We start from the raw sequence: 72,089 nt of genomic DNA on the forward strand, positions 1-72,089 counted from the left end.
GCCAAGTAGAGAGGTAAGGGAGTACTTCCTATACGGTTGTCCTCGCATTCCCAAGCGAACTCTAGTCTGTGTTTGTCATTCCCACAGACCTTTATGTACGGGATGCGGATTCCGTCTCGTGTAGCTAGTGGGTTCCAACCGGTGTATCTACAGGGTTAGAGTTCTCAATGGATTCTATCAAGATGAGTGAGGCACGAAGAGTGTTGTCGGGAAATCACATATCAAGTCTAAGAAGTGGATCGACCGGGTGTGAATCTTGTGGTATATCCGAAGGTAGTGGCGGCCGGAAAAGGGTTGGACCGAGTCTCCATGAGGATTCTCATATGGTCCTAAGCTCTCGAAATGGTAGAGCTTTTCAGTACCAAGAACATAGTGTACTTCTATGGTAAGATCATCACTGGCGTGATCGCCATTCCGAAGTTCCTAACGTTCTCACTCGTACTGTGCGTGTAGTCCTTCAGGTTGGTTCTTAGGAATCTCGAGTGGTCTTTGGTTTCGTGTTTTCTGTCAACTGGTTGATAGAGACTTTCTAGATCGTCGAGTGGGTTGCGCGGCTATGGTTATCGGTTTGCTGTAGAGTGTCTATCTCAAGCTTGTGCAAAAGGAATCTGCACTAACGAAGCTTGAGATGCGGAAACCCTGAAGGTCGGGAATATAAGGTTTCACCAGACGAGCGTTGGACTATCTCGGGGAGGTGGTTCTACTATCTCTGCGTGAGATAGTATTCGTGGAACACCTAATAGTCCCATGAATCTCTAAGACTTTGGTTTGATCTAGCGCGAAGAGCGCCTGTACCTGCATAACCCTTCGACTAACACCAAGGCTGGTGTCAAGTCTATAACCTCTTCGGGATCTGGGTCATGAGGCTCAACGCGACTACTATCGCACTTTGATCAGGGGTTCTTGGCTGCGAAGGTTATCCTGTGGTTCTCGGTATTCTAGTGTTTACTTCGGAAAGTGTGATTCTTCGTCTACCGGGCGACTGCGATTTCCTCCTTGCGAGAGGGTGGAGGATGATAAGCACCACTTGTCTATAACTGGGTGGACGAGGTGCCTGAGTAGTGCGAACATCTACTGCAACTACTCTTCCGAAGGTTTTGAGTTTTCTCGGTCTAGGTCAATTCTAGTGAGTATAGGGTCTCATCACTCGGAACTTTACTAGCTTAACCCGCAGTGATTATCTTGACTTCGGCTCCTATGTTATGGAATAGGGTGAAAGTGTCTGGCGATGAGGTTCGTGGTAGAGCTCATGCTTCGCCTAACCACAAATACCGGGTGTATGCAGGCAGTATACAATTGAGGTCGGCAGGATGTTCAGCTGTGCGACTCCACCCCAAACCCACAACCCAACGAGGAACAGGGAATAGGGAGGAAACACACACCTTAAATCTTTTTGATCTCAATTATATGCCACCTTTACGCATATACCTAATTATAGTGGTCAGTCTCATGAGTTCTAATCTCTATGCTTACGAACCTGACGTGCGAGGTGCGAGGGGTCTTTCTGGGGAATCTACGAAGTATGCTTCGGTTGGTTGTTGTCTTCTGGAGTATCTACAATGTCGTTCACTTCGGTGTTCATCTGACTACGAGGGGTCGGTCGACAGCGCATGGTACCCTCTCTTGGGTACTTCGGAAGGTTTGAGATAAGAGGGACGATTGACGGATCGCATTAGGTTAGATTATTTGTGTTAGGTTTTAGGTTCGGGAGAACTTTTATTTGCCGACATGGCTATGGAGAAAGTTCTTTTTACACAGCACTAAGAATGTACACATGGTTGCACGAAGTCAACCCATGATCAATAGAGTCGTCGGAGTTGGCACACTCCGACATGATATATAATGAAGGTTGATAGAGTCATGTGCCGAACAGGCACACAAGTTCTAAGCGTCTCGGGTTCCGTCCTATGTATCACTACCGCGGATACTTGGACCAATAGAGTCGACGCAGAACTATAGAGAGTCCTAAGTGTTTCTGAGTAGAGTATCTTTTCATGAATGGATTCTCACAAGGCATTTCTATAATCGCCTCACATATACTATTCATGTATATTTAGGGTGGGGAGGACTGTTGACTGAGCGACCCCGCCCTAAATCCACAACCAAACGAGGAACAGGAAATGAGGCGGCATTCGCTCACTCTAGGTCTGTCCATCTTAAATATACATGGCCATAACGTATATGTTTAGCCATTATAGTTTTACCTGATGAATTTTTAAATCTTATAATAGTGTTGCGACTTTCGCCTTACTGGGGAGAATTTACATTTTGAATTAATCTTTTAATGTATTTAGTTTAGTTATCTGAGATCGAGAGACGTACCAAAATCTAACGAGTGTCTTGATGCTTCTCCCTAAGCAGTAGAGTTAGGCTCCTCCTGTGTCTTTGTCTTTCCTTCGGTTGGGCAGTCCTTCTTGAAGTGTCCCATTTCACCACATATGTGGCAAACTGTGCGGGTCGACACATTGGTTGTTGATGTAATGAACTCCACCGGGGTTCTGCAGACGCGAGCGGTATGCCCCAGCATGTGGCACCTAGAACAATAGAGTTCCCGGCAGGCACCATGATGATGGTAGTTGCACTTGCTGCAGTAGGGAAGGTCTCCTAGGTACGGTCTTCTTGGAGTCGGGAGGGGAGGATTGACAGGGGTATAGACTGCCTCAGCTCGTTGCCCATCGGAAGGTCCTTGAGCCGAGGTACTTCCCTCCTCTATCTTGAGTTTTCTCTTTAGTGGGTTCAGTGGAGGTTCTTGGGTGGCTGAGTATGGAAGTGTTGGTTGTTGCTTTCCATTGCCAGGATTGGAAATCCCGACAGGGCCCTTGCTAACATTGGCGGTGTTAGCATTCAGGTGAGCCATGACAGCTGCTACGTCTGCTGAGACTGCAGCTTGGAACGTAGCTTCATCAAATAAGAGAGTAGGTTTCTTGCTTGTGGATTGGTTACGCTTCTTCGGTGGCACGGTTTTCCTACACGGAAAGGAATACAAGGTAATGACAGACGATGGTTAACCCTGGACATTTCTGTCCTGAACGTATTAGGCATAAATTTTCCCGTGCCTCGGGTACTGGTCGTCTGAGTGTCGACCTACATCCCTATGATGTAGTCCTGGTAATCGAAGTGGGTGTATGAGTATCGGAAAAAGGCCATAAGATGCGAGTCGTTCCTACTAAGTTACCTTTATACTGGGAAAGGTTTCACTCTCCGGCTTGGAGAGATTTGAGAACGGTTCGGAACGAAACTGCGGAAAGAGAGGCTCACAAGGGCAAATGGCTAAAATTCTCTCAAATAGAGATGCGGGGATCTGCCCTAATCGTGTATCTGGCAACGGGAAACGACGATTTTCCTAACACATAGCGTGAGTAGTGTAACCACTAACTCACTAAATTGTATTATTTTATGGGTGTATTAGCGTGACGAACACGAGGAAAAGACAATTCCGGGGTTCCATGTATTGGCTCCCTCGGTCTGCCTCGTATCTTTGACTGGAATCGGCGTTGGTTTCCTTCGGGTAGTTTCCTAGGGTTCTCTTCTCGTATGGACATATTGAATTTCTACTCCGCCTTCCTTCTGATTCCAACTCTGGGTGTCATCACTTCATGATGGATGACTGGGAATCTCCGAAGTTTAGGCGAATCTCTCACCACTGTCCCTAAAAGAATATGGGCACTTGGTGCATTCAATAGTCTCGACCCAGTTCATTTATTTCCGAACAGGAAATCTTCTCAATGAACCTTCTCCAGGTCTGAATCAACTCATCTGCCGAGCACTGAAGTGGATAGGGTTGTCTACAGGGTTCGCGCAAGAATGGAAATGTCTAAAGAATCCTAAGAGTTTATTAACATTCCACTAAATGATCCATATCGAGTCCTGCTACGATTATACAGGGTATACAAATCATATATAGCTTAGATCCGATAGGCCTTCGAATATGTGATACTACTCTAGAACCACATCCCAACGAGGAAAAGGAAATAGAGCGAAACCACACATTCTTAGCCTATGGGATCCTTATTATATATAACCTTGGGAGTACACCCTCTGTAGTTGTAGGTATATCAATAAGGATCTTTTTAGTTATTCACGCAAGGTTGTTTATGGATTCTAAAATACCCCTATGGTATTTTAATTCTTGTTTGATTCTTATCTTCTGAGTTTCATTCTAGGATTAGTGTGGATCTTTTAGTGTCCTAAAATACTCCTATAGTATTTTAACTTTATGTTTGGCTCTAGCATTCCTAGTTGGTAAGTTTCAGACCTGCTGCACACCACTATCACTCCCAAGCACACGTTCATCGCATCTCGGATAAATGTAGTTGATCAGGTTACATTTATCCCAGCTTACGATTACATAACTGCCCAGGTTTGACGGTAATGCTCAACATCCGAAGACTTTTATTATTGTTCTTCTTGTGATACTTTTGTTAGAGTGTTTAGATTTTGGATGTTATTATACTTTGGTAAAATATGGTTATATTTTAAAGTATAATTCTTGGTCAGAGTGTTTTATCCCTTTGTGTTTATAGGTTGTATATCTTTTATGAATTGATATACTTAGCTCACTATAAACAATGCTCTGATACCAATCTGTCACACCCCAAAACCGAAACGGCGGAAACGTTCTGGGGTGGATGACGTCATGTCAAGTATCACAACACATGCATTATAGTAATCAAAGTACAACAAAACATTGCATTAATAGTAATAGTTTTACATGGTTACATTACAAAACACCAAAGTAATATAAGTAATACAGAACAGATATATGTAAGTACAACGAGGCACTAAGCCGTCTTCATCAACTGCTCCGGGGATGTACCTGTCTAATGCTAACCTGAGAATACAAGTTATTTGAAAAGCGAGTATCAGCATTTTTACAATGTTGGTGAGTTCATAAGTATTTAGTGTCATTTTGTCAAATAACTTTATGAAGTAGTAGTTAAGTGTTTACTGTGTATAGAGTTCTTTCCAGGAAATCCTATATTTTCTTTAAATAAAGCAGTCTTCTACCAAGACTGGTCAGTGTTATGTGGTAAAAAGTAGTTTTCCCTAAATTTCTATCATTATCAAAATACTAAATTTAATTATTAAAGAAAGCAACGACATCAGGGAATAACATACGCCTCAGCAGTGAGGACTGCTGACTAAGGCAAGGAATCATAGACTCCAGGAGAGTATCGAACGAACGACACGCCTGGTTTAGTCTAATTAAGTGGAGACACAGACCCCAGGAGGTACCAAATGAAAGATACAACTGGTAAGGTCCAAAACGGTGAATACAAACCGCAGACAGTATCAAATGAAAGATACGTCTAACAAGGTCAAAAACAGTGAACACAACGAATACAGTGAATACAGTGGATTCTGTGAATACAGTGGATACAGACCCCAGACAACATCAAATGAGAGATACGTCTTGTAAGGTCAAAACAGAGGAGACAGACCTTAGACAGTATCAAATGAAAGATACGTCTTGTAAGGTCAAACAGTGTGACTCTGAAAATGAATTACCAGCATACAGTGTAAATTGCTGGCGAAATACTGTTACCTTAAGGCCAAAGAATTATAAGGTAACCCGGGATACTCGTAACCATACTAACTAGAGTACCAGACGCCCTACAAGCGTCTATAATGTGACATTTGTCACCCGTTGGCTTGGTAGGCCGGGACTGTAGCTAGCAGTCTGGGTGCGGGGTTGTCAATCCCGTATAGATCTATACACACAATGTCCGCTCTCCCTACAGGAGACTCTGGTTACCAACTAGACGACGGAGAAGGCCGTGTCCTGAAGATGCATCCCAAATAGTGGGTAGGTACTTCCAACTAGTGGGTTTCTAATGCAAGTGCTGAACTAGAGGTAGAGACTCATAACTGAACTGATTGAAGTAACCCATATGTCTATGCTTGTGTACATAATATATGACTAATGAATCAACGACCTTCGGATGGACATCCGATCCCACCAGACCACATCTCAACGAAGAAAAGGAAATAGGGCGGACAAGCCTTCCTAAGTCCTTCAATCATTATTTATATGCATCTATACAAGCACAGACATACATCTAACTACGCTTGAGTGTGTATCAAGTGGAATCATATCGAGAAGTATAAGTGTACAGTGAGATATCCGAGTCGTGAAGTATAAGCGTACAGAGGAACATCCGAGTCGTGAAATATAAGCGTACAGAGGAACATCCGAGTCGTGAAGTATAAGCGTACAGAGTGGGATAATCGAATCGTGAGGCATAAGTGTACCAAGTGTAAGTGTATCACGAAGTGGAGACGACGATAAATGAAGTAAGAGTGTCTATCAAGTATAAGTGGCTACAAGTATAAGCGATATAGAGTCAAAAATACGGTATAAGCGTATCACGAAGGAAATGCGTTATCAAGTAGGTGTTTTAATTAAGTAAAAACGAAGCAGCAGTAACAACCAAGTAAAAGTATACGTTGTGAAAGAGAACTTTGATTAAAATCTTGTAAAACCTTTATAAACCAGTTTAAAGTGAGTTTTAAATAAAGCAGTATAAATAAGAGTCTTGAAACAAACGAAAAACCTTTTTGAAAACCATTATAGTGTCCTACTCGGTAAAACAGTGTACAGTGTCGTAAAATCTTGTGCATGCGGGTTATCAATCACATGTGATTGATATGATACTGGCATGTTTAACTTGTATTCCCCCCTCTATAAAACATGTTAAAACATTTAAAAGGTTCATTCAGGGGTATGAACTCACCTGGTGTAAGTAGGTCCGACGAAGGTGTCGTTTGGGCGTTCGGTGTCACGCAAGGACTTGAACACACACAATGACCTATTTAACATATGATAACATATGTTCATATACAATTAGTATATTTAAAACCAATTAAACAAATATACGCGCTCATAGGAGCGGAAAACACTTTGGTTAAGTGTTTGGGTGTCCCGGGTAGCGTTTAAGGGTGTGTATGGCTAAGGAATGGAGTTTACTCTCCAAGAGTAAACCCTTAATACCTAGTTTACGGCCCAGGGACTACTCACCATGAGTTTACAGTCGTAAACTCATGATGAGGGTGTTCTAGGGTGCTAAAGTGTCTCATATCAATTGTGGAATTTTGCTAAACTCAAATATCAAGTGTGTGAATGGGTTTAAAGCACCTATATGGACCAACTTGGAGTTTACGGCCCTAATCAAGGGAGTTTATGGCCGTAAACTCCTAGGGACATATTCCTTGGGTGTTTTAAGGCTTCTACTTGCTCATGGAATTATCCTAAGTCCAAAACCATAAAGTGTGAATGAGTTTAAGCATGAAATGGCCCCTTTGAGGAGTTTACGGCCATAAGCAAGGGAGCTTACGGCCGTAAGCTCCTATACCCTCTTTCTTTTGGTGTATTAAGGGCTTAAATGGTAGTGGGTAATTTACTAAGAATTTTTCCAAGTCAAATGGGGAGTTTAGGGCACCAAATAACCCCTTTGTGGGAGTTTACGGCCCAGGTAACCTTCCATGAGGGGTTTACGGCCGTAAACTCCTTATGGAGTTGTTTTAATTGCATTTAAGGTCCCTAGCTTGTTGTTGGTCAATTCTAGAATTTAATCTAAGGCCATTGGTGTGTTTAAGGGCATTTTTAACACACAAAATAGAGTTTACTCCCCATGAAGAGGAGTTTACGGCCCAAGCATGTTCTTGGGCAGTAAACTCTTGTTTACTCTTCAAAATGCTAGTTCAATGTGTTCTAAGTCCGATTCCATAAGCCTACAAGTCATATCCAAGCCTTAGGGACAATTTGGAGGGGTTTTGGGGCTTAAAAACCCCATTAATTGGTGTTCACGGCCCAAGAGTGTTCTTGGGCCGTAAACTCATGATGTTGTCCCTATTTTATGTTTTAAACTCGAATTTGTACGCTAGATAAGTTATACAACGAGTTAGGATAGTTTACCTACTCGTTTGGGGCTCGAAACGGACGATTTTTGGCTCGGGAAAAAGTTGTAGAGAGAGAGAGAGAGAGTTTGGAGAGTGTAAAAAGTCTCCAATGGACTCCACTCACCCTTATATATGGTTTTGAGTCGGGGCTCAGTGGAATTTTACCCAATACTGCCGTTAAACGAGGCTTTTGGTCGCACCCGATTTAGTGGTCGTAATAATAAAAACTAACTTTTTCCAATTAAGTGGAAATGTATGTTATGTGTTTTTATTTCCTTTCATCACGACTTAACGGCCTATAAAACATAAACAATTTTAATGTTTATTTAATTGACGACCTCCATTTAACGGAACTTTTATAAACTTGGAATATTCCGTTAACGGTAACGGGGAAATGTAACGGAACAACTTGGGTTGTCACGGGTAACAGTTTATTCGTCCGAGTAGTTCACCCTGGGGAGCACCGATCCTTTTCGTCAGGAAGAAGGACAGTTCGCACAGGATGTGCATTGACTATAGGGAGCTGAACAAATTAACGGTGAAGAACCGTTATCCACTACCGAGGATAAATGATTTTTTTGATCAGCTGCAGGGTGCATCTTGGTTTTCCAAGATTGATTTGAGATCAGGGTATCACCAGGTCAGGGTGAGGGAAGAGGACATGGAGAAGACCGTGTTTCAGACTCGTTATGGTCATTACGACTTCGTGGTGATGTCGTTTGGGCTCACCAATGCGCCAACAGTGTTATGGATTTGATGAACCGAGTCTGCAGACCGATGCTCGATCGCTCGGTCATTGTGTTCATAGATGATATTTTGGTGTATTCCAAGACCCGGGAGCATCACGAGGAGCATCTCAGGGAGCTGCTAGAGGTCCTGTGGCGAGAACGGTTGTATGCCAAGTTCTCGAAGTGTGAGTTTTGGTTACGACAGATTCAGTTCCTCAGACATCTCGTTAACCAGGATGGGATTTTGGTCGATCCGGCCAAGGTGGAGGCGGTTATGTAGTGGGAGACTCTAAAATCTCCCTCATGCATCAGGAGTTTCTTGGGTTTAGCAGGATTTTATCGGAGATTCATTCGTGATTTCTCCAAGATTGTCGTACCCCTCACTCGTCTAACGAGGAAGGGGGTGGATTTCTGGTGGGGCCCTGAGCATCAGAGGGCATTTGAGACCCTTCGGCGATGTTTATGCGAGGCGCCGGTGTTGACACTCCCCAAGGGATTTGAGGATTTTGTGGTATTTTGTGATGCGTCCATCACAGGCTTGGGGGCAGTCCTCATGCAGAGAGGACGGGTGGTAGCCTATGTATCGCGACAGCTGAAGCCGCATGAGACGAGATACCCTACGCACGATCTTGAGTTGGGAGCGGTGGTTTTCGCTCTCAAGATTTGGAGGCATTATCTGTACGGGGTCTGATGTACTATATATACGGATCACAAGAGTTTGAGGCACATCATGGATCAGCCTAACCTGAATATGAGGCAGCGCAGGTGGCTGGATGTGGTCAAGGACTATGATTGTGAGATCCTTTACCATCCCGGTAAAGCGAATGTAGTTTCGGATGCTTTGAGCCGCAAGTCAGCTGGGTCCTCTACCCCGGCGAGGTGCATGAGGATATCGGCGGATTCCCGGCTGGTGGGTTTGGCCAGGGATGCTCAGATTGATGGTATGAGACCAGAGAACTGGAAGTTGGAAAGGATTAAGGGCGAAAGTGCCCGGTTTGTTCAGGATAGCCTCAGATTGTTGACCTGTTACGGTCGGGTTTGGGTTCTGATGTCCAGAGGGGTCCGACAGACAGTGATGGAGGAGGCTCATAAGTCTCATTTTTCTATTCACCCGGGAGCCACCAAGATGTACCGTGATTTGAGTTCGAGTTATTGGTGGCCTGGTATGAAGTGAGATATCGCTTGGTTTGTTGAGAGGTTCTTGACCTGTAGGATGGTCAAGACCGAGCATCAGAGGCCGCATGGTAAGCTACAGCCTCTGGAGATTCCCATGTGGAAATGGGAACGGATCGCGATGGATTTCATCACGAAGTTGCCGAAGACGGCAAGGGGGTTCGATGCTATATGGGTCATCGTGGACCGACTGACCAAAAGTGCCCATTTTCTAGCCATACGGGAGAGTTCGTCGGCAGAGAAGTTGGCCGACCTGTACGTCCGTGAGATTGTCTCTCGCCATGGGGTCCCAGTTTCCATTGTTTCCGATCGGGATGTCAGGTTTACTTCCCGTTTTTGGCAGAAGTTCCACGAGGAACTGGGTACGAGACTGCATTTTAGTATAGTGTTCCATCAACAGACTGATGGGCAGAGTGAGCGAACCATTCAGACCCTCGAGGATATGTTGAGGGCGTGCGTCATTGATTTCGGTGGGAGTTGGGATTCCCACTTACCGCTTGCAGAGTTTGCCTACAACAACAACTATCATTCCAGTATTGGCGCCTCGCCTTTCGAGTTGCTGTATGGGCGGAAGTGTAGGACCCCAGTCTGCTGGGGCGAGGTTGGGCACATGGTGATGGGTCGGACAGAGGTAGTTCTACAAACTACCGAGATGATACAACAGATTAAACAGCGACTGCAGATCGCTCAGAGTCGGCAGAAAAGTTATGTCGACTGACGCCGATTTGAGCTGTAATTTTAGGTGGGTGACATGGTTCTCCTGAAGGTCTCACCTTGGAAGGGTGTGATCCACTTCAGGAAGAGGGGAAAATTGGGTCCCCGTTATATTGGGTCGTTCAGGATTGTTGCCAGGGTGGGCAGGGTGACTTATAGGCTAGAGCTTCTGGAGGAGCTCAGCCGGATCCACAACACATTCCATGTTTCGCAATTGCGAAAATGCATTATGGACCAGGAGGCAGTGTTATCATTGGATGATATTCAAGTCGATGAGCGCCTGAACTATGTGGAGAAGCCTGTGGCTATTTTGGAAAGGAAGAAGAAGATTCTGCGGAACAATGAAATACCTTTAGTAAAGGTACAGTGGGAGCATCGGAGGGGATCCGAGTGGACATGGGAGCCGAAGGTGGAGATGCACGAGCATTAACCGACATTGTTTATTCCAGCGAACTTCGAGGGTGAAGTCTAGTTCAAGTGGGGGGGGGAGTTGTAACGCCCCTATTCTCAGGTATTGTTTAAATAAGATTTATTGGGTTAAGCTCTACTCGACGAGTTGGTTGCCTACTCTTCGAGTAGCAGCGGGGTGGGATCCCGGGGTTTGCACCCCTATTTAAAGGAGCCTCACCCTCCTTTGGCCTCCTTGCAGTCTTTTAGAGCTCCTTAAAACCCTAATTCGTGTGGTATTCCATTTTGGTGTGTCTTAAGATTGGAAAGAAGGTTGGCTAGAAGAGAAAAGCTAGAAGTGCAAAGGAATTGAAGCAACGAAGGTGTGGGAAGCAGAATTTACCTCAGCTAGCATACTTTGGAGGTATCAAGTTGCCATCCTTACTTCCCCTTTTCCTTTTGTTGAGTTTTTGGGGGGTTTTTATGGATTTTGAGGTTGATAAGGTGGGCTATGGGCTAGATATGAAGTTGTAACTTCAGATCTGGACCCTCCTTTAGTTTTAGAATGATAAAGTTGTTGTATTGGTCATGAATGAGGCCCTCCTTAGGCATGAGACCTTATTAAGATATTAGATTTGGCATTTAGAACCTTTGTAGCTATTCATGCATGTAAAGTTTGCAACTTTACGTGAAAAGCATGCCCTAGAAGCTTGGATCTATCATTTGGAGCCGTTGCATGGCTCAAAAATAGGTCTGTATAGAAAAAGGACTGAATGGAATCGACGAGTCGCAAGGTTGACTCGGCAAGTCACATGAAGATAGCCGTGAACTCGAAGAGTTGGAGGAACAACTCGGTGAGTCCGATGATGATTGCCATAGACTCGACGAGTTGAAGAACAACTCGGCGAGTCGGATGAGTTTTCTCCAGGATATGTATGCGTGTGTATCCGTCGAGTTTCAAGGAGGAAACTCGACGGGTGGCCTTAAAGTTTGATCGAGAATCGAAGGAACTCGACGAGTCACCCCGATGACTCGGCGAGTTGGAATGTGCTTCAAGGAAATCGACGAGTAGCCGAGGGTACTCGGCGAGTTGAAGTCAACATGGACTGTTGACCTTGACTGAGGAATTTGACTTTGACCAGGGGTTGACTAGTGGGTTATGGAGTACCTTATAAGGTTAAGGACTTATGAGTATGTTGTACTATGATAATAGGTGGTGGAGCCTGTGTCAAGTGATCCGAGAGTTGGAGTTTACCTTCCGAGTCGACATCTGCGAGGTGAGTTATCCTCACTATATCGATAGGGTCTACGGCACCAAGTCCGACCCTTTAGTTGTTATTGTTATGGATGCTACATGTGGTTACGATCTGTTAGATCGGAACCAGGGTAGACAGTATGCTATGCTCTTATGATCCGTAGGGATTGGTATGTTAGTGACCTGCTAGGTCGGTACTCTAGTTACAAGAGGATTCTATGATTGATGATCAGTGGGATAGATATGTTTGATGTCTGTGTATGCCAATATATGTTAGTTATGCGCACATGGTTAGTTGCTTGTTGGTTAGGTTGAGGCGGTCCTGCTTTGTGCTGAAGGCCAACATACCCTATGAGCGATCCGGGGAGACTGTAGGCCTACATGGCGGACCAGTCATGCCGAAGGCTCGGGATAGATCCAGATAGACTGTAGGCCCTGTAGCGCGGTCCAGTCAGGCCGATGGCCCAATATGCATGTTGATTGTTTGATTATTGTTGATATGGTTTTGTCAGTGTGATATTGGTATTTTGGGGGTAGCTCACTAAGCCCTCGGGATTACAATTTTCAATTTATTGTTTCAGGTACTTCAGGAGATCATGGCAAGGCGAAGGCGTGACCGTACCGCTCCTCATCCTTATGTTATGATTTTGGGACACTCTGATGGATAATGATTTGAAAACATTTTTGTAAACAATGCTATTTGATTTTTATTTATGATTGAAAAAGTTTAAATTTGGCGTAAAATTTATGGATGTTACACGATAACCGGACCTGGTTAAACTAAAATGAAGTACAAATAGAAAACTACATGTTGAAAAAAAAAATCATGTCATTCCGACTCCAAACGAATGCATTATGACAATTTAAAAAAGAGGAATAGATTGTGTATAATACCGAAACAAAACAATTAAAATTTGATACTCCGTGTTCCACAACATATAAGTCAATCAATATGTAACCAAATAATGTGTTTTTATAGCCTAAAATGAAGTACATACAGTAAACATGAAAGATGGCAAATTGTGCATTATGCTGAAACAGAAAACATGGAAGATGACAAATTGTGCATTAACACGGAAAACATGGAAGATGATCAGAACAATCATGTCATAAAGATGTAACGTAAATAGTCCAAACAAGTTCATGATGATGTAATGTTGAACATTCCAAACAAATTCAATGGTAATATATGAACAAAAAAACTTAAAGAAATAAATGTGAACAAAACCTAAACTATCTTATCTTCACCAAACAATCATAAAGATGTAAAGTGAAATTGTAATACTTGGACAAAAAGAAATTTAAGATACTAAATATAACAAAACCTTATATATGTTACCTTTATAAGTCATTAACTCCAGGGTCGGCTCCGAGATTTCGGAGGCCCTGTGCAATTTAACAAAAAATAGGCCCTAAAACTTGAAAGATCTGAAATTTAAGCAAAACAATTTGTGAAAACATAAATTAAAATTTTCATACTAAATAATATATATATATATATATATATATATATATATATATATATATATATATATATATATATATATATATTGTTTCTACTTAAAAACGGGCATAATATCCGTTGAAATAAACTTTTCAACATCTTCATAAATAACTTTATACAAAATGTTGCTTTCAACCATGACGATCAATTTAAAGATTTTCTTCTTGGTTTTGATTCTGAAACTCAATTAGTAAAGTATAAAACGTTTATACTCTGAAAAAATCAGATTACACTATGCCATTATTACATTCTCATAAACCAAAAAGTAAAAATCAGATTACAAAGAAAAAAAAAAGAAATTAAAAGTTATATTACATTCTTCTAAAAGAAATACTCTGATTTGCTTTTGATAAAAAAAAAAATATGATAAAAAATATATATATGACATTCTCGGAAAAGAAATACTCTGATTTCGTTCTCATAAAAAAGTTTTGATAAAAACTTATGAATATACTTTCATATATTCAACATCTCAAGAGGATTGCTTTCTTCTGAAATTTTGATTGACTCTGATTTTCAAAACCTCAAATCTTTTAAATTCAAGAAAGAGATAAAAAAAAACTTATCTACTTATTATAAAGAAGTTATTAGGAATAAGAATATTATCCAATTTTTGAATTATGGCTCACTTATTTTTGAAGTAAACGTTATTTTGCTTGTGAAGTTCTGATTTTCAATTTTTGAAGTAACATGGCTTCCCGATTTTTTTTATTCACTCGTTTTTGAGGATTGATGAAGAAAGGGGTAGGAAAAAAAAATAAAAACATAAAGCTTGTGAAGAAGGAAGTAAGGGGACTCTTACTCCCATAAAGTCTAGAGAATTCACCAACCATCAATAATTCGCGAGAATGTAGAAACCAAAGCGATATTTACTTCTCCTGAAATTATGATTCTTGCTTTCCGTCATTTCTGATTCCCGCTCATCTTGCGTCGTTCCTGATTACTCTCATGTCTGATACATTCCTAACTTAATATGATTTGGGCCAAAAAAAATAACACACAATACAAAAAATAGGCCCTAGATTTTAGTGGGTCCTGTTCAAAGGCACACTATGAACTCCCTTTGAGCCGGCCCTGATTAACTCTTGTACGGAGTAAAAATAAAAAAACAGTGTTCACTATTATTGTGGTCCAACTCAACTTAATCGTATGACAAGGTGAGACTATGGTCCCGTAGACAACAACATAAAAATATCAAATTATCCTACTTGACTGTGAAAGGTATAACAATCAAGGTATTCGATGGGTTCATGTGACATTTCACATCATAATTTTAAGCTTCGTAAGGAATTTAACAAGTGGCCAATTATGGGATCCACAAATCTCGACGTAGATTTGCATAGCCCACCCACCCACCTCAAATTATAATTACTATATAATCATTAGATTAATAACTTTATATGTTGTTATCAAATAAACTGATTTGCATTTGCTTACTATTTTATATAGTTATACTTTTTAATCCGTTTTTAAATTCTTATCAATTCATGTAGGTACAAACCAGAAAGTGATAACAATTTAAAAATTACTGTAAAAGTTAATAAAAAGTCTATTTCGTTATGTGAACTAGAAAATTTTATATAACTTTCATTAACAAAATGTCTATTTCTATATGTAAATTAGTAAAATTTATATAACTTACTTACATAAACACGATTAGTAATCCATCCAAAATAAATGAAGAAAAAAAAAAGATTAGATAAAACATGTGACAACTTGACAAAAAAGATGTATTTTATCCAAAAGTCAGTTCTCTCATTGGTTCCCCATATTCCCTCATCTCTCCAAAATTTTATTCATGCTCTAAGACTCTTTTTCATATATAATTCACAATATACCACATAGACAATAATTGTATTATCTTTTTTTTATCAAGAATTAACATAAAAAAACAAATCTATATCACAACTAATTTTCATTTAAACTAAGGAAAAGAAATATGATCAATGAGATAAGTGTAAGAAACACCATGATAACACAAATCCCCACACAAACCAAACTTTTAAATCGAATTCCCTTATCAAGGGAGCATACATGTGGGAAAAGTTTTTTCAAACAAAAAGAATTTATTTAAATGACCCCACTAGATATTTTTGTATAAACAAACTATAAGTGTGTTTAAATCAATCATTTATGCTTCATGCTTCACAGCTAATGAATCGTGATTGATCTTGCAATGATTGCAACTTCTGTTGTATAAAATTCAAACCATTAATTAAACACCCATGTTTGGAAATTCAAAATGTAGTAACATGAAGCAATAGAATTGAGTTTATAATTTTTCTATAATCTTATTTATATCCCAAACATAGTATAATAAAATATCATATACCCTTTTATCGTAAGTTTTTAATCTTTATTATTTTTAGAGTAATTAATTACTTTATTTAATATACATGATAAGAATATCAAGCAATAATGAAGTAAAAAAAATAGCGTGAAAACTGAAACTTTATATAAACTAAGCTTTTATTAAATAACATTTGTATATATCTTTCAAGAAACACAAAGATCTTTCAACTCCTCACTACAATTGCACTCTTTTCTTCTTTCTAAAACTTATAATTAGAAGAACTAACAAGCTATATTTCTTGCTTGTATTCATTCTCGACCCTTTATAGAACCTAAAAAGGGTATATTGGTAAACTTTTTCTATACCTTATATCCATTGCAACATGGTTTGTCGCCCTAAAAACACTAAAAACCGAATCTTTTTTTGTTATAAACTTTGACGTCAAAGTATTTGATGATCATTTTGTGAATATTTCATTCCTTTTTCACTAAATCCTTCGAAAAAAACTCATGTGGCTGTTGATATTCCATTCTTTAATGGAGATGCAAATGGACTATCCGGAAGATTCAATCCCTGGCTGCTGCAATTTATCCAAAATTATTTGATTTAGTGAATAAAAAAATGATGGAAAACAAAAATCTTGAAATAATGCAACCAAAATCAAGAAAATAAAGTTGGATCAGACTAGATAAGCTTTCTAGGGTTATTTTCAATTATAAGGATGAGAGGACATTTATGTCTTTTGCACGCTGTCCCACTTTTTTAGTAGGACAAAAATGATTGGATGAGACTGGACAAACTTTCTAGCGCTGTTTTCGATGATGTGGATAAGAAGGGTATTTCTGTCATTTGCACACACAAATGATCAAGAAGTCCATGTCCCACTTTTATAAATGGAACAAAAATGAGTGGGGATAAAATGATATTTAAGTCTTTTGCACATATAGAAGATCAAAAGGTCTCTATCACACCTTTCTAAGTTGGACAAACAAATTGCAATTTTTGTGAATTTGTCCCATTGGCTATCAGTCACAGTGTCAGTAACAAGGACACAGTCCAGTGCATGCCAAATGCAGTATAACTTACTTCTCTTGATCATTGCATTTGGTATTTATGTGCCTAATTTTTTCATCCCCAACGGATCCATTGTTGAAAACATCAAGAAGATGACCAAATCGCTCCATGGAAGACAAATTCATCTGCCCTTTATGACCTATCAATTCAACATACAAAATCAAAAATATATAAATTAATAAAAAATAATTCAACAATTTTAATTTTACCCTAACCTTCTGATAACTGCAACTCTTCAAATGAGTACCCAAAACATGTCAACCGATTTGTGGGCCCCTCTGATAACTGCATCTCAGAGAATCGCAATCTCTCTGACTCAAGTTCATGCTCTTGTTGTTCTTCAAAAATCATTTGTTTCTTTAATGACGATGAATTATTATCACATATTCTGTGCACTACATAGTTTTTATAAAAATTCAAATTAACTACAACCAATAACCAAAAAACAAAGATCATTTTTTTATTTAGTTTTATATTTCTTACTTAATTGAAGCTCGGATTCAGCTTCAAAACTGTGGGGTCCATAGTACATGTTATGCCGAAACTTTTCTCCAATTTTCCTACAAAAAAAGGTGACAATTTTAGAATGATATAATCGAGTAGATTTTTCAAACCACAATAACTTAATTATATATAAAATCAAAAACACAATTCTATAACATAAATAAATGAAATTACATTGTTATTTTGTGCATGTAATCTTACCTATCATCCCTTGACTTTTCACGATATGGTTTGACCAAAACTCGTGCACCACAAACAAAATGAGGATTGCCTTTATTTAAAATCTCCTTAACTGTTTCTCCAAAAACAAAAGTAACAAAACCAAACATTCTCTTTTGCTGACATGGAATTCTCACATCATGAACAGGACCAAATTTTCTGAAAAAAAAAATATAAAAAGAGTAAAGCAAATCGTTATTCTTTAGGATTATCCCTATATAAATATGTAAACTTTATGTGTATGTAACATCTTACTTGAAATAGTTTGAAACATCTTGCTCTGTGAAAGTACTTTCAGCAGGAAAAGTCAAATATATTTGCCTTGACCCTGCAACTATTCCACCTTGTTCATTTCTATCCCTGTAATCCGTATATTTTGCAATTTCATCCGCTAAAATTACCGCATGTTGCCCATGAGGCCTATTTTCAATCAAACAATCAAGAAATACGAAGTTAAAGGATACAAAAATTGTAAATTGTAAATTATAAATTGTAAACTGTAAATTATAAAACCTGTCGATGAGAGATATTCTCTTGAGACGAGCAAGAAGTTTGGTCAAACTATAACCAGCTTTGCCATGTCTTTGACTTTCGGTCAAATACCCTTCAGCTTGAAGCGTCTTTCCAAATTTCTCATAATACAATAATGGTAAAGCAGCTATGGAAACAGGGTACCCTTTTCTTGATTTCAAAAGTTCAGTGAGTTCAATCTCTAGTTTCTTGAGTGACCCAGGTGAAAAGACGTTATCGTCCTCAGGGGTAAAGATGGAAAAAGTTTCGGATGTGGGAATACTATGAGAGTATCTACAGTTGTTTCCATGTCTACAACAACCTTTCATGAAGTAATGACAAATCTTGATTGGGAATTCGGGAGACCTTTGACTGATTCTAGGACAGAATGTAGGGGCAGAATGGTAAATTGAGCAGTTTGAAGGGTCAATCTGATTGTCTAACTGGAGGAAATGAAGTTGGTTTTGGAAGTGGTAATCTTCAGGGAATGAAGATGGATAAAGCGTTAAAGATTGGGGATTAGGAGAGAAAGGCGAGAACTTTAGGGGCAAATCCGTCATAGAATTTGAAATTGGTGTTGGAGAAGTGGAATTGGAGGGTAAATTGAGATGGGTTTTTGCTTTATTGATTAAAGAGTGGATTAAATTATCGGGTCCATAGGCTAATCTTATCATCTCTTCTTCACCATGATCTTGTAACAAGAGATACCCGATAATCTTTGAGACTTTTTCGGGTTCTAGGTTTTGGATCCTATCGTATACGATTTTTGTAGATTCTGAGAAGTCCATCTTCGATTTTTTTTAAACCTACATATGAATCCAATGTTATAACCATAAATATTACTACAAAAGTAAAACGAAATTGAAGAAAAGAAAGTAATTGAAGAGGATAAATAAAAAGGTCTTCTTCGACATGGCTAATGTGTGCTCTTTTCGGCTTTTCAACAAACATTGGGGTGCGAATTTATGTTCAAGCATGAAAATTGACACTTTGGGCACGAAAAAGGAAGAACACAGGTTGTGTATGACTACAAATTTCACACAAGTTTCCCGTTTTCGTTTTCAGAAACAACCCTGGTTCATTTTTCATGGAAGAACTCCAAGCTTCCAGCATTAAATTAAATCATGCAAACTTACAATGGAAATATACGATAATAGTAATCTTTTATGTAAATAAAATAACCCATGTCAAAATCCAAGCCTTTTCCTTTCGTAAACGAGTGAAGAACAAGAAGTTAAAAGAATTCATGAAAATTTATGGTGAATAAAACAATTTAAAGCAAAAAATTTGAATACCCACCAAATTTAATAGCCTTCTGAACAGAGAACAAGGTCAGAAGAACCACCTACTCATGGCCTCAAAACTCCTTCATGATTGATTGGATACAACATTCTCTCTCTATCTATATATGTGTCTATATCTATATCACTTTCTCTCTTGCTCTTGTTGTTGTTGCTAATATTTTAATAAAATCAATCTATATATAAACTATGCCCTCAATTCTCCCCACAAACGACACTATTCTTAAAAGAATACTGAAAATGACGCGCCTTTTTTATTTTTATTTTTATTTTTTCTAGTTCAACCCCCTCGAATACTCCATTTTATAGAACACATACAGTGTTAAATTCTAAAGAAAAAATTGTCAGTAAAAACAAAAAGAAATTGGGAAAAAAGACAACTGAAATGGGGGTTTTCCTTAAATCAAATGGGTTTTTGGCCACATTGTTTACATACAAAATTGGATCGAAAAGGGGAGAGAGATCAGGAGGAAGTTACAGCTTTGAATATACTATTTTGACTAAAGTTACTGGTTCGAAAAATAATTTGAAATGTTCAAGAAATTATACGGAGGTGGTGGGGTGGCAATTTAAGAGGATTTTTTGGGATCTTTTGAATCTGAATCTTGATTTATTGCTGAAAGTTTTGATTTTTACTTGGTGAATTTAGGAGATAATGATGGGTAACCGTGTAATTCTTTTTATTTTTCCAGATATTTTATATTTAAGTCCTCGTAATTTTAAGGGAAAATGACTCTTGAGGGTAATTAACTTTTGCGTTTATACTTATTTGGTCCCTTTTTTTTTGTATTCAATATACCATCGAACTTGTTGTTGGTGTTTACCATAGCCCTTTTGACCGGCTTTTGACCTGTGATAGCCGGTCAAAGGGTTATGGTGAACACAAACAACAAGTTCGATAGTATATTGAGTACAAAAAAAGGAAAGGGACCAAATGAGAACAAACGCAACAGTTGGTTACCCTCTTGATTCATTTTCCCTTTACTCATTTACAACAAATCTCACATCATCTCCTAGTGATATTAATGACTTTATGAGATTCACTATTGCTTCTCTTCAAAACATAACCTACGAAAGGACATTATTCATACATGTACAACTTTGTAATGCACTTGAATATTTATTAGGGAAATCTTGACTAAGTAGGCGCATTTCATGACTACATTTACATTTGCAATCAAATGATTTATCGTATCATGGATTCTAGACAAGTCTACAAACGAGTGGAATCACAAGTGCTGTGATTTTTGAGTTTACTTAGCTTTAAGATCGAACTCATGGGATAAGATACAACATCAATATGTTTGTGTCTACAAAAGCAGCATGATATTGTACATATTGATGTTGTATCTTATCCCATGAGTTCGATCTTAAAGCTAAGTAAACTCAAAAATCATAGCACTTGTGATTCCACTCGTTTGTAGACTTGTCTAGAATCCATGATACGATAAATCATTTGATTGGAAATGTAAATGTAGTCATGAAATGCGTCTGCTTAGTCAAGATTTCCCTAATAAATATTCAAGTGCATTACAAAGTTGTACATGTATGAATAATGTCCTTTCGTAGGTTATGTTTTGAAGAGAAGCAATAATGAATCTCATTAAGTCATTAATATCAGTAGGAGATGATGTGGGATTTGTTGTAAATGATTAAAGGGAAAATGAAGCAAGAGGGTAACCAACTGTTGCGTTTGTTCTCATCTGATCCCTTTCCTTTTTTTTTGTACTCAATATACCATCGAACTTGTTGTTTGTGTTCACCATAACCCTTTGACCGGCTATCACAGGTCAAAAGCCGGTCAAAAAGGCTATGGTAAACACCAACAACAAGTTCGATGGTATATTGAATACAAAAAAAAGGGACCAAATGAGTACAAACGCAAAAGTTAATTACCCTCAAGAGTCATTTTCCCTAATTTTAACATTTGGTTGGTAATTTTGGTACTATCCGATTGCCCAACACAAATCGAATTCAACTTTATCTATAATACGGTTGATAGTGTCCCTATCAAAGTCGAGTTGTAGCAAAGAAAAGAAAGTAAAGAAATAAAAGAAATGAAAATAAATTTGTCTTTTGTGTTTCCGAGTTGAAAAGAAGTAAAAGTAAAGTTAGACATTTTGTTCGATCTCTCCAAATCCTTCCAAATCGGAAGGAAACGTTAGGAGGAAAAGTGATCCCTCCATTTCATTCCTTTAATAAAACAGGAACATCAAATTCTTTTACTTTCCTCTCACTTCCATTCATTTCTTTTCTTTTCTCTCTTTAAATTGAACTCCAGAACGGGTGTAAATGATATATCTATGGTTTTAACAAACTTGTCATGACATATTATGACTCCAATCCTTGTACTTGATGTTATATTTGTATATAAAAATGAATAATAATAATAATAATAATAATAATAATAATAAAAAATATATAATTATTAATTATATATAAAATTGTTGTCTTAAATCACGCCTTAATAAACATTGTGACTCGTCACGACTCACGTCTCATAAAGTTTGAGACTTGATATTGTCGTCATGATGGGTCTCACATTATTTAGAACATTAGATATACCCAAAGTTGAATTCCAGCTAAAAAACCAACTATAATGCATATTGGGAACACGAACATACACGAATTTTCTCCAAATTATAATAAAAAAATAACTACCGTTTCTATATGTTTTGAAATCCAGAATTGGGCATGAAATCTAAATTGTTATTTAATAGTTTATTTCAATTCTAGTTTGTTGACACCTTATATAGTTATATTACCATAACATATATGGAAAGTGTTTCCACACAATCCTTGAAGTTATGTGAGTTTTGTTTGATATTATATCCTTATTTTCCAGCACATATGACATAAGTCACTTGTAAATGTTTGTCACGTTAAATTATAAGTTAGCTAATATTTTTAGTTTTTTTTTTTTTTAGGTTTTCATGCTTCACAAATAAATAGGTTAATTTTTTTTAAATCACTTACATTATTTTTCAACATACTTATAGCTTAATAAAAAATATTCTCTCAAATATTTAAATGGTCAAAATATTCAAATAAATTAAAAAATCATATATTGATAAATATTCTAAATTTGAATATCATAAAAGAAAAACATTTATAGATTTAGCATTTAACCGGATACAAACATGGTAAATGTAATATAATTGATTTTACTCTTTAGGCTAAAGAGTGTGATGATATTTTTGTCAATAGTACATAAACTTTTATAATTTTTGTCACACTTTGCCTATGAATGCGGTGTGATGTTTTTTTTTTACCAATGGTATATATAATGATATTTATGTTACACAGAAAAAAAAAATTACAATTACCAATCAGGAAATAAAAAAACTTTATCATTGAGATTTGTCATCAATGGAACTTCACCAATAAGATTTATTGTTGGCAAAAAAAGGCAGAATGTGGTGTTTACCACTACTAAAAGTACCACATAGGCTTTAGCAAATGACAAAACCATCCCACCGTTTAGTCTTATGAGATTACATGAAAATTAACATAAGTAAATAATACTCTATCAATAGTGACAACATAATTAATATAAATGGTTTATAGTTTGAATTAGTACTGATCTCCCTCACTGCAACGTACCCACCCCCATCCTATCCACATACACCCATCACACACCCATACCCACACTAACATACCCACATCGATGTCGATGTCCAACCCATGCCACACCTACACCTATATCCACACTCGCACACCTACACACCCATCCACCCACCTTATACATAACCCTACCCTATACCTATCCATCCCCCACCCTACACAAATCCCCTACCCTACCACCCACCCCTAACATCCACACCCACTCACACACCCCACCAACTCCCACACATATACTTACACCCACATCTACAAAACTACACAAGTTTGAGTGTGTAAGAGTTTACTTAATAAAAGTTTGATTTTTTTAGTTACTAAAATTAATAATAAGTTACAAAAATCAATAAAAACAATATTTTAGTCATATTATATAATTTACTTTCTAATTCATCTGATAAATCTGCAAACCAAACAGAAAATATATTTCATTCCATCTCAACCAAATGTGTATATTCTAATTCCCTTTCTGGATTTCATTCCTTCCAAAAACATTTTACGAACCAAACGTCCATTAGAAGTTTCAAAGAAACATTTTTTTTGGGAACGACAATGATTTTATTTAAAAACGCTTGGAAAAAGACCATTACAATAAAATAGAAGCTAATGTTGGATTATAGAGCTAAAGAGTCCATACCAACTTAATTTTTCTACACATATTGGAAATAAAAAACGCTATATCAACCACATCATCAAAAATCAAAGATTTCATAGATAACATTGCCCCAAAAAAAGAATAGAATTACAAAAATTCCATAAATAGCAAAACGAAGTCAACACAACAGCCTCAAAAGCCTTCGTTTGCCCACCCATCATCACAATTGTATCTGACCAAGGAACGAATACGGGAGTTGTAGACCCCACCAAATAGCTAGGAGGAAACAAATTATCACAATGGAAGAAACCTCTATATGACAATGTTTGTCATGAATACGATGTTTTATCAAAATATGAAAATGACATAATTAGGACTTGAATATGTCCCTCCATAAGAAAGAAGACATAAAATAATGAAGCAACAACAAAGATAACATAATTGCCATTTTTTTTTACTTTAAATCTTCTTTTAATCCATGATCTATTTTAAACATTCTTTTAGAGTTATCCATGGTGGAGGATCCAAAACAAAATGTCATGGGGTAACATACGTAAAGTACGTTGGAAAAATTGCATTATATCGAATAATTTCTCAAAAAATTTCTATTGCACCAAAAAATTTGAGGGGTAGCACGTTATCTCAGATTCCCACTAAGGTATGTCACTGTTCATCCATGATGTCCATATTCGAGAATAAAACCTACACTAACAAGGATGTCTATCTTCTGGTCATGTCGTGGAGTTGGAAAGGTTAGGAGAAGAAGACTTGAAGAATATAAATTTGAACGAAATAACCCTAAATGAGAAAGATGACGAGACCCTATCCTAACTCATCAATTAGATCCCAAATCAAGATTGGACCATGATGGTCAAAATAATATATGTTTTAAACATTACATTTTAAAAAAATTGGTTATCTTACAAATGACCAAATTAAACAAAGTTATCTACTCCAAAGTCCAAACAAAGTCTATTTGAACCCCAAGTCAATCGTACCAAAAGTGTTTAGCTTTGCACTTGGCGGCGAATCATTCCAAAATTTGTTTATTAGTTGGGGTTTGCTACTGATTTCTTTGAATTGGCATGAATGATTGCTTATAATAAGTCGAAAAGAATGAAACATAGGCCATCATTGATCGTTCCAAAAAGAAGCGTGGTGGCTCAAGGAGGCGCGTGGCGCACTCTGATCAAACTTCTATCAATAGTGTCGACGGCGAACTTCTATCAGAGGAACTTACCGCACTGTTAGTGATTTCTTTTTGAATTTTATAACTCTCGAATTTTGTAAAATCATCAACTTAAATACATGATTATTAAACACTGCTTTTTGAATCTTATAACTCTCGACTTTTGTAGAATCATCAACTTAAATACATGATTATTAAACACTGCTACTTCCACTCATCTAAAAAATCCAATGTTGCTGACATGATTGTTTCTATTTCTATATAGAAACATCTATGCATACATATTAAAATGGTACTATAGATGATCCTCTTTTGGGTTTCTGGAATTGCAACTCTTCATATATATCAACTATTTATGCGAGTTTCTTTCATTTTTGATCTTTTTATCATTTGTAGGAAGTTTCTTTAAAGGTAAGTGAATATACATGACGGTTATCTTTGTTCACTTTGGACTAATTTGAATGTTGGAAATACTCATCATAACCAAACAAACCTTTAACTTTGTTACTCACTCAATTCTGCTACAAGTGGTTTTGGATGTGCTACTTATTTTGAAAAAAAAACAGAGGCCCATACTACTCTTATGTTTTGGAATGGATGGGAGTATTAGTATTAGGCGTTTTCTAAACAATTTATATATTGTAAAAGATTTTTAGATTCCTACTGCATAGTAAGGAACTAAGGATTTTGTTTGTTTGCCTATTAGTGAACTTTCTTTCTGATGATGATGATCATTATACATTCACTAATGCAAAAGATTATACAAGAGTATCCTCTTGAAGAGGATACAGAAGAAGAAACTATTTATATATGCTGAGATTCAAACTTTCTTTCAACCCACTTAATCCATTTCCTTTTTAGCCAAGATTTTTGAGTTTTATCCATTGCAAAGATAAAATATCATTCAAGTCGGCCCTTTTTTAAAGAAGCGTGTCCAAATTGGCCCCTTTAAGTTTTAACATATTATATTAGTAGATGTTAAAATGATGATTTTTTTTCATACAAGGTGACATATTTAGCTAAGAACCATCATCACAATTTTCATGTGAATGTGAATGATGAACATGTGTTGATTATTATTTGAAAAAAATCTATGATCATATAAATGTGAATGGATCGAAACGGAGATGTAACATAGTTTTTTGTTTTAAAAACATATCGAGATATTGATATATGATTGTAGAGAATAAAACTTATGATTTTTGATATATTTGTTCTTTTAGATAATAAAAAATCATTAAAAAATTAATAAATAAAATAAAATAAAATAAGTGTTTAACTTAAAATGAGTAACACTTCATTAAGATAGTTATAAATAGTTATATACATGTACAACTTTTTTTTATAAGAACGTTTAAAAAAAATCAAATTTTAGTATTTAAAAGTTTAGTATTTCTACCATAAATATTGAAAAAAGTTAACTAAAAAACAACTTGAAATTAAATTATTGACTTTTGTGTTTTAGTCCGGTCAGCTGGTTGTTGCCACATCATGTAAATAAGATGATGTGTCTGCTTATCATTGGATTGTCAAAGTGAAGGATGAATGCAAGGGTACAAATCAGCTAAGTGTTGTGTACAAGTGAGTGATGTATTATCTTTTACATATGTTCCTGAGAATCTGATTTGAATCCTGGTTAAAACTAATCCTTTTTTAATTGAACATGATGGTTTGTGCATTCTTATGTTACAATTGCATTGCATACATCACACTCTTTATACTTGTAAATACATTGTACTTGTTTAAAATGAGTGAGGATAAGCCTATTGAGGAAAAACATGATGTATTTTAAGTAAACATATTATTGATCTTGAAAACATTAATGCAAAATTAGAGGACGAGGACCTGTTGAGTTTCATTTCAAAGAGCACAATAAGTTATAAACCCAAGAAATATTTCGACATCTAAAGATAAACAAAAGTTTTAGATCAAAGGTTCTATGATCTAGCAATATCATACAATTGGTTGAAGGTTCGGTCTATGATAGAAAAATATGTATATTTCAGTGTGCGTTAGCTGATTTAAGAAAAAAAATGACTAACCAAAGCCCCAATCTTGCTTTCCCTTTAAAACTCCAAGCTATGGCAAAACCCTAGCGTGAAGAACACCGTAACAATGGTGTTTAGGGATTAATGTATATAAATCCACATGTTTTATAGTTATGAATAACAAATAATCCCAACATAGACATATACCATTTTCTATCCCTATAACAAAACCTTAACATGGTTGATTTTCAACCTAAACCATGGATTTTCAAATCAAGAACATTAGTAGAGAATATAAAGCTAATAATGCCTTAGTTTTGTTTCCAATAATCAAATGTTGGAATCTTGATGTTTAGATGATGAAAATCGTCCCAATTTTGCCTCCCATGAAAATGAACAAAATCCTTGAAACCCTCTTTAAAAGCGTCTTTTTATTTATTTATCTTAATTTTAATATGAAATGAGTGTATTGTTACAATGAAGGAGACATGGTCCTATGATGAAACGGGGTATTGATATGCCATCTAAATCCCTTCTTCTGAAATTATTTAGTTACCTACAAACTCCAAAAAAAAAACAAAAATGTATTATAGATTTTTATCACTAGGTGTGAGACCCATATATTACACGAGTTAATTTTTAAAAAAAATTAAACATTAAAGTGTAAGTAGTAAATATTTTTTAATGTAAAACTTTAAAATAAGAAAAAAAGAAATGTATTCATCGCAATTTAATTTAATATATATTATATTTAATACTTTACATATATAAATATATGACTTTAAATTTTAAAATCGAAATAAACCAGAAATTGACAAGTGGATAATATTTATTTCAAAAATACCAGAAATGACAAGTGTCAAAACTCATGAAAGATTGAAAAGTGGCAAAATTATTTTTATTTACTAGGTGAATGCCCGTGCATTGCGCAGAAATACTTATATAGTTAAAATCTTTACAAATATATGTTTTCTTAAATATAACAATAACATTGTTGTTAAATTTGATATAATAATTCTTATACGAAATTGATATAATATATTAATTATGTTAAATTATATTATAATATATACATCTATTAAAACTACATAATCTCAATCGTTTGAATGACTTCTACCCACGGGTTACTCATTAACGAAAATAAAAATTAATATATGGTTTAATGTTATTTGTTATTGTTAATTATTTTTTTTAAAATTTATTTGTTTAACATTTTAATTTCTATCACTATAATTATTTAAAACATCAAAAATTGTTTTTTTTTTGTTTTTAAAGGTAATAATATAATCGTTTATATAAAGTTAGTTTTAACTATTGTTATTGTAAGTTATTAAGCTACTTATTTGAAAATTTAACTGATTATAAAAATATATTTAGGAAATATTTTAGTTAATTTGAGATTACAACTTAGTTTTTACATTTAACACTACAATTTATCACTTTTAACTATTCACAAAATATTATTTGTATTTTTTAAGTGAAACTGAAATTTTATATTTAAGTTGACCATGTAATGTTATATTAAATAAAAAATTTAAGTATTTTATCCAAACTGTTCAAAAGTTGTAGCTTTAAACTGATAATGGTTTGCATATAATAACATATTAAATCTAATACATTAAGTATAAATAAAAATGTAATATGAGATTCTAATATTGTAGTTTAGTCAATCATTTGAATGACTTCTACCCGCGAGTTACACATGAATAAAATTAAATATAATATATGGTTTATTGTTATTTATAGTTGTTGTTATTGTTAATTAATTTTTTAAAATTTATTTGTTTAATGTTTAAATTTCTATTATTATAATTTTTTAAAACATCAAACATTGTTTTTTATTTTATTTTAAGGGTAATAATAAAATCATCTATATAGAGTTATTTTTAACTATTGTTATTGTATGTTATTTTAAGCTACTAATTTGAAAACTTTTAACGATTATAAAAATATATTTAGGAAATATTTTAGTTAAATTGAGATTACAATTTAGTTTTTGCAATTATCACTACAATTTATCACTTTTAACTATTTACACAATATTCTTTGGTTTTTTAAGTAGAACTGAAATTTATATTTAACTTGATACTGTAACGTTATATTTAAATTAATAAATTAAGTATTTTGTCCAAACTGTTCAAAAGTTTAGCTTTAAACTGATAATAGTTTACATGCAACAACATTTTAAATCTAATAAATTAAGTATAATATATTAAAAGTTAAAGGCATAACTTTATAAATAGATGTAAATATATTATTTTAAAATTGAAATTTAGTTTATTTATGATTACATTTTAGGTTTGGTATTTATTTAACTTTATTAACCAACTTATAATCATTATTAGAAAGACACTACAATTTATCACATTTGACTATTTACAAAATATTTTTTAGGCTGTTTAAGTTAAACTAAAATTTATATTTAAGTTGACCCTGTAATGTTATATTTAAATTAATAATTTAAGTATTTTATACAAATTGTTGCAAAAATTGTATCTTTAAAATGATAATGGTTTACATCCAATACTATATTAAAACTAATAAATTAAGTACGATATTTTAAAAGTTAAAAAAAATAACTTTATAAGTAGAAGTAAAGATATTATTTTAATATTGAAATTAAGTTTATATATGATTACACTTTAGGTTTGATATTTATTTAACCTTATTAACCAACTTATAATAATTATTATTAGAAAGAAGTTGAAAAGTCATGGGAGTTGCAAATGAATGTGGTGAAAGAAAAACTGTTTCCTTAAGACACTACAAATTATCATATTTAACTATTTATAAAATATTTTTTGGTTGTTTAAGTTAAACTAAAATTTATATTTAAGTTGTCCCTATAATGTTATATTTAAATTAATAATTTAAGTATTTTGTACAAATTCTTTCAAAATTGTATCTTTAAAATGATAATGGTTTACATCCAATACTATATTAATACTAATAAATTAAGTACAACATTTTAAAAGTTAAAAAAAATAACTTTATAAGTAGAAGTAAAAATATTATTTTAATATTGAAATTAAGTTTATATATGATTACACTTTAGGTTTGATATTTATTTAACCTTATTAACTAACTTATAATAATTATTATTAGAAAGAAACTGAAAAGTCATGAGAGTTTCAAATGAATGTGGTGAAAAGAAAAATATATGAGAGTTTCAAATGAATGTGGTGAAAGGAAAAATGTTTCCTTTATAATATAGTATGATATGATTAAGGAGGATTTAATCTTCTAGTTGATCCTCCCATAAGATTTAAATACCAAAATTATATTATATATCCCATATACAATACTTTTTCTCTATAGATACTGATACACATTTTGGATTTTTATTATTTAATCTTCTAGTTAATCATCCTATAATATTTAAAACTACAAAAGTATATTACATCTCATATAAGGTATATTTTATTTGTAAATATTGATGTTACAATTCGCTCTATCTTGACAAACTTCTATATATGAATCTAATTAATAACCCAATGAGGGTACACCGCTTGATCTTGATTATGATTTTAATGTAACATATCATCTTGAAGATATACATTGTATATACAATTTCGAAATTCACCATCATATAACCACTCACCTCTCATTGAAACCTCAAAGAGAAAAAAACTATCAACCATGGTGATTCATAACCAAATCACTATTCAATCCCAATATATCACCCTACCTCTTAAACTACCTGAAATTTTACTTTTCCATGTCCATTGAACTTCCTCAACTATCATATAATCCTCATGTTCCATAATGGCATTGTACTTTAAAAATATACATCTCAATTTTTAGACAATCAAACTTAATATTTATAAGCTCCCACATTACCATCAACATCCATATTGAATTTCATCCTCATTAATACTACGTCAGTCGATGAATCAAGTTGTGAAACATCATATTCCAAATTCTAGCTAGTTGATACTTCTAAGGTATAATTTGCTCATAGGTTTTAATTATTAACCCCTAAAATTCCCACACCAGGTGGCCTTTATCGAACCGGCGAACACACACACACACACACACACACACACACACATATATATATATATATATATATATATATATATATATTACAACCGTTGGTCTTGTTACTACGCCGACAATATATGACCTCCTAAAATGGTACTTCCAATATGGTTATGTAATTATAAACTATACACTAAGCATTAAATATTTTATACCTTGTGTACAACAATGATCAAAACATGTAATATGTAAGGGATATGAACCAATGTTTCATCATGATCTTAAGTAATGACAATTGACAATACTTAAGTTACATAGAATTGAAAGCATAACGCTTAAATGAAAAATTTAAGCAAAATATGATGATATCAAGGATATGAGATTTTACAATACATTGTATGATGTAACACCCTTTTTGTAGGGTGATTTTGAAATACATTAATATGTTCTTAATATAAATCGGTAGTACTAACTTATCAAAATTTTTAAAACAAAAGTTATTGTTGAAAAGTATATAAAGGCAATTAAAATCAATACATAGACAATTACTTATCCAATAAGTGCATGAGTTATTTCAAGTCCAAAGTCATCATTCTTGAAGTTTGTTTTGACTATTTCCTCTTGTCAAACCCCACTATGATACATGCTTCTTACTTACATGTTAAAATAATACGTTAGGTTATGAAGCATTGTAAGTTACAAATATGTAAGAAATCTTTAAAAATAATGTATAGATAGAACCAAAAATTATATATTAAAAAACAACCCATTCTTCATTTCAAAACTTCTTTTAGGGTGCTTTTAAACTTATTTAAACCTATTTAAATTTCTTTAAACATATTTAAGTTTCTTTTAAGAAAAAAATATTGCACATAATTCAAACACTTTAATAAAGAACAAACTCAAAGAACATACATTATCTGTATAATGTATGAAATATGATGCAATGTAACTCCACTCTTATAGGACTCCTAAGGCATATCTCTATTGAAAGATGGTTAGATAGAAGATTTCATCATGGTTAGCACAAAGTATTACCGATTAAGAAGAGGCTCAAATTTCTTTAAGTTACATAACATATGAACCATCACATGAAAGGTTTGCAAGACCTAACATTGTGAATGCCTTTTTAGAACGTCAACCCTAACTTTTATAAATTTTGATTGGAATCTCATTTAAGTATTCGTAACATACTAACCTCTTCAACCATATCCCAATATAAATGAATGCAACATGATCATGATTTATACAGATAAATATCTATAAAAATGATAACATATTTTTAAAAGTCTTCGTGTTCTAAAAACTCTTATCATTTTACTTGTAATATATATATATATATATATATATATATATATATATATATATATATATGGAAAAGTTCAATAGAGAACCATTATCAATCACGGAATCAAGGAACCAATCCAAAGCGTCGGAATTTAAAGCGATCAACGACAAAAGGAAGGGTTGTAAACTTTTATAATGGATGCACATGTACCGGATTATAACAAAACTCACTTCCTTTTTTCATTTAAAATTTTTTTAGGCCAAGTTTTTTATCGAAAAAAAATAACCGAATATACCGTTGTTCACGATTTTTCGTCCTTGTTCCATAGAGATCCATGATGATTTATAAAAAATGATTTTTTTTCCGAAAAAAACCCACTTAATTTTCTTAGTTTTTTCAATATTTAAGTTTATTTTTATAAAAAAAAAAAAACAAATTATACCAAAAGTATTAATTTATTGTACTCTATTAATAAACATCAACACCGATTAAAAAAAAACTCGAACAGTATAGATTCACACTGTGAATCTAAACTGTAAATATTACAATTTTTAACATTCACAATATGAAAAATCTCGATCAGTTCAGATTCACATTGTGAATCTAAATTACTATTATGCACACTGTGAATCTGAGAAGGTTTACAAAAAAAACATCGATCAGTGTAGATTCACACTGTGAATCTAAACTGTAAATATTTCAAATTTTAACATTCACAATGTGAAAAAGCTCCGATCAGTTCAGATTCACACTGTTAATCTGACTTATTATTATGCACACTGTGAATCTAAGGAGGTTCACAATGTGAATCTGAACAGGTTTACAATATGAATCTGAACATGTTTACAATGTGAATCTGAACTGAAATATTGTTTTTTTAACATGAATATGAATCTATGTTTAAGAAGTACAAAAAATATAGATTTTGATATATTTATTAATTTTTTTTTCTATAAAAAAATAGACCTTAACTTTTTTCATCAAAAAAAATCAAGTGGATTTTTTTCGAAAAAAAAAATTCTTTTTTTATATATTATCATGAATCCGTATGGAAAAAGGACGAAAAATCGTAAGCAACGGTATATTCAGTTTTTTTTTTCGATAAAAAACATGGTCTAAAAAAATTTTTAAACGAAAAAAGTAGTGAGTTTTTTTTGTAAATGGTGAGTTTTTGGTATAATCCGGTGTGTGTGCGTCCAATGTAAAAGTGTACATCTATTTCCTTGCCCGTTGATCGTTATGATTTCCGACGCTCACGATTGATTCATTGGTTAATTATGGTTATCTATTGAACCTCACCCTATATATACACACACACCCGTTTATAACCCGTGAGAACCACGGTTATAAAGGAATTAAACTTTCATATTACAAATAAAAAAAGATTAACCAATTATTTTAAATAAATTACTACTTAAGAGTTATTTTTTAGTTATATAAAATAATAATCGTTGATTTAAATAAATACGTGAAGTTATATCACCTTATAATTTGTATTAAGTTTATTTTATTTTTTAATCTAATGTTATTAATTTATTATAATTAGAGTAAACAATTTTAAAATTTAAAATGGAGAATCAGTTATTAATTTAATGTAATTAAAGTGATAAATTTAAAATTTTAAATTTGAAATTGATAATTAAGAGGATGACAAGTGGCATGATAGGTGACATCTAATATTAATGAGGAGTTCAAATAGCATGACACTTGTCAATAAGAGAATAAACCTATTCATTTATTAGAATAAGAAAGAATATATATACTAGTTTATAACCCGTGGAAACCACGGTTACAAAATTAATTAAATATTCATAGTAAAAAATTCAAAATTATTAATCAATTATTTTATATAAAATTTTAAATACATTATTAATTAAGAGATTTTTTTATTAGTTATGTAAAATTATAATTATTGATTCAAATAAATATGTGGAGTTAATTTATCATATATATTAGACTCTTTTTATTTGTGAACTAATGAAAACAATAATATAAAATTTAAAATTTAAAATAAAGAATAAATAGATTGACAAATAACATCACATTAATTAAGAGGTTTAATGAATTTAAAATAGAGAATTAATAAAATGACAAGTGACATCATACCTCAATGGTATGAGTCGTCATCTCCTTCCTTCACACGCATATTAAAGGATACGATTTTTGTTTTGGCTATGGATAGCTGACGTCATCGCAAATTGGGCCTACTGAGTTGCCGCATTCCTGGGTAGCCAATACCGCCTGTCACCGCCTTATCAAGAGGTGGACCTTTATCTTTCCAATTAATCCAAGAATCAAAGTTTGAATTGCAACTTTCGTTTTAATCAATTTGAAGTTCTTCCACCGATCCTTCTTTCCATCCGCAAGTCAAACCCTAAAGCTATCTATGCATACAAGCATCTCTCGGTAAGTTTTATCTAAAGGTTTTTAGATCATCCACTTGTAGACTTTTTACTGGATTATTTATTTGGCAACAAAGTGGAATTGCTGAATCTTTATACTTTTTTTTTACTTATGTTTAGTTTTTCAACTTGTTAATTTTTTTTAATGATAATCAAAGTTCAGTTTTCTGGTATTGGTGATAAAGATTTGGTGAATTTTTATAGGTTGTGATGATTACATCTTTTTGGTTGGATTCAAGCAAAGTATAGATTATCCACATCTTGTTGAGAGGCAAGTTAGATGGTTATGTTACACAAAGAAAAATTAATTTAATTTTCCTTGTGATCGATCACATATTCTTCAACCATTGCGCATTCTGTACAGATTGAGATGATTACAATTGCGTAGACTAATCTGGGCTCCGATTTGATTTCAATACGTTGAAGAAACATGTATCAATGGAGGAAATTCGAGTTCTTTGAGGAGAAATACGCCGGAAAATGTTTGGTCCCGGATGAAGTCGCCGGAAAAATCGAGTGTTGCTCCAGCGGAAGGGGGAAAATCGCGGTGGGATGTGAAGATGGGACTGTTAGTTTACTAGATCGAGGTTTTAAGTTCAGCTATGGATTCCAAGCTCACACTTCCTCTGTTTTATTCATTCAACAACTCAAGGTTTTTTCATCGCTCTCTGTCTGTCTATAATTCCTAATTACCCGTTTCCCCATTGTTGATCACGTTGTACGTGAATTTAGCAATTTAAGAACACATTTGTGCAGAATTACGATTCTAGGTTTTCCTATACAGAATGACATGAAATTAGGTTTGTAACACTTGAAAGTTTTAATCTTTTTCCATTTTTATTCTGAATTGACCAGCAACGCAACTTCCTACTAACTGTTGGAGAAGACGAACAAATATCTCCACAATTATCGTCTGTATGCCTCAAAGTTTTTGACCTAGATAAAACTCAACCAGATCCTGATTGTATCCAAATACTGCGAATATTCACTAATCAATTCCCAGAAGCAAAGGTTGAAGTTTTATACTTGCAACATTTCTTGTAAACATTATGGGTAAATGTAATTGGAGTTGTTTCTGTTGTTGTTCTTCAGATAACATCGTTTCTAGTTGTAGAAGAAGCTCCACCAATATTGCTGATAGCTATTGGACTAGACAATGGTTGCATTTATTGCATCCAAGGTGATATTGCACGTGAACGTATCAAACGATTCATGCTTCAAGTGGAGAAAAGTGAAGATAAATCCGAATGTGGTATTACTGGAATGGGTTTTCGTGTTGATGGGAAAGCTTTTCATTTGTTTGCAGTTACTCCAACTTCTGTAAGCTTATTTAACTTGCAGACTCAGCCAGCTGGTCGACAAACCCTAGATCACATTGGGAGTAATGTCAATAGTGTCGCCATGAATGATCGCCTGGTATCACCCTTTTGCTATTTCTTCCCCTCCTCTCTTTACTCTTTACTTTTATCTTGCTTTATTGCTAGTATCTGCTTCCTGCCTATATTCCTAGTATTTGCTCCCTGCTTTATCACTAGTATCTGTTTTCTGCTTTATTGCTAGTATTTGCACCTTGCTTTATTGCTAGTGTTTACCCCTTGCTTTATTGCTAGTATCTACTTTATCGCTAGTATCTGCTTTCTGCTTTATTGCTAGTATCTGACCCTTGCTTTATGGCTAGTATCTGCTCCTTGCTTTATCGCTAGTATCTGCTTTCTATTTTATATTTAGTATCCGCTTTTTGCTTTATTGCTAGTATCTGCCCCTTGCTTTATTGCCAGTATCTACTTTCTGCTTTATCGCTAGTATCTGCTTTCTGCTTTATCGTTAGTATCTGCTTTCTGCTTTATTGCTAGTATTTGCTCCCTGCTTTATTGCTAGTATCTACTTTATCGCTAGTATCTGCCCCTTGCTTTATTGCTAGTATTTGCCCCTTGCTTTATCGCTAGTATCTGCTTTCTGCTTTATCGTTAGTATCTGCTTTCTGCTTTATTGCTAGTATTTGCTCCCTGCTTTATTGCTAGTATCTACTTTATCGCTAGTATCTGCCCCTTGCTTTATTGCTAGTATTTGCCCCTTGCTTTATCGCTAGTATCTGCTTTCTGCTTTATCGTTAGTATCTGCTTTCTGCTTTATTGCTAGTATCTGCTCCCTGCTTTATTGCTAGTATCTACTTTATCGCTAGTATCTGCCCCTTGCTTTATCGCTAGTATCTGCTTTCTGCTTTATCGTTAGTATCTGCTTTCTGCTTTATTGCTAGTATCTGCTCTCTGCTTTATTGCTAGTATCTGCCCCTGCTTTATTGCTAGTATCTGCCCCTGCTTTATTGCTAGTATCTGCCCCTTGCTTTATTGCTAGTATCTGCTTCCTGCTTTATTGCTAGTATCTGTATATTATTATTGTTTATCGTTTTAAAGCATAAAAGTATTGCAATTTGGTGTTAATTAGGAGCTTATCATTGGTCGACCTGAGGCAATATATTTCTATGAAGTTGATGGTAGAGGTCCATGTTGGGCTTTTGAAGGAGAAAAAAAGTTACTCGGGTGGTTTCGTGGATACCTCTTATGTGTAATTGCAGACCAAAGAAGTGGCTCAAACACCTTCAACATCTATGACCTCAAAAACCGTTTAATCGCACACAGTATAGTCACCAAAGAAGTCTCCCACATGCTTTGTGAATGGGGAAGCATCCTCCTTATCATGAACGATAAATCGGCTTTATGTATTGGAGAAAAAGACATGGAAAGCAAACTCGACATGCTTTTCAAAAAAAACCTTTACACAGTCGCCATTAATCTTGTTCAAACTCAACAAGCTGATGCAGCTGCAACTGCTGAAGTTTTAAGAAAATATGGTGATCATTTATACATGAAGCAAGATTTTGATGAAGCCATGAGTCAATACATTCATACAATTGGTCATCTTGAACCTTCTTATGTCATCCAGAAGTTCCTAGATGCACAAAGAATCTACAACCTTACAAATTACCTCGAGAAGCTACACGAAAAGGGTCTCGCGTCAAAAGACCATACTACCCTTCTCTTAAACTGTTCCACCAAATTGAAAGATGTTGACAAGTTGAATGTTTTCATCAAAAGTGAAGATGGTGAGATTAATTTGGTGAGATTAAGCAAATGTACTGCATGTACTTTCACACTCGATCTGCCAGCTGTCCACTTCATTTGTATGCATTCTTTTCATCAACGTTGTCTTGGAGACAATGAAAAAGAATGCCCCGAATGTGCCTTTGAGTACAGATCTGTTCTTGAAATGAAAAGAAACTTGGAACAAAATTCAAAGAATCAAGATCAGTTTTTCAAGCAAGTTAAGAATTCACAAAAGATGGATTTTCAGTGATTGCTGAGTACTTTGGAAAAGGGATTATTAGCAAAACTAGCAAAAAGGAATCAGGAGGATCTTTAAATTCAAACGGTAATTCCGCTGGTGGATTCTGAGCAATCTTTTGTTTGTTTGTTTGATCTTCTCTTTTTTGGATTTCGTTTTGGAAACCGGAATGAGTGATTCCGGAGATGATACACTGATTTGTTTTCACTTTTGTGTTTGTAACATTTGAAAGGTAACTTATATGAGGTTGTCTTAGCTCTTATGTATGTTTGTGACATTCATTTGTTATTTGATTTGCCACATCAGCATTAGCTGGATGATATGTACTCAAAAAGATGTTTAGATGTAGACATGGGGTGAAGGATGTTACATGTAGACAATTTTATCTCCAAACAAAAGGTTTAGCTTTTTGCAAAACTAAGGTAAACTAATAAAAACTTTTGCAAAAAATAGGGTAAATTCATATCATTTTGCAAAAATAGGATATAATCTGATTCTGCCCAAACCAAGTTCGTTTATGTTTTGGTCAAAAATCAATTTAATAACTTTGTAATCAAATTAACATGTGTGATGTGATGTTTTGTGTGAAGGTTCAAAGAAAGTAAAAGATGTTTAAAAGCGTTGTAGATCTTGAATATGATAAGGATCTTAAAAACAGAAATGCAAGTAAGTGTTGTATGGGTTTTATGTGCTTAGTATATTCAGAATCTTAATTGTATCCGAAATATGAAAAGAGATTATTGTAGATATTTTATTAAAAGAGAAGAATAAAATGTTGATGTTAAAAATATGTTGAATATGCCAAAAAAATGTTCCATACGTGAAAAACTGCAAAGATGCTCGAGACACTTTATAATGATTGTATTGTACTAATACAACCCAAGGGCGTTTTGGTCAAGTCTATCATCACAGGAGATAGGCATCAGCATTCAAGAGATAATTTAATTGTTTTCTTTTATTTAGTTTTTCCTTGTAATCAGAATATTAGTTTGTTTCAGAGGGTGTTTGGATAGGGAAAAAATGCCAGCTTATTGCTTATTGCTTATTCTCACCACAATAAGCTAATTTAAGTGTTTGGATAAGATGCTTAAAAAATCAGCTTATTGTGGTGGGAATAAGCTAAATAAGCTGATTTTAATAAGCAAGGGGGGTAATGCTTATTTCTTATTGCTTAATTTTAATGATTTCGAAAATTACATAAATACCCTTCAAACCAACGACACAAACCCATAACCCTCGTTGCTCAATCGATCATCTGTTGTCGATAGCTATTCCCATTGCGCTGCCATCGCCGATCTTCAAGCAAGCAGCCATCAACGATCAACCGGTAAGAAATCTGCTTCTTCCTTTTTTTTTCTCGCCTGGTAACGAAATCGATCAAGCAAGCAGCCATGTATGCGTTTTTTTCCCTTTTTCTGTGATCGATCAAGCAGTTGAACTTCTTGACTGTTCCTCTTTTTTCTTCATTCTTTGAATGTCGTTGTTATTAGCTATTCCCATTGCGCTGCCCTGTTATTGCACTGTTAATTGAACTGTGAATTGCTGTAGATAGCCATGTAGTTTCTTTGTTTTTTTCCTTCAACATGCAGTGAATTGCACCTGTGATGTTTGATCATAAATTTCCCTGATATGCTTTTATTTTTACTTCATTATTGTTGTGGTTATTTGTTCCACATGATTGTACTGATTTTTTTTTTTTTTTTTTTTTTTTTTTTTTTTTTTTGTATTTAAGAATTTTCTTCATACTCGTGGTTATTTTTTTCTTCCTGTTTTGATTCAACATTACCTTGAATTTTAGAATTTTCTTCATTCCTTATGATGATGCAATATAGGTAATGGACACTATCAATGTTCATGATGTGGATATTGATACACCCAAAATGAAAGTTCCAAATAGGTTTCATTGGGATCCTCATACATTCAAGATATTTCTTGAGGAATGTATGACCGAGCTAAATAACGGAAATAGGACAAGTACTTATTTCAAATAAGCGGCGTGCCAAAATATATGTAAGAGGCTTTTGGAACGAACGGGTAAAGAATTGGACATAAATCAAATGAAAAACAAATGAGACATAATGCGGAAAGAGTTCAAATATTATGACCGTTTAACAAGACTAGAAACGGGAATTTCAACTGATCCCACGAAAAATATAATCTCAGCATCAAAGGAATGGTGGGATGAAAAAATAAAGGTAATAATTACAAAATGTATCTAACAATATAGTATTTGTATTGTGTTTTTGATGACATTTTCATTTTGTACATATAGGAAGATAAAGAGTATGTTAAGTTTAAGGATAAGAATTTGGAGGTGTATCAGCCATAGACATATTATGAGGCTTTATTTCGAGATACTGTAGCTGTTGGAGACAAGGCTAAGGTACCTTGCGAATTTGGCACCGGTAGCACTCCGGTTGATGTACAATATGTGGATATTACGGATGAAAAAATGGATACTGACGGAGTCCGCTTATTTGAAGATGTTGATCATTTTCTCACATATGATAGTTCTAGTATGAAAAGGAAGGGAAAGAAGTTAACTCCCAGGCGTGACAACAAAAGAAAATTTGAAGGGAATAATGAAGGAAAAAACGAAGGGAAAAGTATGGCAAACTCGTCATATGAAGAGAAACTAGACACTATTTTTGATGTTTTGTTAACAAGGAGCACTCAACCCTCTAGACAAACCATACAGTCACCCACAACCGAATTTTTAGCTTATTTAGGATTTCCTATATTCTAGGATTCGGTTTTGGTATCTAAATAGATTAGCAAGACATTATAAATAATGCTCCATGTAACGCCCGTAGATCAGGGCTAGTCAATTAGAGATGATAAACATCAAAAATGACTTTTTGATGGAAGATTATTTAGAAGGATTAATCTTAACTAAGTTGTAGTATATGTCACAAGGTTTCCGTGCATATAAAGAACGCCGAAATTTGAGTTATAACGAAGAAGTTATGACCCGTCGAAGTTTCGCGACAGAACCGACACGACACAACGCGACGTAAATAGTGAATTTACGTTAGAGTGATATTTGGCCTTATAAATCTAAATGAAAGTCTTAGAATACGTTAAACCGAGAGCGTGCATAAAAAGAACGTCTAAATCTGACTTCGTATGAGGAAGTTATGATTTTTCGAAGTTTCAACATTAGCAGTATGCAGCCCGAAACTCGAGATTTAGGTCGAGTGATATTTAGCCAAAACTTTCTAAATGAGAATTGAAGATCTCATCAATAGTAGTCCAACGATAAAAAGACAGACGGAAACGGAGTTCAGATGAAGGAGTTATGAATTTCGAACAGAGTTTTCCTGTCCCGGCCTACTAAAAATAGTATATTATTAATATATTAAAAATAAAGTAAAAATTAGCCTACAAAGTCTAAATGAAACTTGTAGATCTTGTTTTTACCTACGCGTCGATATAAAGAACATCGAAAACGGAGTTCGTATGCGAAAGTTATGAGTTTCTGAAGTTTGGGGCGCGAAACCCCAAAACTGTCAGAGACCACAACGTGGCAAGCAGTGCCACGACGTGGCAAGTCTTCTGACACCTTCGAGAGTCCCCCAGATGCAACTTGCGATGACGCATGCAGTGACGACCAAGCCCACGACGTGGAAAAAGGTTCCACGACGTGGCAAGGGCCAGTTTTGCCCTATAAATAGATTTGAAGGGCCAGTCGAGTTTGGTTGCTCATTCTCTCTTCGCTCTCTCCCGTTTTACCTCGATTTGCGTGCAAGAAATATCCCGAAGCCTCGGTATCAACCCCGAGACCCGAAGAAAGTCCCGAAGCACCGAAGATCCCGAGAAGAAAAGAGTTTCCGAGCCGAAGCTCTACCCGTGAGAAGTCCGGTGTGTGAAGAGATCACAGTTTCACTGAAGGATACTATTTCTACAAGCCGTAGTGTTGCCCGATCATCTTCTGATCAAGTGAGTGTGTGGTCACTTTCTTCTAACACATAAATATTAAGTATTTGCTATGAAATACATGCTATGTGTATAATATATTGTTGTTTATTTGAGATGATTGTGGAATGGATGAATTATATAAGTTTTAATGAGTTAAACTATATATGTATTTTGTATCTAAAAATATGTTGGGTAGAACATGAGTAGATAAGGTTGTTGGTAGGTGATAAAAGGTGGGTTGGACCATGAGATAAAAGGATAAAGAGATAAACTAGTTTTAGATCCGAGAGTATGGATCAGAGCAGGAGGTTAGTTTTAGATCCAAGGGTATGGATCAGATCAAGAGGTTAGTTTTAGGTCCATAAATATGGATTAGGTAATGAGGAAAATTTAAGATCCGGGAGTACGGATTATGTATTTTAGAACTACGTATTCATTCGATAAGGTATCATGTGTATAGTCCCTTTTAGGAATCGTGATTTTAAATACGAGTATTGATTATAATATGAAATATACATATGTATGTGAAGTATTTGTCATTGTCCGAAATACGTGTTAGATATATTTGATAATATACAACGTGCGAATCAGATATGGTTCAATATGTGTTAAGATGTGTATATATGATACTATTACTTAAAAACCTTGTGTTAAGTATACACTAGTTAGCGTTTCCTAAACGGAGATAGTATAAAAAAAATTGATTAAAAACATTGTAGGTTTGCCTAGTGATGGGTTAAGACTTAAATGGGATGTTTAGTTCAATTAGGATTGGGATTTGGGTAGTCTCTTATTAAGAGTACGTGTGGGGTGAGATTGATGATCGGTGGAGTACGTCCTACGTACAAAAGTACATTTTATGTACGAAGTATTTTTCAAAGCTCTGTGTCTTGGGTGCTGCTTGTGCCAGGGTACTATTATGTTCTCAGGTACGATTGTTTCGCATACCAGAGTACTATAATGTGCAAGAAGTACTATCTTGTACAAAGTTTTTTTGACAATTTTGTGTGTCGGTTACGGGAGCGTACGGGAATACTCTATTCGTATTTCCCCATACTTTTATTTTGAGAGAGCTTTGGAGTCAGCGTTTCTTTTATGAAGTGATCGACCGAGCTTCATATGTCAGCGTTTTCTTTCATGAAGTAATTAAGGGAACTTCGTAGACTACCTAATAAAGTGCTTCGGTAATAGACCACTGCTAGGTATGTCTGGTGTTATATTGCTGGGATAGGTAGAGTCTGGGGGTATAATACCTCATGATAGTCGGACCACGCCTAGGCATTGTTATCTAGATAACTACCCCTGACTTAAAATGTCTTGTGGTTCTTTCTTTTACGAACGAAGGTTCGTGGTGAAACTTATTCCATTCACCTTATTTGATGTCTTTATTGATCCTCGTTTGCTGCCAGGGAATTTCCGAAGCAGCTTCGTCAGTTGTTATTCATATCGAATCCTTAGGCTAGATCTCGTAAGATCATTGTATAGGGTCAGTATGTGGGGATCGACGGGATGGGATATGTTGTTTTAGAAATATAATATGTGTTCATAATATCAGTGGTTTTGCAGGATCGAGATATACTTTATTATCACGTTATTTGAATTAAGAGCTTTCATACTCTATGTTCCTTAGATAATTAGGTTCATTGGGTAATATTGGAACTAAATGTTCTTTAGGTGTTCTTAAACTAGGTGTCCATTAATTATTGTGAATTGCGTGTTCACCAGAGGTGATCCAAGAACCATGGCAGCACTAGACTTTGTGCCAATTCCTTAGGGCAATCTTTAGGAATGAATGGGAGAAGGGTAATCGGTTCTTAGGATAAATATTTAAAAAATAAATGGAGATAAAGGGGGTGGGTAATTGGATTGATTATTTGATAATTAAATATAATAATTATATTATTGTGGGTTGAAAACCCTATATGCTCACCAGGCTTCCAAGCCTGACCCACTCAGTTTAATTGTATCACAGGTATTGATACGAAGCTGCTTTGCACTGAGAGATTAAAGGAGATGTAAATCACTAGAGTAAATGAATGTATGTTCTGTTTATGCTTCTGTGTCTGTATCGGAACATGACATCCCGAGGTTTTATTATTTAATGAAAATACATTCTCTTTGAGAAATGTTTTGATAAGTTTTTATCATATCTTGTTTTGGGAACAAATTCCGCAACCGTTTTCTTTAAACGATTACTCTGATTTTAAAATAAAGCATAAACAAACCGGTCTTTTCTGGCCGTGAAATTTGGGGATGTCACTCTCCATAGGGTTGTTTATTTTTTTGGGAATGCATTAATAAAAGTCTTTCACTAGTCAACTAGAGAACTTCCTGTTTCCCGAAACACAGGTGGTCGATTAGGATTCTTTTCCCTGAGAAGGATCTTGAAGAGTTCTATCCCTTAAACTTAGGGGGGTCAGACGTTATTTTGGGCATTACCTGGTTACAAACCCTTGGTGACATAACGGTAAATTGGCAGGAGTTATGGATGAAGTTTTGGGATGGAAATTGTCAAATTACTATTATGGGGGATCCAAGTCTAATAAGAACATTGGTTTCTTGTAAGTCAATGCTCAAGCTATGCCACAATGAGGATGCGAGGTTAGTTCACATGAATTCGACAGTAATTGGGTCACCAACATCGCTACCACCCCCGACTATTCAAGAAGTTCTTAATAAATTTGAAATTATTTTTCATATACCGTCTGGTTTACCTCCTCACCGCTGCCATGAGCACACAATTACTCTTCACGAAGGTACCTCATCCATTAACGTTCATCCTTACTGTTATCCCTACGCATAATTGTTTCAGCAGAAGGAGTGTGTGACAACCCAAGTTGTTCCGTCACATTTCCCCGTTACCGTTAACAGAATATTCCACTGTATAAAAGTACCGTTAATTAGAGGTCGTCAAATAAATAAATGTTTCATTTATTTATATCTTTATGTCGTTAAGTCGTGATAAGAGAGATAAAAACTCGTAATACACATTTCCATTTAATTGGAAAAGTTAGTTTTTATTATTATTACGACCCCTAAATCGGGTGCGACCAAAAGCCCCGTATAACGGCAGTATCGGGTAGAATTCCACTGAGTTCCAACTCCCACCCATATATAAGGGGGAGTAAACCCCATTTGAGCCTTTTCCACCCTCTCTCTCTCTCTATACTCTCTCTCTAGACTCGTTTTCGACTCAAAACTGCAACCAAACGCTTCCAAATCGTAAGTCCGCTTATCCTAGCTTGTTCTAAACATTATGATTCGTGTTTATAGCCTAAAATTCGACCATTTAAGCTGTTGGAAAGGCGTTCACGGCCTAAGAGCATGCTTAGGCCGTAAACCCCTTAAATGAGGCCAAAATGACCCTAAAATGTCCCTAATAGCTTGGAAATAAATTGAGGATTTAGCCTAGGAGTGTTTGATCATTTAAAACCATCAAAATGAGGCATAAAAGAGAGTTTACGGCCCAAGCACATGCTTAGGCCGTAAACACCCCTTAAACTTGTCAAAATGCCCCAAAACACTCCTAAACCACCCTTAGGCTTAATACATAATTTAGGGACTTGCTATTTCGGGTTTAGATCAATTAAACACAATGAAATGAAGGGGTAAAAGGAGTTTACGGCCCAGACATGTGTCAAGGCCGTAAACACCTTCAAACATGCAAAAATATTGGTTTTTATTCCCCAAATGGCCTTAGACTATTACTATAAAATGCTAGGAGTGTAATAAGGGCTTGAAACTTCAATAAACTCAAGGAATGAGAGTTCACGACCGTGAACTCCCTTAAGGATGGTTCATGGGCCGTAAACTCCATAATGGTGCCCTTAAAGACCCTAAACTCATTCATACCTTTTGGATTTGGACCTAGAGGAATTCCACAAACAATATTGAACCCTTAAAACATCCTAGAACCCCTCACCATGAGTTTACGGCCGTAAACTCATGGGCGTTGTCCCAGGGCCGTAAAATCTAAGTTTAGAGTTTACTCTTGGAGAGTAAACTCCATTCCTAAGCCATTTGAGCCCTTAGTTGCTACCCGGGACACCTCAAACACTTAACCAAAGTGTTTTCCGCTCCTTTGAGTGCGTATACGTGTTTAATTAGTATTAAATATACTAATTGTATGTGAACATATGTCATCATATGTTAAATAGGTCATCGAGTGTGTTCGAGTCTTTGCTTGACACCGAACACCCAACCAGCACCTTCGTCGGATCCACTTACGCCAGGTGAGTTCATACCCCGAATGAACCTTTTAAATGTTTTTATACATTTTATAGGGGGGGGGGGGAATACAAGTTAGACATGCCAGTTATCATGTCAATCATATGTGATTGATAGCCCACATGCATAAGATTTTACCACACTGTACACTGTTTTACCGAGTAGGATACTATGATGGGTTCAAAAAGGTTTTTCATTTGTTTCAAAACTCTTACTTATACTGTTTTATCTAAATTCACTTTAAACTGGTTTATAAAGGTTCCAAGGATTTATAAAGTTTTTCAAACGTATTTTACCAAAGAATACCAAATGTGATTTTCCCGGAGTATAAAGGTTTTTCCAAGGTTTTCATCGAAGTTCCCTTTCACGACGTATACTTTTACTTGTTAGTTACTGCTGCTTCGCTTTTACTTATTTAAAACTCCTACTTGAATAAGCATTTCCTTCGTGATACGCTTATACCGGTTATTGTCTCTATATCGCTTATACTTGTAGCCACTTATACATGATAGACGCTTTTACTTCACCAGTTGTCGTTTCCACTTCGTGATACACTTATACTTGGTACACTTATACTTCATGATTCGATTATCCCACACTGTACACTTATACTTCACGACTCGGATATTCCACTGTACGGTTATACTTCATGACTCGAATATTTCACTATACACTTATACTTCACGATATGATTCCACTTGATACACACTCAAGCGTAGTTAGATGTATGTCTGTGCTTGTATAGATGCATATAAATAATGATTGAAGGACTTAGGAAGGCTTGTCCGCCCTATTTCCTTTTCTTCGTTGAGATGTGGTCTGGTGGGATCGGATGTCCCTCTGAAGGTCGTTTGATTCATTAGTTATATACTATGTACACAAGCATAGACATATGGGTTTACTTCAGTCAGTTCAGTTATGAGTCTCTACCTCTAGTTCAACATTTACATTAGAAACCCACTACCCACTATTTGGAAGTCTCTACCCACTATTTGGTATGCATCTTCAGGACACAGCCTTCTCCGTCGTCTAGTTGGTAACCAGAGTCTCCTGTAGGGAGAGCGGACATTGTGTGTATAGATCTATACGGGATTGACACCCCCGTACCCTGACTGCTAGCTACAGTCCACGGCCTACCAAGCCAAGGGTTGACAAATGTCATATTCTCTAGACGCTTGTAGGGCGTCTGGTACTCTAGTGTCGGTTAGCATGGTTACGAGTATCCCGGGTTACCTTATAATTCATGGTCTTAAGGTAACGGTATTTCACCGGCAATTTACACTGTATGCTGGTAACTCATTTTCAGAGTCACACTGTTTTGACCTTGCGAGATGTATCTTTCATTTGATACTGTCTGCGGTCTGTATTCTCTGTTTTGACCTTGCGAGATGTATCTTTCATTTGATACTGTCTGCGGTCTGTATTCTCTGTGTTGACCTTGCAAGATGTATCTTTATTTGATACTGTCTACGGTCTGTATTCTCTGTTTTGACCTTGCAAGATGTATCTTTCATTTGATACTGTCTGCGGTCTGTATTCACTGTTTTAGACCTTACCAGCTGTACCTTTCATTTGGTACCTTCTGGGGTCTGTGTCTCCATTTGTTAGACGAACCAGGCGTGTCGTTCGTTCGATACTCTCTTGGAATCTATGATTCCTTTGCCTTAGTCAGCAGTCCTCACTGCTGAGGCATATGTTATTTCCCTGACTTCTCTTGCTTTCTTTAATAATCAATTTTAGTATTTTGATAATGATAGCGGTTAAGGGAAAACTACTTTTTACCACATAACTCCGTCCAGTCTTGGTAGAAGGCTGCTTTTATTAAAGAAAATATAGGATTTTCTGGAAAGAACTCTAATGCACTGTAAACTCTTAAACTACTACATTATAAAGTTATTTGAATAAAATGTCACTAATCACTTATGAACTCACCAGCATTTGTAAAAATGCTGATACTCGCTTTTCAAATAACTTGTATTCTCAGGTCAGCATTAGACAAGTACATTCCCGGAGCTGTTGATGAAGATAGCTTAGTACCTTGCTGTACTTATTATATTTGCTTGTATACTTTGATACCTTGTAATGTAAACCATGTAAAACTATTACCATTAATGCAATGTTTTTTTGTACTTTGAATACTATAATGCATGTGTTGTGATACTTGACATGACGTCATCCACCCCAGAACGTTTCCGCCGTTCTGGTTTTGGGGTGTGATAGAGTGGTGGCGGATCCTGCTAAAATTGAAGCAATCTTGTCATGGCCGGTCCCTACTATGCTTCAGGAGCTACGAGGATTTTTAGGCTTAACCGGCTATTATAGAAAATTCGTGAAAGGGTATAGCGCCATGGTTGGGTCATTGACATATCAATTAAAAAAAAAATAGTTTTAAATGGACAAAAGAAGCCACCAAAGCTTTTCAGATGTTGCACAAAGCGATGACTTAGTTACCTGTCTTGGCTTTACCTGATTTTAACAAGACTTTTGTTGTTGAGACAGACGTGTCAGGGTTTGGTCTTGGGGCGTTTTTGATGCAAGATGACAGACCGATAGCTTTTTATAGGCATACATTAGGAACTCGTGCCAGGATGAAGTCGGTTTACGAACGGTAACTCATGGCTATCGTCTTTGTTATTCAAAAGTGGCGTCCCTACTTACTTGGGATGAAGTTTCTGGTTCGGAATGATCAACGCAGTCTCAAATATCTATTAGAGCAACGAGCTGTCTCGGAAGACCATCAAAAATGGTTGTCAAAAATTTTGGGATATAATTTCCATATTGTTTATCGGACGGGGAAGGAGAAGAGTGTGGCTGACGCCTTGTCTTGCAGAGAAGTTTCAGTTCAACTTTGGACCATAGCGTCGACATGCAATATCAATTGGCATGAGTTGTGGAAAGAAGTGGAACATGATGAAGAATTGTAGGTCATCAAGCATTGCGTTTTGTCTGGTCAGCCGGGAACGTTGGGGTATTCGATTAAAAACAATCGTCTATTGTATAAAGGGCGGTTGGTTCTTAATCAGCAGTCAAGCTGGATTCCAAGGTTATTTCTGGAATTTCACTATGGTGTGGTTGGGGGGCATTCGGGTGTGCAGAAGACGTATCATCGCATGGCACGGGAAGTTTTTTGGATAGGAATGAAGAGTGGCATGGCGAAAATGGTGGCGGAATGTGATGTTTGTCAACGTCACAAGTATTCCACCATGACGCCTAACGGTCTACAACCCCTTGAATTACCCAATAAAGTGTGGTCTGAAGTGACCATGGATTTCATAGATGGTTTACCTAAGTCAAAATGGCTTTACGGTTATTTTTGTGGTGGTTGATCGTGTGAGTAAATATGCACATTTCGTTCCTCTAAAACATCCTTACACTGCTTTGACAGTTGGAACTGTTTTTCTCCGGGAGGTCGCATGGTTACATGGCATTCCGGAGTCTATCGTGTCTGATCGCGATAAGGTTTTCTTAAGTTTATTTTGGCGGGAACTTTTTCATTTGCAGGGTACTCATTTGAAAAGGAGCACAACCTACCACCCACAGACGGACGAGCAGAATGAAGTGGTTAATCATTGTTTAGAAACTTATCTTCGTTACTTTGTGTCTAATTCAACAAAAAAATGGGTTCGCTGGCTATCGTGGGCCGAGTATTGGTACAATACCACCTTTCATACTTCCACTCGCACTACCCCTTTTCGGGTTTTATATGGTCGTGATCCTCCCCATCTGTTACATTACGGGACCCAACGGACGCCAGTTAGTACCATTGGTCAGTATCTTCAAGAACGGGATCGTGTTTTGTTGGAATTACATGGTGATCTGTTAAAGGCTCAACAACTCATGAAGATTCAAGCAGACAAGCATCGAAAGGAGGTGGAATTTGCAGTTGGGGAGCGGGTTTTCTTAAAATTACGACCATATCGTCAGCAATCGGTGGCTAAGCGTGTAAATGAAAAGTTGGCAGCCCGCTATTTTGGTCCTTTGGAAATTCTCGCATGTATAGTAAGGGTAGCATATAAGTTACGGCTTCTCCCCTCCGCTCGTATTCATGACGTGTTCCATGTCTCGCAGCTACGTAAGGCAATAGGGAATCGTGAAGCATTTACACAACTGCCTGCTACTTTGACCGATGACATGGAAGTATTATTGCAACCCGACCAAGTGGAAGGTGTCCGCGATGGAGTCATGGTTCGAGAGGTTTTGATTTGTTGGAAGGATTTGCCAATGTATGAAGCTACCTGGGAAAATCTGGAGGAAATGGATGTGTAGTTTCCTGAGTTCCACCTTGAGGACAAGGTGCGTGTTTGGGAGGGGAATAATGATACAACCCAAGGGTGTTTTGGTCAAGTCTATCATCGCAGGAGATAGGCATCAAAATTCAAAAGATAATTTAATTGTTTTCTCTTATTTAGTTTTTCCTTGTAATCAGAATATTAGTTTGCTTCAGTTAGGATTCCTATATTCTAGGATTCGGTTTTGGTATCTAAATAGATTAGCAAGACATTATAAATAATGCTCCATAGGGTTGTTTATTTTTTTGGGAATGCATTAATAAAAGTCTTTGACTGGTCAATTGGGGAACTCCCTGTTTCTCAAAACACAGGTGGTCGATTAGGATTCTTTTCCATGAGAAGGATCTTGATCTTATTATGTACCAATGTATGTAAGTATGAATGTGTTAAAACATCTGGCAGTTGAAATAATGGAGAAATATTAATGTAAATATCAAAGCTACAACAAGAGATCTACGAGGAAAGCCCTTAATCATTCAAGATCTCTAACTTAAAACCTCGGGAGGTGACTAAAGTTACTTTGCTTAAAAATATTATTAAAAAGAGGAGTGCGTTTTACAAGTGCAAGCTGATTCTGAGCAATGTTTTTGAGAGCTAGTAAGAATGATGGAGTGTACGTGTGTGCAAGAGTATACCGACTTGTCTTTTATACATTAATGATCTAACTAATTAAGCTGAAAATCTTGTATCTTCACATATCTTTGCTTGACCAAGTATTTTGTGAAGACTCGACGTCTAATTTTGTTGATCACATGCATAATTGACTTAGTCTTTGTCATATGAAGTAGTCGTTTAAACCTGCATGACAAAAATACAAGAGATACAATGGTGATACCAATACACTGGTTATTTAGGATCTTGGGCCATTCAATATATTAGTCAATATTCAAGATGTTGAGCATAAATATAAAACTACAAAATACTACCCATAACAATTGCCCCTGAAAAATTTCCTTTCAAGATCTTGGAAGACGGAGATTTCTAGACTTGAAATCATGTCATTAGGCGGTGATGGGACGTGAAACTTTTATCTAGATAAATCCCATCCGTTCAACTTCCTAGGAAATTCAAATTTTCAAAGGTCGATATTTTCGTTCAAATCTTCCTATAAATTCAAACTTTGTTCATATATATAAATACTTGCAGTCAAGAAGATTGTTCAACGCCTTAGGTAAAGTTTTCTCTCCATTTTCTTTATCGTTCCTCTTCTTTTCGTTTTATCATTATAGGTAAAAAAAACTCACCAGATCAAAATCTAGGGTTGAGGGACCTGTGTTAGAAAATTTCACTGACTTAGGTATATTGCCTCGAGATGAAAGTGAAAGTTGTGCTTTCTTGAACTCTGATATCAAGTTACTTCGATCATACGAAAATTTTCCTTTTGACAGTCTTAAGGGATTTCGACACTAGGTTGAAGCCTGGTTTCATATCTCTTTATTTGGGTTTGTTTTTATGATTTTCCGTTTTCTATTTGGATTTCATTCCCCTTTCTTCCTTTGATTTCTATGTTTTTTGAGGTTCCCCAATTTTCTTGTGCCCAAATCATGCCCATGGTTTGACATATTTTGTTCTGGGTTGTCTTCCTTAATGAATCTGAAAACCTAGATCTTGGTTTGTCCGGGATTGCTAGTGTCTATGACTTCCACAACTTTGGTTCTTATCGTATTATCTTCAAGATCAAACCTGGAAAAATCCATTTGATCCTTAAGACTTCCTTTCACGATGTCGGATGGAAGAGAAAGTATTTTTTTCATCAACAAACAGTCTCTTGCAGGTTTCTTGCTAAGTGATTGGGTTACTACGGGTAAGATTCTTATTTCTACAGTTTATTGTATTATTTTTATTTAAAAGTCGACTCTTGTTTTTTGATTTATCTTGAACAGTACCGCAGTTTGAGAAACTATTTCCTCCCAAGGAAGAAACTAAGGAAAAAGGTTAAAAGTTTAATGGCAATTCTTGCAGAGAATAGGGTTTTCAAAGTCATCTTGGAGTGTTCTTAGGATAAGGATCTTAACATATCTTTGGTTATTAGAGATCTAGAGCCCATCAATAGTCTACTGGTATGTTAACTTGTTCCTTTCTTACTTTTTGATTTGTTTTTGATGTAATTTTCTTCTTCTTCAGGTTTCATGCTTACTTGACCAGGTTTGTCATTCTCTTATTTCAATGTCGAGGGCTTTCTTTCTAGTGGTGACCTTGCGAAAATCTAAAATCTACATGTTCAAGGTCCAAGTAAGGTAGAGGGAAAGCCTACAAGTCCTAATCCCAAGAAGAGGAAGCTTACTTTGGAACTTGGGCAATAAGTTTTTGACGGTTTAGGCCCTTTTGAAATTAAGTTGAAGTTAATTACTCTTACTCAAACTATAAGTTATACTTATCTTCATTGTGTAATGTCCCAAAAACCATAATAAAATTTCTCATTTTACTTTGTATCATAGTATGTATCCTTGTGTGTAGGATGTTGATATGTTGTAGTAATTTGTTAGATTGCTAGATCTATTATGATTACCTGTATTGTTGGTTATTGTTTGTTTGTTTGTTTGTATATGTCGACATATTGTGGTTAGGTTGAGGCGGTCCTGCTTTGTGTTGTAGGCCAAGATACCTGGGTGGTCTAGGTGTATTGTAGGCCTTTCGAGGCAGTCCAATCAGACTATAGGCCCAAGGAGAGCAGTCCAAGTGTACTGCAGGCCATGTGAGGCGGTCCAGTCAGAATGTAGGCTTATGTGTGCATACATTATATGTGTATTGTTGTGTGGGGTATTTTAGGGGAACTCACTAAGCTTTGGCCAAATCGTGGTCTTCCATACAATTTCCAGGGGCCAGATCCTAGTCTTAAATGCAACTGATAGGGGCCAGATCCTAGTCTTCCATACAATTGCTAGGGGCCAGATCCTGGTCTTACATGCAATTCATAAAGTCATATGTAGTCAGAGATCAGATAGACAGTCGAACAGATGGTCCACTCGAGAGCGAACAATTAGACAATAACATCGTAATCAGGCATTAGACCAAGATTTTTCAAGCTATCCAACTTAAACTACATATAAATGATTATATCATTATCACATAATCATGTAACATAAAACATAACATATACTAGCATATTACATACCCTTAGCCACTAGTCTTCCCTAGTTATCCTACCACTAACTACTTCTCAATCAAGTCCTTTGCTGGTCAAACATATATAATCCTGATAACTGGCCTTCCCCAGTTATCCTAACCAAACTTAACTCCTAAAAATATCATATGTTCAATAGGCAAGGCCCTGCCAGTCTAGCATACCAAGACACCAAACATCCTAAACTGCACATGCATATCAAGGAGTTGTCCTAGTCAAATAGCATACTTGTACTCTAACAATACTTATATCCTATCATGCAAACGATATACAATGGGAGACGTGTCATAGTGAAAAACTCCACTGAACTGAAGAACCAAAGAAACACAACAACACTCTTATACCTTGCACTGATCAATCCTGCGAACTGACTAGCACCAAAAGAGATAAAGCCTCAATCAACTATCTAAATCCTTCAAGTTTGACCCCAAGTCAGTGGTCAAAAATCAACGATCAATGGTCAACAAAAGTCAACGGTCAACCAGGTCAAGAGCCATCACGACATGGTGACCTCTTGGACACGTCGTGGGAATGTCCAGGCAAAACAATCTATATGCAAGACATTACCACGTCGTGGGCCTTCCTTAGCTACGTCGTGAGAGTCTTAGGACCAAAATAATCACGAAGCGAGACTCTACCACGACATGGTCGTTCTTTGGCCACATCGTGGCCACTACCAGAAATCATTCTTCTCTCATTAAGGACTTAATCCATTAATTCCTTTGCTCTAACTTTCCAGAGGGCTTTCTTGCCCTCAAATGAACCATAAAAATCCTTACTTTATAGGCATGCATGTCCAATTCATGTCACTCCCAAAACTAGGTCAAAAGGGTAAGAAATGGAGTTAAAACTCCATGCATTGCACCAAACAACATGAAAATCTGGATCTGGAACAAAGGATGACCAAGGGACCTCAAGAAGTGATAAAGTTGCAATCTTTATCAAAACTAACCATTCATGCCAACATATCAAGAAGAAAATGAGCACAAAACCCATATCTACAAAGGATGAACCATAAATGTAAGAATTTGGGGACTTACATAAACCCAAAAGGTGCACAAAGAGATGGAGACAAGATGCTAGTTGATCCTTTGCCAAACAAGGACCTCCTTCAACCTTCAAATGGCCAAAACACCAACAAGGAGATCAATATACAAGATGAGAGGCTAGGGTTTTGAGATAGGAGGGTGAAGGATGAGAGAAATGACCTAAACATAGAGTTAAGGCCTTTAAATATGGAGAAAACCCTAAAAGTTGCGAGCTTGGGTTGCAGCAGCTGCAACGTTGTGTCCTACTTCTTGCTATGTCTTGGTGGCCATCTAAATACGCGTTCCTAAAATTGGCTTGCCGCGTTGTGGCACAAGGTTTTTTATGGAGTTTAGCACCCATAACGTCATACACCCGGCTGACGGTGGAAATTTCGGGCGGTGCGGCATAGGAGAAATTAGATCGAGACATATATATATATATATATATATATATATATATATATATATATATATATATATATATATGTGGTTAGGTTCATGTGTTTCTTACATTTATTGTGTGCTATAATATACCAATAGAAATTTAGTAAAATTAAATAACTATTTAATTAAATAAATATAGATATTAAATGATTTCCATAATTGTATGTATATTAAATGATATCCATAATTATAATTATATTTTTTATGGAAACCAGTTAAATTCGTCATTAATGTCAACAATAACATTCTTTCAGAATGAATTCGTATCTAGGTTTTCATGTATGGATTCATGTTTTGTTTATGAACCCACTCACTTAAAATACAACAAAGTTGCATGGAATATGAAGAATGAGAGTGTATTTTAGTAGAATACACTCTTATTCTGTTAGAATATACTCTCATTCTTCTAGAATAAACTCTCATTCTATTAGAATACACTTTCGTTTTCCATGTTCTAGGCAAATTTATTGTATTTTGAGTGAGTGCGTCATGAAACAAAATACGAACCCATACATGAAAAACTAGATGCGAATTCATTCTGAAAGAATATTATTTGTAATATTAATGACAAATTTAATTAGTTTCTATAAAAAAGAAATTATAATTATGGATATCATTTAATATCTATATTTATTTGATTAAATAATAATTTAATTTTTACTAAATTCTTATTGGTGCATTTTAGCACATAATAGACGTGAGAAACATTTGAACTTAGCTCTCTCTCTCTCTCTCTCTATATATATATATATATATAACACAAAAGTATATCACAAACAATACTTTTATTTATTATAATCTATTTGTGATTACATTGCTTGTAAGGGTCAAACTCACATCCTAAACATAACTAGAAAAGAAAAAAAAACGAAACTAAACTCTAACAAGCTTCCTTGAAAACCTCCTCCTCGGCACGACTATCCTCCACATTCATCTCATTGAGAATACATGTATTTTTGCCAACGTCAACATAATGTTCGTGAGTGCACATGTTTTATAGTTTATTTGGGTGTATTAAATTAAGAATCCTTTTTCTTTTAGAAAATCATTTCTTAAATTTTTTTTATCAACCCTCGCTTACTTTCTTTTGAGGATATCTAACGATCCTATCTTATTATCTTTTAGGATGTTTTATTAATCCTAACGTATTTTATCTACCATCATAAGGCGTCCGTAACGATAGTCGGATATCTAAGGTGGTTATAATGTATTACCATGATCTCCCATAATCGACGCTGTTTGACTAGTGATTTCCCCGCCATGACGCTTCATCGGACGTTGAATAGTGATCAATATGAAAGTTATCATGTCGTGATTGTAGCTAGCAATCACAGATGGGGGTGTCAATCCCCATATAGATCTATACGTATCTTCCTAACTCTCTCAAGATTAACGATTACCGGTATCAGGTAGCCGAATTTAATCAGACCAAGGATAAATATTAACAGCTCACTAACGCATTAACCTTTGGTATTTTATCTTTTATCTTTTGTGTTTAATCTCTCCTATCGATTTCCTATAATTATCATAATATAAACCCCTTTAATTTTAAATTTGATACTTATTTCTATAAGATCTCATAATTATTTTGTATGTATATGTATATATTTTATTTTGCGATATATATATATATATATATATATATATATATATATATATATATATATATATATATACACACACACACCATAGTTATGGTTAACTGGATATATATGCAAAGTAACGATTAGGTACAATGCATATCCCTATATTTAACCAACATTACTTCTAGGTACCAATATCCTAGGAATTGGCCATTATAACATCTAGGTATTACCTCTTCCTAGATTATCAGACATCATAACTCTTAGATATAATATCATAGCTTACAACTAGGCATAATACCAATATCAACATTATCCTAAGGCTTTAAGCTTTATAAAACGATTGATATATATATATATATATATATATATATATATATATATATATATATATATTAATAAATTTGATAAGCATGTATCCCCCCCAAGGTAAAACATTAAAAATAGTGAAATTGGGGTTGTGAACTAACCCTAGTCGCATGAGACCATTGGTGTAGGGTTAAATCGAGCTCGGGATGCCGGGGACCGCCCCAAGGGCAGCAACTTCGAGACTTCAGAGAAAGTGAATTTGGAAGGTGTGCAGAAGTGATATGCATGGCCTTCAATTTGTAGTCATGGATTTGGGGTGCAAGCAACACAAATATCTATGCACATCACATTTGATCATCGTGGGTCTATCCAGATAAGGCTACATGTCACTTCCCAAATTGGTCACGTAACTTGCAATCTGCCTGAATCCAGTGTCAGGTGCGCGACAGGCACAGGCGATCGCCTCATGCATACAAAAAGATTTTGCAATAATCATAACTTCTTCGTGCAATCTCCGTTCTAAGCCCTCTTTATATCTATGTGATGATCTCAATGGGTACTACAACTCTCCTTTAGGTTACTTTAGCTAGTTTTGACTTTCATTTTTGTAGCACCCTGTTTCAGATCGTTTTCATTCCAAGGTGGTGATCAAGGATTGGGTATTAGCAGGCTTAGGATCCTTGAAGAAGTTATTTTTGGGCTTATTTGGAGGTGGATGATGTATACTGGATGATCCGGGTATTTAGTTTACGTTTTGGAGTCAAAGGGTATTTAGGTAATTTGTTAGCTCGGGTTTTTATGGAAATTTAATGTTGTTCGGGCAATGGTAAGGCAAGTATGAGTTGATTAAAGTGTAGAGGTTCTTGTTACCTTTTCATGGATATAAGGATCGTCGAAATCGGGTTGGTAACAAAGAAGTTATGACCTTCGGAGTATATTAAGGTTAAGGGGTTAAGCAGTACATGGGGCGTACATATATGTATGAATGGTGTACTAGTTCTAAAGCCGTTACAAAGGGTGTATAATGGTGTACACATGGCATACATATACAAAGCAAGATCTCGCCTTCGGGCATGTACGTAGGGGGTACGCGCATCTTAATGAAAACCCTAATTTCGATGATGTACCCTATATAATCTCATTAAGTCTTTTTGGTTGGTCCTTATACCACCCTCCATGTTCCCAAAAACCCTATAAATCATCTCTAAGCCTCCATGGTTGTAATTTTGAGCTCATGATGTGCATTTTGGTGTTTTTGGGTCATTTCCAAGAAGATGGAGTTTTATGCAAGGGTGTTTGAGGTAAAAACCTTGAACCTTGTTCATTGTTAGCTTAATTCTAGCATGTGTGAGTTTTTGGTTCATTTTTGGTCCCATGGATGAGATTTAGTAGTTGATACCGTTCCTGGAGCTTAGAGTTGCCACTCATGGTGTTTCTATGGTCCTAGATTCATAAAGTTGGCACCTTTAGAGCTTAGAATCCCCCACCCTTCAGACATCAGACCTGATTTACTTTCATTGCAATCAAAAGGGCCATAAAAAGGCCAACTGCCCGAAATTGACATCAGGAGCACTAGTGGTGGTTCCAGCTCTAACGACCATGTGGATCATGGATGGCCGACAGGGCAAGACATATGCTCCAGTGATGAGGAGCCGAGCCTTCCAGTTGACCGTCGGGGAGGCGCGTGCCGCACCAGATGTGGTGACGGGTATGTGTTCTTCTCCCCAACTCTTATTGCATGTCAGTTTTGATATTTATGTTTTATGCTTTTCGTTTAGGATCGTTCCATGTGAACGGCATCCCAGTATAGGTGTTATTTAACTCAGGGGCTATCCAATCATTCGTATCTCTTGCACTTAGAAATAGGTTTGCTGAGTCTTAAGGAATGTTGGAATGTCCTTTAGAGGTTGAGATTGTTGATGACCGGTCTGTTCGGGCATTTGAGGTCTTCATAGATTGTGTTTTGAGGATGTATGATGAGCGTTACCTTGTGGATTTGGTTCCCATTCCTTTGCGTGGGAACAAGATCATCATAGGCATGGATTGGTTGAGACTTAATGGGGCGGTGATCGACTATGCGCAACAGTTGGTATGCGTCAGGACCCCAAGTGGGGGAGAGTTGGTGATTCAGGGTGAGAGGCCGCACCGTGAACAAGCTTTATGTTCAGCAGCGAGGGATAGGCGCTACCTTCAGCAGGGTTATGCACGTTACGTTTCCTGTGTCATGGATACCCGGTAGGCGGGTAAGGGAATTTGAGCGATTTGCCAGTTGTGAGGGAGTATTCGGATGTGTTCCTGGAGGAGTTGCTTGGGATACCTCTGGTGAGACAGGTGGAGTTCAAGATCGACCTAGTCCCTGGTGTGGCTCGGTTAGCGAAGGCACCGTACCGGTGGGCTCCTACCAAGATGAAGGAGTTGTCTACACAGCTGCAGGAGCTGTTAGATAAGGCATTTATCAGGCCGACCAGTACGCCTTGGGGAGCCCCGATCCTGTTTGTAAAGAAGAAGGACGAGTCGCATCAGATGTGTATAGACTACCGGGAGTTGAAGAAGGTAACGGTGAAGAACCGTTACCCACTCCCGAGGATTGATGATCTCTTCGATCAACTTCAAGAGGCATCTTGGTTTTCCAAGATCGATTTGCGCTCATGCTATTGTTGGATTAGACGTCTAAGCCCATAACTATTATTGGTACGTATGTACTTGACCCGAGAGTAGCATGGTCCATTTGGGTTGCATATCATCAAGACAATTTGTTAGGATGGACTTTTGAGAGAAGTTGTTATGTATGATTTATTGATATATTATCTGTTATAATATATTAATATAAAATCATATGAGTTAATTAGTATTGATCAAGAATTAATTTGGATATTAATTTGGTGATCAAAATAGACTAATTAATCTATGGGGACTAATTGTGTTAATTAGTTATATTTATATGTGTTGGGCTTATGATTCATGTTGGACCAAGTTTATGTATGGATACATAAAGAGTTGGGCCACATGAACCATGGATCATAAGACCCATGGGTATGGATTTGGGTTATATCCATGACCCTAGAAATTCCACATATAAATACATAATTCATTGCCCAAAACCACTACTAGTGCATTCTTGGAGTTCATGGTGGCTTTTGGGTACATGGAGATTCTCTCTCAAGTTCATCCTTTGTTCATGATGTGTTGTGATTCCACTTGATGCTTCCAAACTATTGGGTCTAAGCTCTTAAGGCTAGATACATCAAGACTTCAAGCTCCACAATAAGGTATGTTATCCTAACTAGATTCTTGTGTTGTATATGACAATTGTATGCTAGTTATAGGTAATACATTGGAAAGTTCATATTTGCATGTATAATAGAGAAAACATAGATCCAAGGTATTTAGGGTTGCATGAACACCTTAGGAGTGTTAGAATGCTTAAAACCCAACAGTGGTATCAGAGCCTAGGCTTGTTTTCAATTATACTTGATGTTGTTTGCTGAAAAATGTCGAAAAACTACTCACTGGACAGTGGACTCGCCGAGTCCATGAAGGAGCTCGACGAGTTCATGTGTATCTTCAACCAACTCGCCGAGTCAGTTCATGCACTCGACGAGTTGGTGCTCATGAGTGCAGATTTTTGAGTTTTGGTGTTGGAATTTGTTTAGAATCATTACCTTTAACTATTTTGGTCTTATAAAACCTGTTTTTGAAGGTGGTAATGATTATGGTAAACAAATTTCAAAGTTATTATCAAAGTTTCAAGTTTTATATATGTTTATATGATTCTTGAAAATTGTTGATATGGATTGTTCATGCTTATGAGTTTTGGTAGATCATAGGAATTATTTACAAAAGTGTTTTTTAGTTAATTCTTGATCTAAATGTATTTTAATGGAGTCCATAATTTGTCCTCAAATTATGGATTACAAAAGTTTTTTTTTGTTATCTTGTTTTATGAGTTATTTTAGATTGATGGAAAAATATGTGTGAGTTGTTTTCAATCCAAATTGATCTTAAAATTGTTCATAAAATGTGTTTTTATAACTTGTCCTCAAGTTATATGAAAAGTCACATTTATGAATCTTAAAACTCATAAAAATGCCTTAGGTTACAAAAATGAAGAGTCATTTTCTTATGAATAGTTTTTATGGACTCTATAACTTGTCCTCAAGTTATGGATGTCCAATAGTCTCTTCAATTAAGGTTTTTTCAACTTTAATTAAACTCATAAGTTATGAAAATCCAAGAGTTTTGAAATGTTTCAAAACATGCCCTCAAATTTTGGAATTTGTAAAGTCACCCCCCATGTACACTTTAATTCCAAACCCTAGAATTTTAAAAGTTAAAATTCAAAATTTATGGACTTCATTAAATTAATTAAAGTGTTTAATTAAAAGAGTTAATAATTCCATAAAGACATGGTTTAAGTTTAATTAAATTAAAAGTATAGTTTAATTAATAGTTTAAACCACCAAGTATTTTAAATGTTTAAAATACACCCTTATACTATTATAATATTAAAAGTTAATACTTATATATATATATATATATATATATATATATATATGTATGTATGTATGTATAAGAACAAAGTCAGTCTTACCGTTAGTAGGCCTCATTCACGAATCCGGTCTATAAGGGGGGGGGGGGGGGGTATAAGGTTACTGCCTATAAAATGGCAGTTTAATGGGTGTCCACTCTCACCCACCGCTTCCTTGACTGGTGGAGGGTTGTTAGCCGAACGGGTAGGAAAGGACTATAATTCTCCTTTCATTAAAAGTATAATGATAAATACTAAGTAACTGAACTATTATAAATTCCCAATCTTGGTTACTTAGGAAAATGTGAATTTGGTGCTAACCCATGAAATTACACTTTGCACCCTTGTTAAGTCGTTAGTGGAGCGTGTGTGGTTAATTGACACACTAACATGGGACCGACAATGTGTGGCAAAGGGTGACTTAAGTTTTATCATAGATTGGTGGAGCATGTGTGGTTAACCGGCACATCAATTAGGTGATAAAATTAAGGGTACCAAGTCAATTTGCATGGTTATTCACACCTTTTTTGTGATCCTCGGCATCCCAGTCACAAACTTGAGAGGGCACAATCGAGATTCAAACATGCCATTGAAAGTTCAATGTATCTCAAAAGATTTAGGAGTTTCAAATCCAATTAAAAATTAATGAATAATTTCGTTTTTCATGGTGGAAATTGGTATATCGTCATTTACCTACCTTCAAATATTCTATAGCTTGGATTACGACATCCCTCTTCCAAGTTATAAAAATAGTTTGTTGGGTCCTAGCCTTAGTATTTCATATTGGGTGTTATGTTAAGGACTTTAAATCAACTTAACTTGAATTTCTCCCATTATAGATGTCTTGTTAAGAGATTTATGGTCTTCCCAAATCCTTAGGAACAAGATTTCCCAATGAAGATGATATCCCAAATGGAAATCAAGGTGAAAGATCGATCCCTTTGTTGTGCATCAATGGGACTGGAAAATCATGCTTCACTTCCTCCACCTCCTCCTATGATTCTCCCTATCCCACGAGTTCAAATACTTTAAAAAATTCTAAGTCACTTAATCCCTATTGGCAAGCCGGGAGAGCCGGGTGTCAAAGTCTCGAGGTAGCTAACTGTCGACTTGGTTCTTCAGTCACTCCCTGATGACAGATCATGACATGACCCTTAGTGATCTTACCTATTTGCTTGATAATGCTAAATCAACAATGATTTACGACATTTATAAAGTAAATTTGATTGGAAGATATACTTCCTGAACCCAGTTGGACATTGAAAATGGTGACATTAGAAGTCCAAAAAAAGCTTTCTCTTCCCAATGGAAAGGGATTAGCCATGGTCAAGTCACTTGACCTAATGGTAAAGAGAATGGCTAAGTCTGAGATAGTCTCGTATACCATTTCCAAAGAGTCCATATGTTTCTTTTGCCAAAAGAAGGGGTATTGGTTGCGAAGCTGCCAAATATACCTGAAAGTTCATAAGGATGGTGAAAGTCAAAAGGTTTGACTTTGATTTAGGTAAAAGTCCATTATCTAACTCTATTAAGTTCCTTTTTGGAGATTCTTAAGACATAATGTAATCTAATTACATTTTGATGTTTTGTAGAATCAAATAAAATTAAGGAAGCTTAAAGAAAGAGTAAGCTGATTCTGATCGCGAATAGATGGATTTCAATCGCATGGTTCGATAATCAGAATTTTGAGCTGCTGCATAAGAGTTATGATATATTGCTTAGGAATAGATAACATGTTTTCATATGTATTTGCATTGTAAGGATAATATTTTTCTGCAAGTTTTAAAATAAAAGATAATTTTTGATTTATTTATTTTAAGTATCCTTATAATGACATTTGTGAAAAATTGTTGTTTATATGTTTTCATTGATAGCAATATTGGAAGATGGATTTGATTCTTTCATTTATGGTAGTGTGATAGTTTACTAAATAAGGAAAGATTCTAATCACCCAAGTTTCAGTTGGATAGAAACTTGGAATCATGAAAGTTGTACTGTGTGATGAATGAGAATTTTCATCTTTGGGAAATTAAGACTAAGTCCTTGCTCACATGCTTGTGTGAGTCAAGTGAAGGACTAAAGGGTTGGACACACTTGGTCGCGCGCTGGTCAGGTCCACCACAAAGACCGATAAGATTATTCTTTATGATTTACTAAAGTTTAGTGAATATGGTTATAGTTACAAGTCTAAGTGTAATTCTAAAACATTGGAAAAGTTTCAATGTATGGCAGGACGGATAAGAAGAATCAAATAAGGCAGAATGATAAAAGTTTCTCCAATATGAAGAGATGGGAGAGTACTTGAGTATCTTGTTTTATGATTATCTTAGTGATTATGGAACCATATCACAATTGATCCTCTAAGAAAACCTTAGTGCATTTGTTTGGCTAAGGAGAGGAATCATGAATTGCTGAGATGGTTATATCAAGAAGATAAATCATACTTCGTTCCAAAGTCAAGTCTTAGAGTTGTACTCCAAGATTGAAACTTGAGTGATATAATCTCAAGGAAGGTTTGTAACACTTGTCAAATGTAGAGTAAAATGCTTTCTCACTATTGTGCATTTGAAATTGTTAAGTTGTGATGTTATGAATAAAACAAAGACCAACTAAAACCAATTGTGTGAAGTGTTTACCTTGATAAGAATCCGCACTAACTCTTGAATATTTGTTTTGTCAAGGAATAATTCTTGACAAAGAGTATCTTATATGTCAAGAGGTCAGTGGGAGTCTTAAAAGTCCTTTAGATAGTTTCAACAACTAATCAAGAGTATTGTTTATCACTAGTCCACGAGTTTAGATTTGTCACTAACACCATAAAAATCTAAGTGTCATAAGGTTTCTCTCCGATTCATGAAAATGATGGTGAGGAAACGCTTTCACTGAGTAGATTTTAAGTAGATAGAAATTATGATCTTTGCATTCTCAAAGTCATTAGTGGAGCTCGTGTGGTTAACCGACACACTAACATAGACTTGTGAGGAATGGAAAAGGTCTAAACAATTAAGACTATGATTACGACATCCCTATTCATAGTAGCAAAATTGTTTAGACACACATGTGTGCTATCTAAGGAAAGGTGTATGATTTTGATAAAGGTTTTATCAAAGCATCTCGTATCAGAAATCTGAACTTTGGTAAGAAAGTCTAGAAGTCCAGTTGATTTCTGGGTACATGACAAAGCTAGTGGGAGCATAAGAGTTATGCTAGGAAGATAACAATCATTATGCTAGTGGGAGCATGATTATTATGTTAAGTGTTGCAAGTTAGCAATGTTAATTATAGAAAACAAAGTTTCAATTCGCTTTGAAAAAGTTGTTTTGCTATAATTAAGGGAGAAGATTTTATACCTCATTTCAATTCTACAAGCTTAGATTGAGATTTTAATCAACTTTAGTCAAGATATATATATATATATATATATATATATATATATATATATATATATATATATATATGAATGTTATGCTGGAATGGTTCAACATAAGGAAATTCTATATATGTTGCGTTTTCAAAATTCGTTTATGACTATGGCATCCCTCTTCATAGTTCGAATTTTGAGAACAAGGAAAATAAAAATTTTGATAGCATGAATCGTGTCCCATATGCTTCGGGTATAGGATCGATTACATCCATTCTAAATTTTCCAAATGCTTAGGGCATTAAGAGGGAAAAAGGAATAGAACTGGATTTGACTAAAATGATTAAGCAATTATCGAGGACAATCTGAGGTTTACCAAAGATTGGTTGCTCGTGGACAATTGGATGTATAATGTAAAGTTTGGAAATGATCATATTGACATATTCTGAAAAGGAGGCAACTCTTGTTCAGAAGTGAAAGTCAAAATGGTAATATGGAATTGTTTCCATAGGCGGAAGTTATTCTTTGAATCTGTGTAAGATTAGAGAACTTAATGCAAAGACGAATGTTCAAAGGAATGTACTTTGAATTTGAGACTTCATTTCCATGGAATTGATTTGCATTGGAATAGTCTGTAATGTCTGTTGCCAAGTCTTTGTGACTTCTGTGCATAGTCATTATAAGGGGATCATTGCATATAAGTTTAGAATCTAATAGATTACAGTAAATGGCAAGAGTTTGGTATTCTTACATTTACAAAAAGGATTTGGATTGTGAAATGAGCATCATTGGAGTCATGTTTAATTGATCTATTTCACAAGAGAAAGGACCATAGGTAAACATAGTGTGCATGCTTGGTGCATAGCATGACTATTGTTTTTATTCAAGTATTAAGTTGATAAAATCGAAACATTGAATAATGAGTAATCAATATGGTGCTTAGATAAAAGGTGTTTTTATTTACTCTCAAAGTGTTGGGGCCATATATGATTAGTATTATTATTGTGTTTCACTTTGCATGTTTTGACTTCCCGAATAACTAAGTTATTCAAACCATATGTTGGAAGTAGATATGAATCAAGACTGTCATGAATCTGGCTTGTAAGATTTGTCTAAGGTGCATTAGACATAACAATGGTTGCTACAACATTCATGAGTGCTCATAAGTTGTGAGTATTGGATTAAACCCACGCTCATTTGAATCACTTTATGGATTTTATCACGAGTGAATCATGAGACGATAATATCTTATATTCTTCAAACCTAGAGATATGAGTTGTTGACTATGAGTTGGTTATACATTGATTGTATGTAAATGCATCAGTAACTTGATGTTATAAAATGTGCCTTTGTGTATCATTCAACAAGTAGTTAGTACAAGCATATGAGTCGAAGTTTATCCATTCCTTTTACCTCATAAGGATAAAAGCGATATCAGTGGGCCCCTCGATGATTTAGTGATGACACCTCTAAGTGTTTGGCCAAGCCTGGAGTGATTTGATTTGTTCAATTAGTCAGTTGTCACAAATCGAAAATCGGGAAACAACAAATGGACTGAGAGAATGATTATAATCCATGTCTCAGTCCATATGATATCTAGAATAGAGGAATATATGATCACTTATCTAATGGACGCGTCATTTGATTTGTTCAGAGTTCGACAACGGCTTTAAGAGCAACGATTGATAGTCAGGTTATGAAGTCATGCTTGCAATAATAGTTTTAGACTTATCCAAGTGGGAGACTGTTGGATTAGATGTCAAAGCCCATAACTATTATTGGTATGTACTTGACCCGAGAGTAGCATGGTCCATTTGGGTTGCATATCATCAAGACAATTTGTTAGGATGGACTTTTGAGAGAAGATATTATATATGATTTATTAATATATTATCTGTTATAATATATTAATATGAAATCATATGAGTTAATTAGTATTGATCAAGAATTAATTTAGATATTAATTTGGTGATCAAAATAGACTAATTAATCTATGGGGACTAATTGTGTTAATTAGTTATATTTATATGTGTTGGGCTTATGATTCATGTTGGACCAAGTTTATGTATGGATACATAAAGAGTTGGGCCACATGAAACATGGATCATAAGACCCATGGGTACGGATTTGGGTTATAACCATGACCCTAGAAATTCCACATATAAATACATAATTCATTTCCCAAAACCACTACTAGTGCATTCTTGGAGTTCATGGTGGCTTTTGGGTACATGGAGATTCTCTCTCAAGTTCATCCTTTATTCATGATGTGTTGTGATTCCACTTGAGGCTTCCACACTATTGGGGCTAAGCTCTTAAGGCTAGATACATCAAGACTTCAAGCTCCACAATAAGGTATGTTATCCTAACTAGATTCTTGTGTTGTATATGACAATTGTATGCTAGTTATAGGTAATAACTTGGAAAGTTCATATTTGCATGTATAATAGAGAAAACATAGATCCAAGGTATTTAGGGTTGCATGAACACCTTAGGAGTGTTAGAATGCTCAAAACCGAACAATCACCGGATGAGAGTCAGAGATGAGGATGTACAAAAGACTGCTTTCTGGACTCGCTATGGCCACTATGAGTTTATGGTGATGCCCTTTGGGCTCACCAATGCCCCCGTCGCGTTCATGGACCTCATGAACCCTGTATGCAGACTAATGCTGAATCGGTCTGTGATAGTCTTTATTGATGATATCTTGGTTTACTCCAAGACGCGGGAGCTGCACGAAGAGCACTTGCAAGAGGTGTTGGATACCCTGAGGAGGGAGAGCTTGTACACCAAATTCTCCAAGTGCGAGTTTTGGTTGCACGAGGTGCAGTTTCTGGGGCACCTTGTCAACCAGAATGGTATTTTGGTCGACCCGGCCAAAGTGGAGGCCTTGATGAGATGGGAGGTTCCGAAGTCTCCATCTGAGATTCAGAGTTTCCTTGGATTAGCAGACTATTATCAGATATTCATTCAAGATTTCTCCAAGATAGCAGTACCCCTGACCCGACTGACGAAGAAGGCCGTTGTATTTGGTTGGTGGCCTGAGCAGCAGGTAGCGTTTGAGACTTTGAGGCAGAAGTTGTGCGAGGCGCCGATCTTAGCCCTACCAAAGAACGTGGAGGATTTTGTAGTATACTGCGATGCGTCTATCTCGGGTTTGGGCGCATTGTTGATGCAAAGAGGGCACGTCATCGCCTACGCCTCGAGGTAGTTGAAGCCTCATGAGGCGAACTACCCGACGCACGAACTGGAGTTGGGGAGGTTGTTTTTGTTGGATTAATGTCTAAGTCCATAACTATATTTGGTATGTACTTGACCCGACCCGGCATGGTCCATTTGGGTTGCACTTCACCGACACAATTTATATGGATAATCTTTTGAGAATAGTATGTTTATGATTAATATTAATATATTATAAGTTCTAATATATTAATATGGAATCATATTATTTAATTAGTATTGATCAAGAATTAATTTATAATTAATTAAGTGATCAAAAGGAACTAATTAAATATGGACTCTTATATATATGGAATGGGCCAAGTTCATTTAGGTTGGGCTAAGCTTTCATGGATAGTCCATGGAGTGTTTAACCCATGGATCCTAGGAAATGAAAGGTCATGGGTATTAGGGTTTAACCCTAATCCTCCATACTATATAAAGATGTCTTTGGTTGGTGAAATTGGCACTAGTGTGGATACACTAAGAGGGCTAGCCGATTTTACTAAGAGAGAACCAAGTATTCATATTCTCTAAAGTCTTCCAAGGTGTCTTGGTGATTTGTGATTCCACTTGAGGCTTCCACACTATTGGGGCTAAGCTCTTAAAGCTTGAAGACATCAAGCTACATCAAAAGGTATGTCCTCTAACTAGTACTTTGTAGATTAAGAACATCATAATATGCTAGTTAGGATTAAAGCCTTGGAAAGTTCTTATTTGCATGTATAATAGAGAAAACATAGATCCAAGGTTTATAGGGTTGCATGTACACCATAGGAGTGTTAGAATGCTCAAAACCCAACAGTGGTATCAGAGCCACGGGTTGTTTTCTGTTATATTGATGCAAATATTTTATTTTCAAAGTTGAAAAAAAAAAAACATGAAGTTTGTCAAATTTTAAGATAATTACTTGTTCTTGTGAAAAACTAATTATTTGTAAAATTTGAATAATTTGCTTTATGAGTTGAATTAGGTCAAATTTAATAAAAGATAAAATAATATGATTATTTTATTAGTTTTAAAAGTTTGATCTAAAGAGTTTTATTTTTTGAAACCTCAATAAGTTATGGATATGAAAAGGTTTTAAAAAAAAAATTGATTCAAAGTTTTTATGGAGTTACAAAATTTGGTGTTAATGTTTTAAAGGATTCCATAACTTAAGAATAAGTTATGGATCACCAAAAGTTTTTTGTGTTACCTTGTTTTATGAGTGAATTTAGATTAATGAATAAAATTATGTGATAGTTGGTTTTAATCCAAATTAATCTAAGAATTGATTCTAAAATGTGTTTTTGTAACTTGTCCTCAAGTTATATGAAAAGTCACATTTAAGAATCATAAAACTCATAAAAATTGGCAAAGGTTACAAAAATGAAGAGTCTAGTTCTAATTAAATGGTTTTATGACTCCACAACTTGTCCTCAAGTTATGGAGGACCAAGAGTCTCTTCATTTAATAAAATAAAATAAAAAAAGGTGTAACCTTAATTAATTCCATAAGTTATAAAATAAAGAAAAGTTAATTCTTTTATTAGTTTAAAGTCTTCCATAACTTGTCCTCAAGTTATGGAACTTGAAGAGTTTTTGGATTAAAACTACTTTAAACACATAAGTTATGGAATTAATTAGTTTTGAATAGTTTCAAAACTTGCCCTCAAGTTTTGGAATTTGTAAAGTTTTCTCTTATGAATACTTTAATTCCAAGTTAGCCCTTAGAATTTTAAAAGTTAAAATTCAACCCTTATACTTTATAATATTATAAGTTAATAATATATATATATATATATATATATATATATATATATATATATATATATATATATATATATATATATATATGTATAAGAGTAAAGTCAGTCTTACCGCTAGTACGCCTCATTCACGAAGCCGGTCTATAAGGTGGGTATAAGGTTGTTGCCTATAAAATGGCAACTTAATGGGTGTCCACTCTCACCCACCGCTTGCTTGACCGGTGGAGGGTCGTTAGCCGAACGGGTTTGACAAGACTATAATTCTCATTCATTAAAAGTATTAATGATAATACTAAGTAACTAAACTCTTAATAATACCCAATCTTAGTTACTTAGGAAAAATGTGAATAAGGTGCTAACCCATGAAATTACACTTTACACTTTGTCTAAGTCGTTAGTGGAGCGTGTGTGGTTAACCGGCACACTAACTTGGACTTAACAAGGTAGGTAAAGGGTGACTTAATATTTATCATAGTATCGATGGAGCGTGTGTGGTTAACCGGCACATCGATTGAGGGGTAATTTATTAAGGGTACCAAGTGATTTGCATGGTTACTTCACACCTTGTTTTGTGATCCTCGGCATCCCAGTCACAAAACCTGAAGGGCACACTCGAGATTGAAACATGCCTTTGAACAGTTCAATGAATCTCAAAGATCTAGGAGTTTCAAAAATAATTAAAACCTAATAATACATTTCGTTTATCTTGGTGGAAATTGGTGAATCGTCATTCACCTACCTTCAAATATTTTATAACTTGGATTACGGCATACCTCTTCTAAGTTATAAAATAGTTTGTTGGGTCCTAGCCTTAATATTTCATATTGGGTGTCATATTAAGGACTTTAAATCAACTATCATGAATATCTCCCAAAAGTTGTCTGGTTTAGGCACCTATGATCTTCCCAAATCTTTTGAAACAAGGTTTCCTAATGAAGATGATGCCCCATGGATATCATACTTCTTTCTCCTCCTCCAACTATTCTCCCTAACCCACAAGTTCTTGAAAAGTTTAAGGTCACTCAAGCCCTATTGGCAAGGCAAGGTCTAGGTGTGATCACATCTTGGAGATGTAGTCACATATTGACAAGCCGGGAGAGTTGGGTGTCAAAGTCTTGAGAAAGTTGCTGGTTCAATCACTTTCTAAGTCACATAGTGAGTTCCTTTGGGACACCTATGAAACAGACTATGACAAGACCCTTAATGATCTTATCTATTTGCTAAGATCAACTTCCTAAATCTTTATGGACATTGACAATGATGACATTGGATATCTAGTAAAGCTCTCTCTTCCCAGTGAAAAGGGATCGACCATAGTCAACTCGGTTGACCAAATGGTAAAGAGAAAAGCTAAGTCTGTGATAGTCTCGTGTACCATTATCAGAGGGTCCATATGTTTATATTGCCAAAGGAAGGGGCATTGGTTGCGAAGCTGCCAAATTTACCTAAGGATGTTAAAGTCAATAAGTTTGACTCTACTTCAGGTAAATTCCACTATCTAACTCTGTTAAGTTTCTATTCTGAGATTCTTGATACATGATGTGACTGGGTCACATGGTGATGTTTTAAGAATCAAAGAAAAAGTGAAGAAACTTAAAGAAAGAATATGCTGAATCTGATCGCGTAGATGGATTTCTATCGCATAGTTTGAAGATCGGATTCTTGAGCTACTTCTCAGGAGTTATGAGATTTTGCTTAGGAATAGATAACAACAAGTTTTCATATGGATTGTAAGGATAAGTTTTTCCACAAAGTTTTAAAATAAAAGAAAAATTTTTGATTTTATTTATTTTAAAATATCCTTACAATGCCATTTGAGGAAAAATTGTTGCTTATATGATTCCAATAATAGCAAGAGTGGAAATATGAAATTGATTCTTTCATTTGTGGTAATGTCTAGATTTACCAAATAAGGAAAGATTCTCATCACTCAAGTTTCATTTGGACCGGAACTTGGAATCATGCAAGTTGTATAGCATGATGAATGAGAACTTTCAAGTATTGGAAAATTAAGACTAATTACTCGGTCACATGGATGTGTGAGTCAAGTAATGGACTAAGGGATCCAATACATAGTCTTGTGCACTGGTCAAGTCCACCACAAAAGATTGATAAGACTATTCGTCATAGTTTACTAAAGCTCAGTAAATATGCTTATACTTACAAGCTTAAGTGTAACTCTAAGACATTGGAAAAGGTTCCAATGTATGGCAGAGCGAATAAGAAGAATCAAAATGGCAGAAGGATAAAAGTTTCTCAAATCTGGATAGATGGGAGAGTACTTTAGTATCAGTTTTGTGATCATCTTAATGATTAAGAAACCATTGCACAATTAGTTCTCTAAG

General features: G+C 35.4%; 2 protein-coding genes and 1 long non-coding RNA gene across 5 annotated transcripts; 2 read left to right on the forward strand and 1 right to left on the reverse strand.

Moving 5' to 3' along the window:
- Positions 1-16,111: 16,111 nt before the first annotated feature.
- On the reverse strand, positions 16,112-19,723 carry LOC145073064 (zinc finger CCCH domain-containing protein 18-like). Of its 2 annotated transcripts, none has more exons than XM_079019608.1 (8): positions 19,560-19,723; positions 18,264-19,066; positions 18,006-18,170; positions 17,733-17,909; positions 17,511-17,587; positions 17,243-17,422; positions 17,040-17,166; positions 16,112-16,530 (listed from the first exon to the last, which is right to left on the reverse strand). In XM_079019608.1, exons 2-8 carry the CDS (start codon positions 19,046-19,048, stop codon positions 16,461-16,463), a joined length of 1,581 nt encoding a protein of 526 aa, XP_078875734.1. In that variant the 5' UTR covers positions 19,049-19,066; positions 19,560-19,723; the 3' UTR covers positions 16,112-16,460. The 2 variants fall into 2 exon arrangements, with proteins under 2 accessions (XP_078875734.1, XP_078875733.1); XM_079019607.1 differs by having other exon boundaries at positions 16,112-16,533; positions 19,560-19,722.
- A 14,671-nt stretch (positions 19,724-34,394) lies between these two features.
- LOC145072329 (vacuolar protein-sorting-associated protein 11 homolog) lies at positions 34,395-38,226 on the forward strand. The gene is made up of 6 exons (XM_079018738.1): positions 34,395-34,626; positions 34,827-34,893; positions 34,987-35,274; positions 35,478-35,633; positions 35,715-36,038; positions 37,068-38,226. The coding sequence occupies exons 3-6, from the start codon at positions 35,053-35,055 to the stop codon at positions 37,974-37,976; spliced, it is 1,611 nt and encodes a 536-aa protein (XP_078874864.1). The 5' UTR covers positions 34,395-34,626; positions 34,827-34,893; positions 34,987-35,052; the 3' UTR covers positions 37,977-38,226.
- A 13,112-nt stretch (positions 38,227-51,338) lies between these two features.
- Positions 51,339-52,833, forward strand: LOC145077173 (uncharacterized). Of its 2 annotated transcripts, none has more exons than XR_013692998.1 (3): positions 51,339-52,202; positions 52,282-52,458; positions 52,523-52,833. It is a non-coding gene; the product is annotated as an uncharacterized LOC145077173 (long non-coding RNA). The 2 variants fall into 2 exon arrangements; XR_013692997.1 differs by having other exon boundaries at positions 51,350-52,202; positions 52,361-52,458.
- The last annotated feature ends 19,256 nt before the right edge of the window (positions 52,834-72,089 follow it).

Source organism: Lactuca serriola, chromosome 9 (genome assembly GCF_051521515.1).
Source record: "Lactuca serriola cultivar US96UC23 chromosome 9, Lser_US96UC23_V15, whole genome shotgun sequence".
NCBI classification, from domain to species: domain Eukaryota; kingdom Viridiplantae; phylum Streptophyta; class Magnoliopsida; order Asterales; family Asteraceae; genus Lactuca; species Lactuca serriola.

Excerpts from the sequence above, each read along its gene's own strand:
- LOC145073064 (XM_079019607.1), bottom strand. The coding sequence starts at position 19,048 with ATGGACTTCTCAGAATCTACAAAAATCGTATACGATAGGATCCAAAAC. Across the intron at positions 18,171-18,263 it reads AGAATATCTCTCATCGACAG|GCCTCATGGGCAACATGCGG; the intron begins GTTTTATAATTT and ends GATTGAAAATAG. Across the intron at positions 17,423-17,510 it reads TGAATCCGAGCTTCAATTAA|TGCACAGAATATGTGATAAT; the intron begins GTAAGAAATATA and ends AAAACTATGTAG.
- LOC145072329 (XM_079018738.1), top strand. The coding sequence starts at position 35,053 with ATGTATCAATGGAGGAAATTCGAGTTCTTTGAGGAGAAATACGCCGGA. Across the intron at positions 35,634-35,714 it reads ATCAATTCCCAGAAGCAAAG|ATAACATCGTTTCTAGTTGT; the intron begins GTTGAAGTTTTA and ends GTTGTTCTTCAG. Across the intron at positions 36,039-37,067 it reads TCGCCATGAATGATCGCCTG|GAGCTTATCATTGGTCGACC; the intron begins GTATCACCCTTT and ends GGTGTTAATTAG.